The sequence below is a fragment of the Acinonyx jubatus genome, chromosome A1 (genome assembly GCF_027475565.1).
Source record: "Acinonyx jubatus isolate Ajub_Pintada_27869175 chromosome A1, VMU_Ajub_asm_v1.0, whole genome shotgun sequence".
NCBI lineage: Eukaryota > Metazoa > Chordata > Mammalia > Carnivora > Felidae > Acinonyx > Acinonyx jubatus.
In genome coordinates this window covers 203,667,629-203,739,717 of record NC_069380.1, presented here as the reverse complement: position 1 = coordinate 203,739,717, position 72,089 = coordinate 203,667,629, and the positions used below count along the sequence as shown (strand labels likewise).

Genomic DNA, 72,089 nt, shown 5'->3' with positions numbered 1-72,089 from the left:
AGCACTGGTGTAATATGATCAGAGATGCAGACAACTCATTAACACAGCAAGACAATTTTGAAAAGTGTATTCTGCTTTTTCATCTACTAAAATTTCACAATTTTTTTTTTTACTTCTTAACAGTTGACACCTTATACTAATTTAAGATTCAGAGAAGAAAAAAATCCATATTTGATACTCAGCCCTCATATTAGACATCCTCAAAATGTACTTGCTTTTCCTTGACTAGATTAGATGAATGAATGTTTCTACCAAAATGCTTTAGGTATATTTTATAGCTCTTTTTAACACATAATCTATTATCTCCTAGGAAAATACTCTAAATAACTTGGTATCAGAAAATCATACTTAAAATTGCTGTTTACATGAAAAATCAAATCTCATTTCTTGTTAGATCCAGCACTGTAGCTATTTAAAAAATAAAAATAAAAAGATTAAGTTTTCCTATAAAATTAGCTGTCCATCTGGTTCATTTACTCTGAAGGAACTGACCTACCTCAAACTTCCATATCTTTAGACCTTCATAAACTCCAGCAGAGGTTCAACTTGTAACTTTAGTGTGCTTTGGGATCAATACCCATTACACTGGAGGTTAAGGAGCATGTCAGGGAAGAGATGAATTTTTGGATTGGATTTCAACAAATGGCAATCTACTTCATCTCTCCCTCTGCTCCCCAACGAAGAGCTTCGAACTTCTGTTGCAGGGGTTCACTAAGCATCACACGTAGCCGAATGACCGATTCTCTCAAGTCGTAAGTTCCTCCTTCCAGTTGGCCTAGACTTTGTCTAATGCCAGAGAGATAGGTGGGTGTGAGAAGAACCTGACATATAATCCGAATGTCTGTCTTCCTAGAAAAGAGACTCCTGAACTAGTAAGGCCTCCCTCTCTACCACACCTTCAAAGTGGACAACAATAAGTAAATAATCCTCTTTCTTTGCCCTTTTTTCTATCCACAATGGAAGAGTGGTGGAAATATCGGGGGTGGGGGGAGAGGGGAAAAATTAAAAGGGCAGAAAGCTATCGCTTTGAGGGGTAAAACTGCTGGACAAGGAAGTGACCTGAAGTTTCAGTTGGTGGCAACCAGCCTCCACAGCAGTCAATTTATCATCATATGAAGATGTTGGGGACTTAATCACAGTAGTGACATGTGTACAAACTCTAGGCACTAGACTCAACATAAAATTCACCCTCAGAAAATGATAATAATTGGGAGACCACATTTGAAATGCACCACTAAAAAGGGAGGGCAATCATTTGACGGCCAAAGCCACAATTGTGGACCTCGCCTCATGCCCACGGTCAGGTTAACACCACATTTTATGATCCACTGAACCACTGGGTGAATGTGTGGAAAGCAAATGCATCCAAGAGCACTGGGTTATTTACACCAGCTAGATGCCTTTTTCACTGTTTTTAGCATCCGCATGGCCTGTCATGAAAGACGGAGAGCAAACACAACTTACTCAGGCTTGCTACATGAATGTTAGTGCTTTAGGAATGCTCTAAGGTCTGGCCAGGTTAGGCTCTGCAAAGGGTCCACACCAGATCTGTTTCATCTTGCTGTCTTCGTCCCAAGAATTATCCTCTTTCTTACCCATCCCTTCGATCCAAGGAAGATTCAACTTAGTCAAGGGGAATGTGGTTGATAACCTCCAAGCAGCCTTTGCTTTTGAACAGGTTCCCACCTTCAGGTGTTTACTCAAAAAAAGTTGTCAAATAACTAGCTAAAGCAGAGCAATCAAACTGATCAGTCAGGCAGTTCTTGGACTAGGTCAAACCTTCAAAGAGGATTTAACAACAGTTCTAAAGAACTGAACCCAGGTCTTCCAGTGCAGAGAAGTAGGGATTGAGGTGAAAACTGCAAGGGAGGATACAAAACAACGTTTAGAATAAAAATCTTTTCATTGAAATATACAAATAATGACAAGAACTGTCCATATGCTCATGGCAATTCTTCATTTCCTTTTGCAATGTAGATTCCTAGCAGAGTGTGAGGGAAATTGAACTACACCATCCCGGTTTTTCAAACTGAGAAAGTAAAATAATTGTTTCCCTAACCTTCAGATTCTACTTCTAAAAGCTAAACTTAAGTTTTTTTGTTTTAATGTTTATTTTTATTTTTGAGAGAGAAAGAAAGCGTGAGTGGGGAGGGGCAGATAGAGAGGTAAACAGAGTGTCTGAAGCGGGCTCTGTGCTGACAGCAGACAGCCTGATGTGGGACTTGAACCCATGAACCATGAGATCATGACCTGAGCTGACTGAGCCACCCAGGCACCCCTAAACTTAAGCTTTTAGAAACATACACCAAAAGAGGGTACAGGTAAACCTTATTAAAAATTTTTAATCGTATGTCCTGGTTTCTCACTTATGTCAATCTTCCTAAAGCTACTGTAATGACAAATATTTAAAGGACCAGTAAGAAAAGATAGCTCTAGGGTGCCTGGGTGGCTCAGTTGGTTAAGCATCCAACTTCGACTTGGGTCATGATCCCATGGTTCATGGGTTCGAGGCCTGCGTCGGGCTTTGTGCTGACAGCTCAGAGCCTGGAACCTGCTTCAGATTCTGTCTCCCTCTCTCTCTCTCTCTGTCCCCCCCGAATCTCAAAAATAAGTAAACATTAAAAAAAAACTGGGGAGGCAGCTGGGTGGCTCAGTCAGTTAAGCATCTGACTTCGACTCAGGTCATGACCTCATGGTCTGTGAGTTGGAGCCCTGTGAGCCCCGTGTCAGGCTCTGTGCTGCCAGCTCACAGCCTGGAGCCTGCTTCAGATTCGGTGTCTCCCTCTCTCTGCCCCTCCCCAGCTCACGTTCTGTCTCTCTCTCTCTCTCTCTCAAAAATAAAAATAAACATTAAAAAAATTTTTTTTAAAAAGCTCCATTGATAACAAGCCCAGTTCATCAATAACGTGCGAAATCCTGTAACACTCACTAATTACTTCCGCAGTGTGCCTCAACTGTTACATTTAATATACTCTTCATCCTTAAAAATTTAACAGGTACCCAGCCTAACTGTTTTCCATGTGAGGAACTTCAAATGGAAAGAAAACTGGAAAAACTATTTTTACTAACGTAAAATGAGTCTAAGTGGAACTTCCCACCTCCCCTTGGTGTGTTTACTGATAACCACCTGACAGGGTGACAGTGATGCAATTCAGTCAGGGAAGGATGGGGGTAGAATGTGCTGTTTCCTTTTTCTAGTGCCAACTTGTTTTCGATGCTAACACAACCCTAGAGGTTACTACTCAAAGAAAGCATAGACAACAGACGTGGTTATTATGGTGATAAAGGGAAAACTGAGAACCTGACCAATGGCCATCAGTTATTTTTACAGATTCCTTCTGAATCCTTGATATTCATGAGGAAATAGCATAAACAAGAGAATGTTATACTAATATATCCATATGGAATCTTTAATTATCTTTAATTTATCAGTAATTAGTTAGGTCTGGGATGCTTTGGTTCTCCTATTACTCATTTGTTGCTGTGCCATTTCACAATAACAGGAGAACCGGATCAATTCTTAGGAGGTTTATTCATGAAATCGCATTTTAAGGAATGAATGAATACCTGCTCCTCATATAAAAGAATCGAGTTATTTGCTTAATCTACGATGAGATGCAGTATGTTAAAATGCATGTATCCCGCACTTGGAAACAGATTTTTCTACGAATTTAAAAGGCCCATACAATCCTACTTAATGGTTAAAAAAAAAAAAAAAAATGGTGAAGCAGTTAAAACACCATGGAGTTTTGCAATCGTTTCTTTTTAGTTTTCAGTCCCGATTTTAGGAACCAGAGCACAAAGAAGTTAAATAATGCGTTTACAAAAAAACTACTTCCACCACAAAGTAAGTCCAACTGTAATTTAAAGAAAAAAGGTAGAGCAACTAGGCCGATCCAAGAGTAAATCACGGAGGTAATGACTGGAGAACTCCTTGACTCCAATAACTTTCAAATCCCCGTCGCACCCTCCATCAGCCCGCCGACCAAAGGATTCGTGATCAAAGTGTCCAAAGTGAGTATAACAGGGCCGAGCCACGAAGCTCAGACTACCGTTCTTCCTGGGAGGAGTAGTTCCCCGGAGGAGGAGAAAGATCTCCGCGGTTACACACCCCTCCCACCCTAACACTCCCACGAGGTACCTGCGGGTCACCTCCTTCCACAGCCGCAAGGCTCCGCCACCAGCGCCGGGAGAGGCTGCGGTCTCTCTCTCTCTCTCTCTCTCTTTTTTTTTTTTTTTTTTAGCCTGGGGATGCCCAACGGGGCGCAGCCCACAGCCTGGGCACTGCCAACCAACTACCTTCATGGATGGATTGTAATTCCTTTCAAAGGGCAGATTCTTCGTCGTTCCCCCGCCCGCACCCGCCGGCCCAACCACCCGCCCCGTCCGATGCGCGCTCCTGACTTCGAGCCCGGGGCCGCGCGCGCGCACAACGCGAGCCTCGCCACCCTACGTCCCGCGGGGCCACGCGCGCGCGCACACACACACCTCGGCCGCTCCAAGGTGAAGTTCTAGAGCAGTTGACCTGCCTGCCTAACGCCCAGGTGTTGCGATCCACGTGTGGAAGGTGCGAGAAACAGCCCACTCGGAGCAGGAGGCAACTAGGGAGAGGGGATGCTGGTTTCAGAGTTAGCCCCCTCTGAGTGGCTAAGAGGGTTCCCGGGAGAACACCAGGGCTTCCGAGGCTCCGCGCCGACGGCGGCACTCGGCACACAAGCCTGAGGCGCGCGGCCACGTCCTTGCGACCCCAGCCCGGCCGGGGCCGGGAACGCAGGGAGGAGAGGGTCCAGGCCGGGCGCGAGGGCCCGCGCAGCTCGGAACCCCGCCCCCCCCAGGCCGGTGCACCGCCTCCCGGCGCAGAGCACTGAGGGCACGCCCCGCCCCCTTCCCGTCCGGCCAATGGGCGCCCGGGCCGCGCACTGTGTGTCCCCGCCTCCGCCGGGGAAACTTGGAGCTGGAGAAAAGTTTGTACAGAGGCTGGAAGGGCGAGAGCGGAGCTCGGAACCCTGTAGCCAAGAGGAAGAAGATGAAAGGTCCCAGGTCAGAGCCTCAGGCCGAGTGGACCTCAAGCCGCCCCCAGGGCGCCGGAAGCAGCCTCAGTGGCAGCCGCCAGCCCCGATAGCCGCCGGTGCTGCCCTGGGCTTCCGAGGGGGGGCGACCTGATTCCGGGAGTGAGGATCCGCGCCACCTGCGCGCGCGGCCCCCACATCTGACTGCTGTCCGCCCGGGGACGGGACCTGCGGGCTCCGAAAAGTTTGGTCCCGTCTTTGAAGGAACGAGGGAAAAAAGAAGCAGAAGAGGAAAGAAAGAAAGAAATCCAAGATCAGACTTCATTGACCCATCCCGCTACCCTTCTGGTTCTCCCAAGTTCTTTGAAAGCTGGCCATTCCGACCCCAGTTCCGGAAAATTGGCAGCCGCGGAGACCCGGCTCTGAGAAGGCAAAGACTTGGCAAGCTCCACACTGAGCTGGGCGAGACTTAGGTCAGGTTGGAGGCTTATCCTGGACATCTGAGTGTTGACCCTGGGGGCTTACGCGGCTGCCACCGCCGCGGCAACCACAGGTGAGATGAGGCTTTGAGGGCACCGGGCGGAGAGCGATGGGCGGGCGCTCCTCGAGCGGAGCCCGGGAGGAGCGAGCGCGCTTTCCAAATTGCCTTCCGTAACTTGTTTTCGGTGAGGATTTTATTGACTCAGAATCGGTCGGGAATAAGAGCGAACCACTCGCTTTTCCCTTGAGATAGGCCTTGTTCATCTTGGCAGTGGAGTGAGTTGGGCTGGAGGGGGCAGGGAGGAGGAGAGAATGGAAGTATCAACTAGCAAATATTAATGACAGCAGAGTGGGGGGCTGCTGGCCGGAGGTATCCTGAGCCAGGCGATTTCGGTAGCCGAAGTTGGTAAATGGCTACTCTCCACGACGAAGGCGGGATCCAGTTGTTGGTCTTGTCTCATCAGCATATTGTTTCTTGGGAGCGGGTCTGACAAGTGGTAATTTCATCTCACCGCGCCTTTGTCTCTCCTACCATCCCCAGGCCCAGCTTCGAAGGCCAAGGCTGTGTACCGCGGACCACCACCATGTCCACCCCTGGGGTCAATGCGTCCGCCTCCTCTACCCCCGACCGTCCCAACAGCCCGGTGACCATCCCGGCGGTGATGTTCATCTTCGGGGTGGTGGGCAACCTGGTGGCCATTGTGGTGCTGTGCAAGTCGCGCAAGGAGCAGAAGGAGACGACCTTTTATACGTTGGTTTGCGGACTGGCCGTCACCGACCTGCTGGGCACGTTGCTGGTAAGCCCGGTGACCATCGCCACATACATGAAGGGCCAGTGGCCCGGAGGCGAAGCGCTCTGCGAGTACAGCACCTTCATCCTGCTCTTCTTCGGCCTGTCGGGCCTCAGCATCATCTGTGCCATGAGTATCGAGCGCTACCTGGCCATCAACCACGCCTACTTCTACAGCCACTACGTGGACAAGCGGCTGGCGGGCCTCACGCTCGTCGCGGTCTATGCGTCCAACGTGCTCTTCTGCGCGCTGCCCAACATGGGCCTGGGCAGCTCGCGGCTGCAGTACCCGGACACCTGGTGTTTCATCGACTGGACCACCAACGTGACGGCGCACGCCGCCTTCTCCTACATGTACGCGGGCTTCAGCTCCTTCCTCATTCTCGCCACGGTGCTCTGCAACGTGCTCGTGTGCGGCGCGCTGCTCCGCATGCACCGCCAGTTCATGCGCCGCACCTCGCTGGGCACCGAGCAGCACCACGCGGCGGGTCCCTTGGCCGTGCCCTGGGCCCCCTGCCGGGGCAACCCGGCCGCCGCCTCCCCCGCCCTGCCGCGCCTCAGCGACTTTCGCCGCCGCCGGAGTTTCCGCCGCATCGCGGGTGCCGAGATCCAGATGGTCATCTTACTCATCGCCACCTCCCTGGTGGTGCTCATCTGCTCCATCCCTCTCGTGGTGAGTGGCCGGGAACGGGGCCCTTCTGGGCCCTTTCCTCGCATGCACCTCCCTCCTCCGTCTAACGCTTCCTCCTTGCCCTCTCCTGCCTCGGCAGTGAACTTGTCCTCCAGCCCCAGCCTGGCATCTTGACCCTCGGCTACTCAGACCAGGCCCAACCTCCTCTTCGGCCGCATCCCTCATGAGATGTAGAAGGTGATTTTCTCCTACATCCCCGAGTTGCTTTCTCCGAAAGCCTGGTTTCCTTTCTCTCCCGGGACAGCCCCTACCCCTTGCTGCCTGACATTGGCCTTGAGCCTTCCGGGAACACCTGCCACTCCTTCAGATGTGGAGGGGAAACCGCTGTAGGGTGACTTAGCCCCGTCCTCCACAGTGAACCGCAGAAGCCCGAAACTTTGGGGGTGGTGATTTCTTTGTTCTCCCCGATTCCTTAGGGGCAGCGCGGGTTTGGTGCTTTGATTTTTGTACGGATTTGATTTTTGCTTTTGGTTTTGGTTTTGGTTTTGGTTTTTTTGCTTGCTTGTTTTGGTAGATTATGTAGAAGTTTAGAGCTAGAGAGACTGGATGTCTTTTGGTCTAATCTAATCACCCTCACTTTACATAGGGCTTGACCTGCTTAAAATAATTGAGCAGAACCACACTGTCAGGCGCGATTCCCTGCTCCTTCCCAGGCTGTGCCCTGGGAGAACATCTCGTTGCGCATGTGGGTCACCATTCCTACCCGGGCATGGCCTAGCGTCAGGTTCCTTCATTCTTTCTTGGAACCAGGAAAGCCAGGTTTCTCAGGGGGGGCCTATTAAGTTCAGACTGATGTACATGGATCACTGAATTTGAACTCTCAACAACCCTGAGAGGTACAGTGTCATTCTAAAGAAAGGAAGCTTTAGAGATGGTCATCTAATTATTGCCAAGCCCAAACCCTGCAGCTTGTGATGAACCTCAGACCCACCTGACTCCAAACCCTGTTCATATAATATTACATCACGTCTCACTCCTAGAACATTTCTAATTTTGGCCTTCGTACAGTGTGTGCATTTGAGTTTTGGCACACTTCACTTTCAGGACACCGCCTTCTTAAAATTGCCTTTGGATTAACTTTGTTATAAGCAGAAAGGTGGAAAACGTACCTAGTTCTCTACTTTGCCCGTCATTAAAACGGAGTGCACCAGAAACTGCTGGGTTCACACGCAAATTACTTTAGAGTTTCTACTGAAAGCAACAGGTTCTGAATTCTTTTGTCTCTCAAAACACTGCATTTCTGGAAATTCTAAACTACCAACTCAAAAAGAAATGACTTCTCTGTCTTATGCTGATTGGGAGCAAGAGAAAATAAATGTAATGAGCTATTATTCCTTTCTCTTATTAATACTGTCCAGGGATATTTAATATAAAAATATTATATCTGATAAAAGTGAGTGTAAATGGAAGGAACTTAGATGTGGCTGAGAGCCAGCTTACAGTAGCTTCTTGACAATTTGTATAAACAGAAATAAATATAATTGGCCAGAAGGGCCTTTAAACCATTCCAGGACCCAATATAACTTACCAAGTTAAGTCACACTTGAGCCACATAAATATATTTTACTGTCTGTAATGGCAACTCAATACAGTGAGATTTGGAAGAAACAAATCTGCTCCAGCTGGGACTCCCTTCTTTAGCTTCTGCCTCATGTTTGACAGAACAGTAAATGACAAAGTGAGTGGTTGTTTTGTACAGAACATCCACTTTAAGGAGGTGAGGAATTAGAGCTAGAAGTTTAGCAACGTGCACATACTTTTAAAATATGAAGGTAAGGATATGAGCTGTTGATGACTGCATAGTCACAGATGAATTGTTTTCTTGGAGCATCTAGAGATGCATTAAAAACTTCATTCATTTCATGGGCAGAAGTGGTGGACCCGACCCCTATGGCACAGGGCCATTTAGCACAAAATGTTTGAAGTTATTTGAGAAGCTAGAGGCAAGAAATTATAGGAGCTATATTTGTAGTTTGCAAAAGAGCTACATTTTAACTAACAACTACTATCCACTCTATTATATAAAGTCAGGAACGTGCAGTAGATACTAAGTAATTTTACTCTGAAAATTGGAACTGGCTCAACTAAGAAGTAATTACATAGTGATGTACTCACATGCCTTTGAGTAATAAAGAATAACAGTAATAAAGAGTAACAGTAGCTTCAGTTTTTAGCCTTTAGTTCTGGCTACTAACCTCTTAACTTCAGATTCAGTTTAATTGTAAATTAATGATAAGCAATGAGGTCATTATACTACTCACCCACCCACAGTTTGGCTGTTACTGAAAGAGTTAAAAGGGGAATTTACCCATAACTGTCATGTTCCTTGGCTTCCTTTCGCAACTTTCATGTATTTTCATGTTTCTCATATTGAGATTGTAATTTAAGTTTAAAGCTTCTGAACTGTGACATTTGAAGCAAGTCGGACCTATCTTCAGTTCCAAGGAAACTATTGAAGCACCTTTTTTTACTTACATCAAATCAAGTTGGTGGCTAATCCTACTTGAGGAAAATCAAATCCTTCAAAACACTTAAAATGCTTTGGAAAGGCTAATAGAGCAAATATAGTTTACTTGGAATTTCAAAAAGCCTGACATAGTATATGAGGTTAACAGTCCCTTTAAAGGCAAATTTTGTCTCTTGGACACTAGGGAAGAAAAAAAAAAAACTACAGTGTCTCTTAGAGGGCAGTTGATATTGAGTTTCATAGAAAAAGTAAATTTTAATTTGTTTGCCAAAACATATGTCTCACAAATAGAGCTTGGAATGGAAATTGAGAAAGCTTAGGGAATTAATCGTGGATATAAGAAACTGGGCTAGACTTGAGAAACTTTCTCAAATGAGTCATAATCAACAAATAGAGAAGGTGTAAGTACATTTGACAAGGAACATTACATGACAAGATTTGGTGGTTCCTGTCATTTTGTCTATTCTATTTAAAACCAGTCTCTGTTTTTTTTTAAACCCAGAAAAAGCTGAAGAAATGAAAGAGTCTATGCTTAAAATAAATAAAAGGGACTGAATTCTTCAGAAACATGCAAGCAAGACAGGTTTCTAAGGTCCCATGTTACATGCTATAGCTGTATCAACATCTGGTGCCCAATTTTTGCAGTTACTAACGTTAAGATAACAATTAAAATCAAATCTTTTGCCGCAGGACTAAACAGCTAGACTGTAAGATTTTTGGAAAGGCATTTTCCCCCATGCATAGGCAAGCCGAGGCATATTAATAGCTTACTTGTTTCTTTCATTTTCTTTCTTCTTACTCTGAAGTAACAATTATTCAACTCTGTTAGGGGTAGAATGGCCAATTTGATTTGTCTTCTGCCTTGGACAGGTAAAACAGATGGTTAGGAAAATAGCTTCCTGTGAGTGTTTGTTTATTTGACTGTTTACTAATAAACCAGTTGTCTTGATAAAGCCTTCACCAGCATTTGATCAAGGAAGATTTATTATAGCAGAGGAAGCTGTAAATAGTTACACTTTTGTTTACTGTAGGCAAACTGAAGTAGAGTCACAGAACAACTGTTGGGATTTCAGATGAGTACAAATCACATTTAAAGGTGTAAGAGTAATGCCATAAATTTGAGTGCCATTACAGCAGAACCTGAAGGATTTGATTAGTTTTTCAAATAAATTTGGCTAAGTTAAAAATGGCAGTTCCTGGGGTGCCTGGGTGACTCAGTCTGTTAAGCCTTGGACTCTTGATTTCTGCCCAGATCATGAACCCAGGGACGTGGGATCAATCCCTGCGTGGGGGCTCCATACTGAGCATGGACTCTCTCTCTGCCCCTCCTCTGCGTGAGTGTTCTCTCCTCTCTCTCTCTCTCTCTTTCTCTCTCTAAAAAAATTAGCAGTTCCTGAAAGCAGTGTTTTAGTCGTAACCATGGAATTGGTAGAACCTTGAAGACTGCAGAGTAGCACATAAAAGGGATTCCCACGTACAGCATCTCATCTGAGTCTTGAAAGCTCTAGGAAGAACCCAGGGCTGGCCAGTATTTTCATTCTGCTCCTCAGTTTTCTCAACTGCAGTTGAGGAATTTATATCCTTCTGCAACTTGCTGGGGGGAGTCCCAGTCTAACAGACTGTCACCATGCTTGGCTGACCTGTCAAGCCTTGGTTTTATGGAACATCTACTAACAAGATTTTTTTCTCCCCAGAGATGAAGTGATTCCTGTAATCTCCTATTAGAATATTGAAAGTTAGAGTTAAAAAAAACAAAAACAAAAACCTTCAGAAATAAATGTTCAATGTAGAGACTGACCTGTAGTGATTAAATAATTTGCCTGTAGTAAATGGTGACCCAGAAGGAGGGAGAACTCTCTTACATCACCACACTCAAGAACTCTTTCCACTATCCTTTACTTAAAGATTTTTTTTTTTTTTGGTCACTAAAAAGAAGTGGTAAAAATTTCTAGTAACAGCTGTGTCAATTTTGGATTCTTCACAGGGCAGTTAGATAACCGAGCACACACAGATAATTCCTTTTATGTTCTTGGAACAGAACACATAGCACACACAAATTCAGCTGTAGGACCATGTCGTTTATTGGAAAACATTTGTACTTTGACAGTCAATTACTAAATCGGTCTTATCAAAATTTCAACATTCTTTTTCAATTAGACATTCCCTGCCAACAGGTTTTTCTCACATAGGAAGTAAATGTCTTTTGACACCAAAGCTACCCCTGAGCTGTGGTTTTGGAATTATTCACACATTCCACAGTAGCCGAAATACCATGTATGGGTTACCAAAAAAGCAAGGGCAGCAGATATTTATGTTACGTGCTAGGCATTGAATGAAGCACTATCATAATTTGTACATTAATTAGAAGGAGCAGAGCCAGGATTTGAAGAGAGGTTTGTTTCATTCCAAAGCTTGTGCATGGACCTCTACAACATACAGCCTCCCTTACATCTCCCCTGTCATCACACCTTCTTTTGAATTTATCATCTCCAAGTTCTGTTCCAATGCTCCCGAATCCTAATTTGTAGTCATCCTCTCAAGAAGCTTAGAATATTGTAACATATGCCAATATTCTAAGCTCCTTGATTCACTTTTAAAATTGCAAGAGAGTATAGATGTTGTTTGCATTGAATGAACTTTTTAAGCTTTTTCCCCTGACACAAAGATTCTGTTTTATCAGCAGCACACTCTTCCAACACTGAAAACTGCCTGAACATGTGTATTTCTGAAGCATATAAGAACAGGAATTCCAGAAAAGTGCTTTCACCACCCACCCCACATGACATTGGAGTACTGCTGTGGATATTCCCGTATTCATTTGGACTTTCCCCTGCTATGGGGAGAGCAAACCAAGTAGCCTTTAAAGTGAGGCAGAGACAGGAGCGCCTGGGTGGCTCAGTCGGTTAAGCGTCCCACTTTGGCTCAGGTCATGATTTCATGGTTTGCGAGCTCGAGCCCCATGTGGGGTTTTGTGCAGACAGCTCAGAGATTGGAGCCTGCTTCAGATTCTGTGTCTCCCCCTCTCTCTGTCCCTCCCATGCTCATGCTCTGTCTCTTAACAATAAATAAATGTTTAAAAAAATTTTTTTAAGTGAGGCAGAGATCGCTAAACTTTTTCAAACATTACAGAGTACATGGAGATTTTGTTCATTTTGTCTTTTTCTCTGCCCCAGGGCAGTCTCCAATGCGAACATGCTATGAAAGAAAACTAATGTGTCTTCATTTTTTTTTAATAATTTGAGAATGTTTTTAGCTGAAGTTTTAAATGTTGCTTTTCATTCTCCTCTTTGTTGCTGTCTTGTGAGCTCCCCTTTGCTGAAATGACATTAAATAACCAGGCTCAGTGGCTTATATTAATTGTAAGCCTGTCCCCCCTCCATGGAACTCTAAAATAGGGCTTCCTTCATTCCCTTGGATGCTAGTCAAAATCACTTAAAACTGTGGAGGAAGTGAGACACAGAGTGATGTGATCTTTCCTTGCTTCTCATCACCTTTGATTATGAAATCTCATTAATTTTTTTTACAGCAGTCTAGCTTTTCTGAAAGGTCACAAAAATTTTAAAATAAAATGCTAAGTCCTAATACATTCCAGTAAATAGATACAAATTTCATTCCTTTTATATCCATTTCAACTGTTCAAAAATGTTCCTCCTTTCAGTACTAACCGTGTTTCCTTTGAGGTGGGAGAGGCAACCAGCAACAAGAGATTTCAATGTTAAAAATCTCAAAAATGCAAAGTCCAGACTTTACCAAGATTCTGTTCTGAAAGAGGGTCTTAGAGATGGCTAAGCAAACCGCTTCTTAGGGAGAACCTGTGGACCAAAAACTTCCAGGTGGAGCAACACCGCCACCTAGAGGCTATAAGTCTCCAGTCCTCACAGACCCTGTCTCAGTTTTTGTTTTTGTTTTTTTTTTCTAAAGACTATGCACAGGGAAGGCCTGATACTAACACATTTTAGTCCAATGTTTCTTTTACTCTTAGGAACATAGTATGTGATGTGAGTAAAATACAGACCTCATACGTTTTACCAATGATTCTATTGTCAGGAAATAATTCTTAAGCAGAAAGCCAGCCAACCTGGTAGAACAGAAATAGGGACATGGAAGTCACCAGAAGACCAGAATGAGCCACCAACAAGGTGGCTTGATAAGTTCCTCAAAACCTTCAGGTCTCAGTAACATTTCATCTGAGAAAAGGCCCGTAGACCTGAGGGCATCTCTCAGTGCCCAAATACAGCTATGGCAAGAAGAAACCAAAGTACTTTGTGTCACTAGTTTTTAGAAAATGGAAAATCAATCATGCTTTGTCTTGATAATATCATTTATCCAAGCACAGTTTCTAAAGGTATTTTAAGTCATCATATACTTCTGTTTATTCTAGTTCAGTTTTTATTTAGCTGTCTGCCAGAGATCAAGGTATTAATTTCATGCTAGTTAGAGCCATTTGACCATTTTATTTTATTCTGTGAGATTTACAGGACAATAACCTGATTCAAAACATTTAGGGCCAGATGTGTTTTAGAATTCAGAATTTCTTGGCTTTTAGAATTTTGGTAATAGGTAATATTACATATTAATCATATGTAATATTCCCATCAAAATTGGGACAATACCTCCAAAGCAAAACCCAGGAATACTTATACTAAGTAGAATAAACAAACTATAAATAGCCTCACAGTCTAGTTCGGTTCCAGTTTTACTGCCGAAATAAGTTTAGGTCAGGTTTTGTAATCAAAAACAAAACAAAACAAATGAATAACAACAAAGGAACAGCAACTGAAAACCAATAATTTCTTAACAAGGGACTATAGACCTGTATAGATCACAGTCTGAATTCCAGCTAAGGAAGAAATAGAAATACAGCTACATCTCACTAATCTAGGCTCATCTAGAGATAAGTTTCTCATGAATTGAGTTTTACAGATTAATGCACTTATTTCCTTAAACATTTTAAACTTATTTTATCCAAATTGTTATAAATCTTTCTAAACTATCCCTTCTTTCATGGTGATTCATAGACCATGAATATTAATTATTATACTGCATAATAAAGTAGCAGTATCCTCGAGTCTTGTTAAAGTTAGAGATATTTGCCCCTAAATGGCTCCAGCTCTGCTTTTGTGGGTTCTTTCTCCTTTTTATGGTTTTTGTGCATCCTTCTTGGCTGAGACTTGCCTCTTACTTCTCCCTTATGAAAATAATTACTAAAGGCAAGTAATAATTATTAAGTAATTACTAAAGATAGAGATCATGTACCTTTTTTTAAGTTTATTTATTTATTTTGAGAGAGCAGGAGCACAATCAGGGGAGGGGCAGAGAGAGAGAATCCCAAGCAGGCTCCGTGCTGTCATTGCAGAGCCTGATGCAGAGTTCCAACTCATGAACCATAAGATCTTGACCTGAGCTGAAACCAAGAGTTGACGATTAACCGACTGAACCACCCAGGCACCCCAAGACAGAGATCACTTTTAAAGCCCCTTTATATATGAGGTGAGTTTTTTACATACAAGATCCTATTGGAGGGGTGTCTGAGTGGCTCAGTCCGTTGAGCGTCCAACTCTTGATTTCGGCTCAGGTCATGGTCTCACTGTCCTGAGACTCAGCCCCAAGTTGGGCTCTGCGGGTATGGAGCCTGCTTAAGATTCTCTCTCTTCATCTCCCTCTGCCCCTGCCCTATTCTGTCTCTCAAAAAGAAAAAACAAAAACACACCTCCTAGTGGAATTAGAAGATTTAGACAATAATAACAGTAATACTCCAAGAATAAATATAAGAGTGTACATTTAGCAAGTGCTTTCTCCTCTAAGGAATAAAATATAGTCTTCCTTAAGTTTGCATAAATGCATACTCTCTTCATTGAATCATTTGAAATTCCCAGAAATCACTTACAATGACTTTACACAGGGAATGACCTCTATTTGAAATGTTATGTCCTTCCTTCTAAATTTAGCAAATTCCCACTCACCCATCAAAAACTCCCTGCAAGATTCCTCCTCTGCAGGAGGCATCCACTGACGCCCTCCCCTCCAGATCTGGATTAGTTGTGCCCCCATATATACCTCTCCCATTTCATTTAATCACCCTGCAGTCAGAGTTGATCTTCCTTCCTATGTTCTGTGCTGTAGATTACTCTCTGCCTTCAAGAAGTTTGTGGTATTCAGTGGTGCCTGCGTGGCTCAGTCAGTTAAGCCTCCGACTTCAGCTCAGGTCATGATCTTGTGGTTTGTGGGTTCGAGCCCCACATCGTGATCTGTGCTGACAGCTCAGAGCTTGGAGCCTGCTTCCGATTCTGTCTCTGTCTCTGTCTCTCTCTCAAAAATAAAATAAAAACATTAAAAAAATTCGTGGTATTCTAAATGCAGCTTTTTGTGGCCAGACTTATCACAATGCCTAATACACAGTAAGTACTTACTATTAAATGATTAAATGCATGAAACAATGAAAGTAATTATAGGAAGAGCAAAATTTTTGAACCGCCAAAAATAAGACCCCAAAATAGCAAACAGGTTGTTAGGGTCTCCTCCTGTTTACTTCATTTATGCCTGCCCATCCCATGGTGGGCTGGCAGATGTGCCCTTTGCCTCAAAGAGCTCAAAGAGCTCAAAGAGCAGTAGAATGAATTGTCTTCCCCACTGGTCTGTGCAGAGTGCGCTTTCAGCACTTGGCTCTTTACTGGCTCTAATGCTCTATAGACACAAAGGAGGGATTGATTCTGACTGGAGTTTCAGGATGGATTCACCAAGTGGCAGTCATTGAGCCAAACTACAGTTTGCAAGCAGTAGGGGGCCACTGAATGTTTAGGGATTGAGCAGCACAATCAGATCTACTTTCTAGAAGCATTCCTCTCGTGGCAGTTTGGAGGCTGGATTGGAGAGGACAGAAACTACAGGTGGGAAAGCTACTTTGGCGGCTGATGCAATAATCCAGGTGAGGAATGCAGTGAAAAGGCAAAGATTGGAAGAGGTTTTTGAAGGAAGAGTCGTTAACACTAGATGATTCTTATAACTGGGGAACAGACTCTATAGGAAAAATAGAAACTATTCACACTGGTCATTCTGGATGACAGGAGATTCAGACATTGGTTTAAAAGTTCCCAGTATATTCTTACTGGACTCTATAATTAAAGGGATCTCTGGGCATTTCTGTGATGATTGGTTAGTTGACTTAAAAAATGAATTTCATTTAAATATATAAAAAAAAGCAACTGGAATAAGGGAAATCAGTGGCTATCTGGAGGGAAAAAGATACCTCATTAGAATCACAAAAACTTAAAAGCACTCACAAAAATGAAGTTAATAAAATGTTTCCCAAAGAAACTTTATGCTTCTGTCGCCTGTACATACATTGCATTTTTGTATACCATCTTTTATCTAAGGAAGATATTCATAGGATAGTTACAAAAATTTTAAAGTTACACTAACTCAAAACAAACGTAATTGCACAATCGCTCGTTTTCCTGAGGCTTATCATGTAAGTTGCTCTTTCTTGGCAGTTATTAACAGAAAATAAGGCAGCTAGCTAATGTTACTAGGTTAGACATTGCGGGTAAATATTTCCCTAGTTGATTAATGGTGAAATCTAAACGTGGGCGTCTCATTTATGCAGGTACGGGTGTTCATCAACCAGTTGTATCAGCCACGTTTGGTGCCAGAAATCAGCAAAAACCCAGATTTGCAGGCCATCCGAATTGCTGCTGTGAACCCCATCCTGGACCCCTGGATATATATCCTTCTGCGGAAGACCGTGCTCAGCAAAGCAATCGAGAAGATTAAATGCCTCTTCTGCCGCATCGGCGGGTCCCGCAGAGACCGTTCCGGGCAGCACTGCTCAGACAGCAGAAGGACATCTTCCGCCATGTCTGCTCACTCTCGCTCCTTCCTCTCGCGAGAGCTGAAGGAGATCAGCAGCACATCTCAGACCCTCCTTTACATGCCCGACCTCAGTGAAAACGGTCTCGGAGGCAGGAATCTGCTTCCGGGTGTACCCGGCATGGGCCTGGCCCAAACAGACACCACCTCACTGAGGACTTTGCGAATATCGGAGACTTCGGACTCCTCCCAGGGGCAGGATTCAGAGAGTGTTTTACTGGTGGACGAGGTCAGTGGGAGTAGCAGGTCTGGCCCTGCCCCAAAGGGGAACTCTCTGCAAGTCACATTTCCCAATGAAACGCTGAACTTATCAGAAAAATGTATATAGTAGCTACAGAAAGAAACACAGCACTAGTTCTGGAAGAACATAAAAATCCTGTGCAATAGACACATAAATGAAGTGTTTAGCTGTGCTCAGAAGGGCTGTTCGGGCCCTTCAACTCACATTAAAGAACATTTGGGCTTTTTAGCACTTTTCAAGCAATCAAGGTGATTCCTACAGGACCCGATGTCTGAAGCACATTGGTTGTCACTTCACTAGGACACAGGATTTCTATCACCACTTGATGGCTGGCAAGATCTACCCTCAGTTTTTCTACTTGATAGGAGGATGGCATAAGTTTTGCTATTTTCATAACACCCAGAGCTTTATACCCGGCGTACAGCAGAAGGCCAGGTACAGAAGGGCTCTATTCCAATAAACTATGAGGACTATCTTATGACTTAAGTGTTTCACTAAAGCATGAAATGTGAATTTTATTGTTGTAAATATGATTTAAGGTATTTAAAGTATTTTCTTCTCTGTGAGAAGGTTTATTGTTAATACAAGGTATAATGAAATTATGGTAATTCCTCTCTCCCCAGTATAACCAGCTCAAGTTGCAGAAGTTATGTATTTTTTTTCATAAACAAGTTCAGGCCAAGGTGTTGAAAATCACAGTGAGACTCAGAGCTATTTAAAAAAGATACAAATTTTTAAAATAAAGAGTTTAGGATTATAAAAGGAATCAAGCAAATTGCTATTTTAAGGCATGAATATTAGCCCAAAATGTTAGTTCTTTCCAAGCTATGTATAATAATACATGGTGAAAATTTTTAGTGATGCTACATGTATTTATCCAGAAAATGGTGATTTCAGGAGAGGCTAACCTGCTGGTAAATATTTTCTATTTTTGTCCCCTCTGATACTTTTTAAAATATAAAATTTTTAAAGTCTCACTAAATAACCCATAATTGAAGTGTATAATATAAAAGAAGTCCAAGCAACTTGTTTCCCTCTTAAAGTGTTCATAGTTTTACTTTCCTAAGGAATGATCTAGAATATCCTTTAAAATTTAAGAGGAAGGCAGATTGTACCATGAAGGCCTTTATTTTGAGATGTGGAAGGATCACAAATTTTGTGAGTTCAACAACATAAGGGGTACAGAAGTTGGACACATGAGGGTGGCCTTCTAGTGGTTTTGTGAATTACCCAGTGATGCTGTACACATTTGAAGGACCTTTCTCAAGGAAATGCTAAGCATGTTTTGTTGCTTAAAAGTGTTTTTGTGAATCGCTTGGTTATAACTAAATTCTGAGCCTGATAGTGATGTGGTTTTGAGAAGCGGTTGTACCAACTGAAATTATTTTGGAGATTATAATAAATAAATACACTCAGTCTGAGTTCCATATCATCAGTTTTGGAAATTGTTTGTTTTGGGTCATCGTCTATATCCTTTTAAATTGGAATAAATTGTTTTATTTGAAGTAATGTCAAATTTAGAAAAAAAGTTGCAACAGTGCAAAGCCTTGGATCCACTTACTGGAGAATGATCCTTAGAAACTAAGATCTGGGTGTAAGGTGTACTCAAAGTCACATTTGTCTATGGAGAGTTTGTGGTGGAGAGTGTGGCAGAGACGGTCTTATGCCTAACTTGCTGCGTGTGAAGAACCCACATATTTATTACAAAAAAATTAAGCTTATGGCCCTTCCTACTTGTAAATTCTCTGAATCAGGGCTTCTCAAACTTTATCATGCATCAGAACATCTGGAGAGCTCATGAGAATGGTTTCTGATTTAGTAGGTCTGGGGTGTGTGTACATTTCTGAAAGAAAACTCCCCGGTGATTCTCGTGGTGCCCTTGGAGTGGAAGTAATACCCAGGAGTGTGGTTGTGATTTGCTATTTGCAAGTTAAAAAAATATTTTTGGATGATGTCAGAAAAATAGGACTGTCATCTTCACAGACCTGAAGGCACAGTGATTCTCAGCTGAGGTCAGAATAGCTTAGAAAAGGAGGATCTGGCTCAAGCCTGAGATGTTCTATTTCACCATGCTAACCACAACTAAGAAAACAATGATTTCAGAAATATTTTACCTGTGAAAGAGGCTTTCATTTTTCTCCCATGTATGTGGACAATGAGACAACCCCCAGATTTGTATACAAATGAAATATATTTATTACTATATATATATATGTTTATAGATCACCTGTGTTTAGGGAGGAAAAACAAAAGCCTCATTCACAAGTTAGCATTACTAATAATATTTAGAGCATAATCTCACTCATTCTTCACTTCAGGTTCACAACCCAGAATACTGATTCTAGCTTATTCTTTTTTAATTCAAATACGATTCACAGATTATGAAGCTTGCCCCATATTTTATTATGTTCACAGAATGCAACCATCACTGCTGATTCCAGAACATATATATCATCCCAAAAAGAAACCCATCTACAGTTACTCCCCATTCACCTCTTTCCTTAGCACCTGGCTGTATTTCCACGGATTCTCCGATTCTGGACATAAATGGAATCATACAATATATGGCCTTTACTATCAGGCTTTTTTCACTTAGCGTAATATTTTCAAGGTCCATCCATGTTGTAGCATGAATCAGTACTTCATTTCCTTTTTCTGGCTGAATAATATTTCTGTATTACTGATAGCAGCATCTGTATACAAGGTTTTATGTGAACATATGTTTTCAATTCTCTATATACCTGGGAATAACATTGCTGGGTCATATGTTAACTGTATGTTTAATTTTTTGGGGAACTGCCAAACTGTTTCCCAAGTAGCTGTACCATTTTACATTCTCGCCACCAATGTACAAGGGTTTGGATTTCTCCATATCCTCTTTCATACTCATTATTGTCTTTTTCAGTTATAGCCATCCTAATGAATATGAAGCGGTACCTCACAGTTTTGATTTGCATATTCCTAATGATTAATGATGTTGAGAATCTTTGCATATACTTATGGGCCATTTGTAGATCTTCTCCAGAGAAATGTCTATTCAAATCCTTTGTGCATTTTTAAATTGGGTTATATGTCCGCACTAGTTTGTTAGGGTTGCCATAACAAAATACCACACAGACTGCATGGCTTTAAACAGACATTTTTCTCACAGTTCTGGGGGCTAGGGGTCCAAGATCAAGGTGCTGGCAGGCTTGGCTTATCCTTGCCTTGCAGAGGGCCATCTTATTGCTATGCTGTCACATGGCCTCTCTGTACACATGCTTCCCTGATATCTCTTCTTATAAGGACACTACTCATATTGGATTAGGGTCCACCCTTATGACCTTGTTTAACCTGAATTATCTCTTTAAAGGCCCTACCTCCAAATACAGTTACATAGTCAGGTTGGGGGGAGGGTGGCAAGGAGGGTAGGACTTCATCAATGAATTCAAGGAGATACAATTCAGTCCATGACAGTGTCTTTTGTTTGTTGAGCCTGGCTTATTAAAAGAACAACCAAAGGGGTGCCAGGTGGCTCAGTTGGATAAGCATCCGACTTTGGCTCAGGTCATGATCTTGCAGTTTGTGTGTTCAAGCCCCGCGTCAGACTCTTGTGCTGACAGCTCACAGTCTGCATCCTGCTTGGGATTCTCTCTCTCTCTCTCTCTCTCTGCCCCTCTCCTGCTTGTACTCTCTCTCTCTCAAAAATAAATAAACATTAAAAAAAAAATTAAAGAAAAAAAAAGAGAACCAAGGAAGAAAAACCAGCATTATTCATCATTTGTTCTACATCTATTTATAAAACTTAACCAGCTATGTTATATGAAGACGGTTTCTTGTGGGAAACCTGTTCCTGATCATTAAGAGCTTCAAACTTTCTATGCAAGAAAGTTCTGATAGTCTAACTGGCTGGTATTATTAAATTCTACCTGGCCCCAATGGGTCATAGCTGACAAATAATTTTAACTCCACCTCATAATCTTTAAGACAATCTAGCCAACCAGGTCATGTGTATTAGGAAAGACTGTGAGATTCATACAGCTATTAAAATGGCACTTTGATGAGAAGACATGGAATACATAAGGACAAAAGTCCTTTCCCAAAGTACGCTCACCCTCTCCATGAGTTTCTTATTGGGGTCATACACACAAAGGTCCATGGGAAAACCAAGACATAGTACTATTTACTGTTAGCTATGCCTTTGGCCTTAATCCTTAAGACAGAAATAGCTGCATTATTTCTGTAATAATACAGAATTTCTGTAATAATGTAATAGTAAACTCCAACCATCCCCTACTTTCCCAAAGTTTGCATTACATCACTCCCCTTTTACAAAAGGTCTACGTTTCACCAACCAAAAAACTCTGAAGAAGATTTTTGCTTTTACCAAAAAAGGTGAAAAGCAAAAATAGCATTCAATGTTGGCTTTGGATCGAGCCATTCCAGAAGCAGCACAGCCCTGAGCAGCAACAGAGGCCCCGCCACGCTCCTGCCCCAGAACTACACTCAGCATCTCAGCATCAAGCTGCCAGAGCTTGAACTGTGTCTGTGAGTATCTGTGCTTTATCTGGATTTATTTTGTGCATTTTTTTTTTGGCAAAATGTGTCCTAAGGTATCAAAAAAGTCTAAGAGAGGTTTTTGGGGTTTGAGAAAGCTCAAATTTGTTTCCTTATAAATTAATGGTAATTGCTACTTCACTTTACACCGTTTCAACCAATGAAAGGTCCAACAGGAAAGCTCTACTTTTGGCTAGCAGTGAACCTGTACCGGTAATAGTTTCAGAAGAAAACAAACCATGAAATGTGCTTTCTTCCACTGCTCTCCCCACCACATGCCTTTCCTACCACCACCAAATCCGAGTCTGAGATGCTGCAAGTATGATCCCAAGATTGCTCTCCAGATACACAAGAACTGGAACCAGAGAAAAAGAGACTCCTAGCAAAGAATATGTCACCCTATTGTTTAGCATGGAGCTGTCCTGGGCCACACCTGGGGCTTTAGCTGCGGGCTGGAAGCACTTTGGGAAAAAAGAAAAGAGAAAGATAGTTGGGCCTCTTATCCTCACATCAATATCAATGTCTCTACCGTTCATTCATTACCCTATCTTCACCTGTCCAGATCATCCACCGCGTTCCATACCATAGAACAGAAGAGTACACCAAACATTCAAGTCCTAAAAACTTTTAACCATGGCAAGCCCACCCACTAAAATCTGAACAATTAGGTCAATAATTCTTTTTGGAAAGGGATGAAACAAGATTCAGTGCAAAGGAGAAGCAAAGAGAACTCCAAGAACAATAAATAATGGAAGAGCTCAAGACAACAGCTCTGTAGCAGGCTAACAGGATGTGCAACCAGATTGAGGCAGGAAAGGGGCTGTAGAATGTCTCTAAGGTTTAAAAAAAATTTTTGACAGATTATTTCACATTTGGCAATATTGGCAATATTGAGAGTAGTATTGGCACATTGGCAATATTGAGAGTAGTATTATATTTCTATTAGATGGTCAAGGGAAAAATTAGTAATACATACATGGAAAACTAAAGAATAGCAATAAAAAAGCAATTATTGACTTCATGAGAAACAAAGAGAAGTACAAAAAAGGTAAAATAATAATATACTAGGTGAGATTAACTATGTGTAATAATTACACAGTCCTATTAAATAATAAATATAGACTGAAGCCAAAATTATAGTCAATTTTATTGGGAATGGAGTCAGAAGTAGTAAATAAATATACTGGGGAAATGCAGGAGAGCTAAACCATATTCATCTATAGTAAGAAATCTAGTTCATGTCACAGATGTCTAAAAATGAACAAGTGGTGATATCACAACTGAAGAGACTGCTTTTAGGCAACATGCTTGAGCAATGGAAATCTGAGCAAGGCAAAAGGGCCCACAGGGACCACCGACCTGACAGAGGCTCATTAAGCCCCTAACTGATAAAAGAGCTACTTACAACCAGGCATAGTTCTTAAGATTACCAAAAAAGGGAAAATTCCATATGTCCCCCATACTTCCTCATTCCACCATGTAACTATGGCCCCTCATCACCACCACGTGGCAGTCTCTCTTTGCTGTGCCGCCCACTACTCCCTTGTAGCATATTCAACAAACTTCTCTTTTGTTCTGCCACAGGTGAATTATTTCCCACCCCCCCACCCCCCCATGCCAAAAACCTCCACCCAATCAGGATGCTCCACATCAATGATATACAGCAATCATATTTGTAAAAACTTTATAGTCTGAAAATACCAAGTATGCTTTTGAAATTCTCATACTGTTGGTGGGATATAAAATTGATATAACCATCTTGAAAAAATAAATTTGGCATTATCTTCTGAAGTTCAGATATACGCACTACCAACATAAATAATACTGTAGGAATTGAAATATATCAAATATGTCTCAATGCATGACTTCATAATGATACCAAAACAAGATGAAATACCTTACTAGTCACCTTTGAAGGATGCTAAGGGAACCAACCTCTTATTTGAGAAGTGTTAAATAAATGGAAAGAACAAAACCTCCACTAAAAAAACTGCCTTTATTACATAAATTGTTTTCCTGGCCACAAAATAAGGGTAAGTGTTTTTTTTTTTAAGAGGTTTTTTTTTGTTGTTGTGGTTGTTTTTGTTGTTTTTAGCACAAAAAGACTAACGATATTTTGTAGATGCTAATAAAATAATAGATCTAGGCAATGATAGTCAATGGCTACTGATACTACAAAAAGAGACAGCCAGAAATATTTTATTTCTGGTCTAAGCACTGAAAGCCACCTAAGCTGTTTTCTTGCTAAAGAGTTCAATGAACCTGATCAATTTATAAGAAAAGTAAATATAAAAGAACATTAATGACATTAGGTGGGATGCAGTAAATAAAACATAAAATCTGAGAAATTCTAAAGGACATTCAGTTCCTTGAAAAGTAAATTGCAAGGAAAAATAGGAAGGGAACCTATATTATAAAAGATTAAGAGGAGCATCTGGGTGGCTCAGTCGGTTAAGTGTCCAAGTCTTGATTTTGGCTCAGGTCATGATCTCACAGTTCATGGGATTGAGCCCCTCATTGAGCTCTGCACTACTTGGGACAGGCTACTTGGGATTCTCTCTCTCCTCACTCGTTGTCTCTGCCCCTCCCCTGCAAGTACTTTCTCTGTCTCAAAATAAATAAACATTAAAAAGAAAAAAAGATTAAGAGATATATCAACAGATGCAATGAATGGACTTTTCTTGGATCCTAATTTAATCAGACCATGCTATCACTCAATGTGACATAACTGACAAGACTACAGTGTGCTATTTTAAAACCGTACTTATAATTTAAAACCCTCCCTCACAGAAAACACTAAGCCTAGGTGACTTCACTTGTTAGTTCTATTAAACACTATTGAAAGAAATTCCAAATCTACAGAAACATTTTAAGACAAGAGTAGGTGGAAATACTAAACTTTTTAAAAATTGAGGTCAGCATTATCCTGATTAAAGAACTACAAAAAACTACAGACCAATATTCTTCATGAAGATAGATATAAAAATCCTTATTATTACCAAATTGAATGAAGAAAGATCTAAAATGGATAATCCAGCATGAATAAGTAAGGTTTATCCCAGAAATGCTGTTGATTTGCCATTTGAAAAATAAATACAATTCATCATATTAACAGGCTAAAAGAAAAATTATAAGATCTTCTGATACATACAGAAAACACATTTAACAAAATTTATTTACCCAGGAACTTCATCAATTGAATAAAGTGCATGCACACGCACACACACACACACACACACACACACACACATAAAACAAAACTACAGGTGCCATTATACTTGATGGTGAAAGACCAAAAGATTATAACAAGGCAAGAATGTCCTTTCTCACAGCTTCTATTTAATACTATACTGGAGGTTCTAGCCATTGCAATAAGACAGATGGAAATAAAAGGCATATAGTTTGAAAAGGAAGAAGAAAAACTGTCCTTATTCACAAAAACATGATAATATAGGTACAATATTGTAAAAAATGTACAAAAAAGCTAATTCAACTAACAAATGATCAAGGTGGTAGGCCACAAGGTCAACATACAAAAAATCGATTATATGTCTATATAATAGCATCAAATTAGAATATAAAAATTTAAAAACACTCCTTGTAATAGCATCAAAAATATGACATACTTAGGGATAAACGAGGTCAAGACCTATTCACAGAAAACCATAAAACACCATTAAGAGAAATTAAAGATCTAAAAGACAGTAATGCCACAATCATGAATTCAAAGATAGGATATTGTTAAGATGGTAATTCTTCCCAAATTGACTTGTAGATCCAATGCGATTCCAAACAAAATCCTAGCAGACTTATAGATAGACAAGTTGATTTTAAAATGTATTATGAAGACAAAAAGAAAATAAAACTTTAAAAAATTGAAAAAAATATATATGCAAATGGAAAGAAACTAGAACAGCTAAACAATTATGGGGGGTGAGGAAGGACAAAATTGGAAAAATCACAATGGTTTTTAAGACTACAATTTTTAAGCCATAGTAATCAAGACAGTGTGGAATTGGTATAAGAATAAACATATGAATCAGTGTAACAGAATACGGAACTCAGACCCACAAAGACATGATGAATGGATTTTCAAGATGCCAAGGTATTTCAAAGGGAAAGAACAGTTTTTCAACAGTGTTTGAGTAAGGGGACATAAAAAAATGAACCTCAACCTTAATTATAAAAGCTAAAACTATAAAACTTCTAGGAGAAACACAGAACATCTTCCTGATCTTGAAGTACAGATTTCTCAGCACACTAAAAGCAAAACCATAAATATAAATATAAATATAAATATAAATATAAATATATAGTGTGCATATATATAAATTGGACTTCATCAAAAATTTAAAATTCTGCTCTTTGAAAAATATCATTAAGAAAACAAAAGGGCAGAGCACCTCGTGCCTCAGACGGGTTAAGTGTCCAACTGTTGATCTCAGCTCAGGTCATGATCTCACAGTTCATGAGATTGAGCCTTGCATGGAGCCCAGCTAACAGCTGAACCATCAGTGCAGAGCCTGCTTGGGATTCTCTCTCTCCCTCTCTCTCTGCCCCTCTCCCACTCACGTTCTCTCTCAAAATAAACAAACTTAAAAAAAAAACGAAAAAAGAAAACCAAAGGCAAACCACAGATAGGGACAAATTATTCACAATACAAATATCTCATAAAGAGTTTTTATCCAGAATATAGAAGAAATCCTTACAAGTCAATAATTAGATAACCCAAATGAAAACTGGCAAAATACTTGAACAGGTCCTTCCCAGAAGAAGATACACAAATGTCAAATAAGCATATGAAGAAACATTTAACATTACCAAAGACATGCATATTAAAACTACAATGGGGGGAGCCTGGGTGGCTCAGTTGGTTGAGCATCCGACTGTTCATTTCAGCTCAGGTCATGACGCCAGGGTTGTGGGATTGAACCCTGTGTTGGGCTCTGCGCTGAGTGTGGAGCTTGCTTAAGATTCTGTTTCCTTGCCCATCTCTGCCACTCATGCTCTCTTTCTAAAACGAAAAAATGTTTAAAAATGAGAAATACTATATATACATCCACTAGTTAAAAAACAGTGACAATATCAAGCTTTGACAAGGATATAGAGCAACTGAAACCTTTAAATACACTGCTTGTCAGAATGCAAAATGGCACAGATACCATGGGAAAGTTTTAGTTTTCTGTAAAGTTACACATAACTTACCATAAGATGCAACAATCCTACCTCCAGGTATTTAACCAAGAGAAATGAAAACACATATCTACACGCAGACCTGCAACATATGTACACAGCAGCTTTATTCATAAGAGACCACAACTTAGATGTTTATCAACAACCTAGATGTCCATCAACATATATGAATAGCTACAAATTGTGGTGTATCCATACAACAGAATAATACCCAGCAATAAAAATAAAACATATTGCCAATATACAAAATAGCATAGATGAATCCCAACATGGGTGGATTTCAAAAGTATGCTGAACAAAAAGTGTCAGACACAGAGTAAATATTGTATGGTTTATTCGAAATTCTACAAAAATCAAATCTAATTTACAGTCACAGGAAGTACAGTAGTTGAACAGTACTGGTTGTTGCAGTGGAGAAGAACTGACTGCAAATGAGCATTAGAGAACTTTTTGGGTGATGTAAATATTCTATCTCTTGATGGTATTGGGGATTCTGTGGTTGTTCACATTTGTTAAAACTCTACAAACTGTAGGGGCACCTGAGTGGCTCAGGTGGTTCAGTGACTAACTCTTGATTTCAGTTCAGGTCATGAACTCATGGTTTGTGGGATCGAGCCCCACATCAGGTTCCACACCAGCAATGTGGAGCCTGCTTGGGATTTTCTCTCTCAAAAAATAAATATTAAAAAAAAAACCCAAAAAACTCTAACTGTAGACTTATAACATAGGGTGCATTTTATTATATGTATATTACACTTTTAAGAAAGTTGACAGGGTAGGCAGAGAATTTGATTTATTTTACATTCTTTCATTCTAATTAAAGTGAGTCAACGGGGCACCTGGATGGCTCAGTCAGTTAAGTGTCCGACTTCAGCTCAGGTCACGATCTCACGGTTCGCGAGTTCAAGCCCCGTGCCAGGCTCTGTGCTGACAGCTCAGAATGCTTCAAATTCTGTGTGTGTGTGTGTGTCTCTCTCTCTCTGCCCTTCCCTGCTCGCACTCTCTCTCAAAAATAAACATTAAAAATTTTTTTAATTTTTAAAAAATATTTTATTTTTGAGAGAGAGAGAGAGTGTGAGCGGGGGAGGGGCAGAGAGAGAGGGAGACTCAGAATCTGAAGCAGGCTCCAGGCTCCGAGCTGTTGGCACAGAGCCTGACATGGGGCTCGAACTCATGAACTGTAAGATCATGACCTGAGCTAAAGTCAGACACTTAGACCCACTGAGTCACCCAGGTGCCACCCCCCCCAACTTTTTTTTTTAAATCAAGTCAATATTGTGGTCTATGACAATTCCAAGTGAGTAGATCTTTTAAATATTCTGAAAATGTTTACATATTACCTTGCAATTAACATTACCTTAAAATGAACATTCCAATAACATAGAATTACCATGATCAAAAAAAAAAATTAGAAAAAAATTCCCAATTTGGTTTTTAATTTATCTCATACTTTGAAATGTAATTTTCATAGGGTGCCTGAGTGGCTCAGTTGGTTAAGTGTCCAACTCTTGGTTTTGGCTCAGATCATGATCTCACAGTTCCATGAGATTAAGCCCCGTGTCAGGCTCCTCGAAGATAGCACAGAACCTGCTTTGGATTCTCTCTCCCTCTCTCTGCCCCTCCTCTGATTGCTCTCCCTCTCTAAAAATAAATAAATAAACTTAAAAAATAGACTAAACAAATTTATATTAAAAAAAATGAAATATAATTTTCACTAATTTTTGTTGGAGTTTGAGGAAATCATAAAATAATACCCTTTGTCCCCTCCTGTCTTCTGAGCCACTTGAGAGACCAAGTCAGGCAAATGGAGATTCAGTATGTCAGATTAATTGCTGAAAGATCTAGGTTAAAGGATGTAATTTAGGTTTGTGCCGAAAATGGCCACCTAATAGCTAACCCAGAATTAGACAGACCTGCTCACCAAGGCATGGGCAATCCTACACAACCACAGAGCAGAGAGCCTTCACTGCAAAGTTTACATGTCTGGCAAGAGAACACAACATAGGCTCCACAAACATGATAAATCCCAAAAAAGGGGTTTGCGTGTCCAGTTTTTTATCCCAAACGCTCTTTTCCAGGGAGGCGGGAGGGATAAGGGAAGGGAGCAATTGCTTGCTTAATGGATGTCCAAAGAAGCACCGTGAAAGGAGGCTACCTCTGCCCTCTGACTTCCCCACAAAGGGTAGATCAACATTTCTCCACCTTGGCACACACAGCAAGTTCACATACAACACTCACAAAGGCATAATTCATGGTACACCAGCCACAAGGCTATCCAGGGCTACCCCTTCCCTTCCATTCAAGGGGGCATATTTAATTGCAAGTGACTAAAGTGACATATTTCAGGGGTGCCTGGGTGGCTCAGTTGGTTAGGCGTCCGACTTCGACTCAGGTCATGATCTCGTGGTTCATGAGTTCGAGCCCCATGTCGCGCTCTGTGCCGACAGCTCAGAGCCTGGAGCCTGCTTCAAATTCTATGTCTCCCTCTCTCTCTGCCCCTTCCCTGCTCACACTGTCTCTCTTTTTCAAAAATAAATAAACATTAAAAAAAATTTTTTAAGTGACATATTTCATTTTAATATACTTTGATAATGAGTAAATCACAAATTTCTGTATTTTATTACTGGTATTAAAAAAAACACAAAAAAACCCTTACTTTCTCCATCCTAAAATGTCATCAGTTACAAAGTACACACCACAGGCTTGATAAAAATCTCTCAGAAAAAAACACATCTAATATACCCATTGATTTAAAGATAATTATGGAACTATGGTTCTTGTGTCAACTCATAACTCACTTAGATACACATATGTCATGAAATCAGAGCTCAGAATGGCTGGTCCAGAGTCAAATTAGAAAGGTGTGTGTGTATATATGTATATATGTATATATGTATATATGTATATATATATGTGTGTGTGTGTGTGTGTGTGTGTGTGTGTTTTCAGGCTTTGTGAAAAAGCCTCTATACACACACATACAAACTTTTCTTACTGCTGGGAACGGTAGTGACAAGCTTTTGATGTCATTACATAAAACATAATTTTCAAACTGAAGAGGCTATCCTGGTCAGTTATAAGCATGAAAACTCTTAGCTTTCTCAGACAAAGCTTCTTTAGTTAAGTCTTCATTATAGTTTTACCAAATAACATCAATTTAAAAGTCTTTATGCTAAGACTGTACCATAAAATTTTGCACCTAGGTCCCAATTACAGATCTGGGTTCTGTGATTTATACCTTGCATGATTTTTCAACGTGTATGTAGTATTTATTAGCACATTTAGGATAAATACTCTATAATCTAAAATCTTGTCATCTACAGAATAATATATGGATTCTCAAATTATCAGGCATGACCTGGATGTGTGGTGTTCTGACTAATGAGTATCTACGCCATACAATTTTCAAACAAGAATAATATAAACTATGTTCAATACAGTGTTTAGTGTTATTTCAGAAGGTATATTAAACATCTTAAATTACATCACTGTAGCATCAACTATTTTTCTTTCAGACTCAAAAGTATTTGTTAGTGAAGTTAACAGGTTTAGCAAATGTCTGTAGATCACTATTCACATCTTTACAAAATGATATATGCATTTTTCTCCTCATGCATAGAAGATACTAGCTGAGAATCTTCTGGAGCATGGATAAATGAGCTGCCTTCCCTCTCCATAATACAGAAAAAACACTAGGTTCTGTTAACAGAATTTAGTGGCTACATGCCTTCCATCCTGGGTCTTGCCTCTTTTGGGGCTGAGGCATAGATTTTATGCCAAGAACAATCCCACCTGTTATGCCAAGAACTGATAACCATCTGTCCTATAATACCAAAAGTAGTGACTTCTCACTTTCTGATAAAGATTACAAAGTTCTCCTACCTTCCTAAAATCAGAAGAAACTGAGGTTAAATATCTCCATACTAATTCAAGTTCTTCATAGAAGTAGCTAACATTTACTGAGTACTTCCTATGCAAGATACAAGGTGCCTTACATATTTTATTTTCACATAAGAAAGAAATTAAATAAATCAAATTTTTCAAAAGCTAACAAGACAGAGGCAAATCTTTAAAGTGCAGAAAAAACTATTTATTCACAAATTACACGATAAACAAAAACCCACTACTCAAAACCACATACCAAATGGTGAATGCTCACTTCTGTATATACTCAAGTATCTACCCTGTGAGAATATCCTTTATTAAACAAAATAAAATGTAACTAATATTTGTGTTTTTCAATTACTCTAAAACTAACCTAACCACAGCTAACCTTCTGATGTAACTTTGAGGGAAAATATAACACTCTGAAAAAAAAAAAAAGAGGTAAGCATTCCACTAAAGGAAACATTTTTTAAATCATCTCAGAAAAATGTAGACCATTACTTACATGCTCCAACAGGTTAAGGTAAGATTCTTTAAAACAGCTTACTTTCATCTCTGACAAGGAAAAAATTAATTTTACAGCAAAAATAGCTTCCTGAGTGTCAGAAGTAACAGGACCCAGTAGTTCTATATAATTGTACTATAATATATGTAGTATAAAAATAACTCATATTAGCAATGACAGTATTGATTTGTGAATGCGATCGTGGCCTTTCAACGAAATATTTCTTTAAATATATTCTTCTCTACTCATGGGATTGTACTGTTAAGTCATGTTTCAGTTCCTATGTATGTCATGCCCAAGATATATACATTCACTGACACTCATAAACATCCCTACTTTTTTAGAAAGACATAATTTAGCTATTTAAAATTGTAATTTAACTGAGTAGTTCCAAAAAAGTTATCTAGAAAAAGAATTCCAAACCGTCAGCTGGAACGTTAAAAGCAAAAGGTAAGTTTTTTTCAGAGTTTTTAAGCTTTTAAAAATAAGGAGAAGAAAATACTACTTTTGACTGGGCCAGTGCAGCAGTACAATTTGATATGACACATCGATAAAAGCATTTTTCAAAAATGCACATCTTAAACATGACTCACTTGTGGTAAGGAATACTCTATCTACTTTTACAACTAAAACAATAAAACCATCATTGTGACATTGATCAGTATTTCACATATCTAATACTGAAGAAGGCAACTACCATTGTTGTAATAATTTTGAAGTCAAAATATAAGCACAAATCAGAATGAAGAGAAAGTCCAGAAAATGTTTAGAATGTACACAGTTGCATGCATTTTCAGCCAAACTTTCAAAGATTCCAAAAATAACCAAATGACAACTTTGAATCAAAATAAATGTCAAAAAATATTTGAGCTTTGGGAGACTTCCTCTAATGCAACCAGAAAAACAGAAGAGTGAATACTAACAGGAGTATTAGGAGGGAAAGAAATCACCAACTTCCTTTATCGTGAAACAAAAGCCAACGAGTCAACATTTTAATAACACTGGCCATCAAGTTATTCACTATTAGAGAATTCACTTTTCAAGTTGTGTCTTTAAAATGCATTCACTTACATTTTTGGATTATTTTTTTTAAGTTTATTAATCAAACCCCACTGTACTCACAATTCTAATCTTAAGAAGTTTAAATCGTAACTTATCAAAGCACAGCCCAAACACTACACGATAATTCTACCATTTAGTTTTTATATGCCTCATCTGCAAAACTCATTTTACAAACAGGAGTTTTATTCTGTCTCTCCACAGTAGATGTCCCTAGGCCTCAAACTTTAAGAGCAATCAAAAAGCCAGATTCAAAGGGTTCTTGCTACTTTATCGGGCTTTGATAAAAACAGAGCCATCTGGTGGTGTAGCACCATCTTCCTTCTCAGTGACCGTCTCTACAGTCCCAGAGGCCGAAACAATAACCATTGTCTTATTTGCTGAAACTGTCTTCTGTTTCTCCGCAATTGCTGCACAAACAGCAACAATCTCATCACTTTCAAAGTCATAGTCGGGGATTGACTTTGGTGAGAAATGTGTCATTTCCGCTGACGCGTCACACTTCTTAATCTTCTGTGCTACCTTCTGCTGCTCCTGGAGTGTTCTTGCCCAAGAAAGGTCTTCTTTCCATATTTCAGGGTTCATTGGATAGATGTGAAGGGCTACCTGAAAACTTCGAATTGCCTAAGGGAGATAAAAAAAAAAATCAGAGTTTTTCCTTTGCTTTATTTTAAAAAATGAGTGGATTTAATAGAATCCACAATATCTCCATCTATATCTTTCTTTTACTATATATGTATATATATGATATAATATATAATATATATTAATATGTATATGTATGTATGTATGTATATAAGATATATACATATATATATCTGTTTAAAAAACATATCAGAATGCAAGGATAGACATTTAGGCTGTACCCTTAACACTGCATGATGATTATGATGAAAAAAAAAAGTTAAAGAAGTGTGAAAGAAAGTGACTGACACATCACTGCTGAGGAGTAAAAGTCCACTGAAGTACAATTAAGGATATGGTTTAAGACAGAGCAAATGCATTGTTCAGCTTCTGCAGACCAGCAAATATAAGAATCTAGGGATTTCTTGACTAAACCACGATCAGGAAGGTACCAAGAATGCCTACCTCTGAAGCCAAGAGCTTAGCTCTGCATAATGCTAACATGTATTGACTGTCACAAGAGAAAAAGGATATTAAAGAATGATAAAAGGGTCAACTGGCCCAGAATATATAACAATTATAAACATGTATGCATCCCAATATCAGAACACCTAAATATATAAAGTAAACACTGACAGAAGTGAAGGGAGAAATAGCAAATAAAGTAATAGCAGGAGACTGCAATACCCAAATCCCAGTAATGAATACAGACAGCATCCAGAAGGAAGATCAATACGGGAACAGAGAGCCTGAACAACACTATAGATCAAAGGGACTGAACAGACATATACAAAACATTCCACCCAACAGCACCAGAATACGCACTGTTCTCAAGGACAAACAACATTTTCTAGGAAAGATCACATGATAAGTGGATAGCATCACATGTTAGGCCACAAAACAAGTCTTCTTAACAAATTTAAGGTGACTAAGATCATACCAAGTATGTCATCTTTTCTTCTTTTTGAGAGAGTGAGTGAGTACAGGAGAGTGAGTGGGGGAGGGGCAGAGAGACAGAGGGAGAGAATCTTAAGCAGGCCTCACGCTCAGCTTGGAGCCTGAGCCGGGGCTTGATCTTACGACCCTGAGATCATGACCTGAGCTGAAATCAAGAGTCAGACGCTTAACCAACTGAGCCATCCAGGAGCCCCGTTTTCTGACGACAACAGAGTAAAACTAGAAATCAACAGAAGAAAAACTGGGAAATTCACAAACAAGTAGAAACTACACAACACAATCTTGAACGACCAATGGGTCAAAGAAATCAAAAGGGAATAACATCTTGAGACCAATGAGAATGAAAATATAACACATTAACATTTATGGGATAGAGCAAAAGTAGAACTAAAAGGGAATTTTATAGAGATAATTGCCTGCATTAAAAAAGAAGAAAGATGAGACGCTTTGGTGGTTCAATTGGTTAAGCGTCTGACTTCGGCTCAGGTCATGGTCTTAAGGTTCGTGGGTTTAGGCCCTATATCAGGCTCTGTGCTGAGAGTTCAGAGCCTGGAGCTTGCTTCAGATTCTGTGTCTCCCTCCCTCTCTGCCCCTCCCCTGCTTTCTCTTTCTCTCTCTCTCTCAAAAATAAATAAAAACATTAAAAAATTTTAAAAAAAAGATCTTGATTGGTAAGTTAAATTTACACTTCAATTAGAAAATGAAGAACTAAGTCATAATCATTTTCCAACAGCCAACTTTTGTTTTGTTTTGTTTTTAATTTTTTTTAACATTTATTTATTATTGAGGGACAGAGAGAGACAGAGCATGAGCAGGGGAGGGGCAGAGAGAGAGGGAGACACAGAATCTGAAGCAGGTTCCAGGCTCTGAGCTGTCAGCACAGAGACCGATGTGGGGCTCGAACTCACAGACCGGGAGACCTGAGCCAAAGTTGGACGCTTAACCGACTGAGCCACCCAGGCGTGTTTTGTTTTTTAGTTTCAAGTTATTTAAATTCCAGTTAGTTAACATATAGTGTAATATTAGTTTCAGGTGAAGAACTTAGTGACTGATAACTTCCAATACTCAACTCTATGTAAAAACCTAAATAATTACTATTGGGGCTATCCCCAACTGTTGACTTTTAACTTACTACCTGATCTATTTATGTAAGTATTTTCTTGTGTTTTTGTCCAAATATATACATATATAGGAAGAATGGTTAGATGTTACAGTTTTTAGCATGTTTTCAATATATTTCTCATAGTGACCCTTCCTCTATAACATTTTAAGTATAGTCATTTTTTTCTTACCATTCCAGTCTTTCAAAAGAATCTCTTAAGTTGACATAAAAATTACACTCCGATTTTTCCAAGTAGAGCTCTAAAAAATTACATTAACTAAGGGAAAAAAAAATAACACTTTTAATCCCTCTAAGAATTTCACAGTTTTAATTGGCAGAACCATATCAACAGGAAAAAAAATAAGAGTTGAACAACTGGTTCCCTTATTCAAAACAACTTAAAATATTAAGCAATTTTACTTTTACCGACTGGTTCAAAGTATCTCTACTGTGTCACCTGCAAGAGTTTCTTTCTCTATTGGGCAGTCTTTGCTAAACATTACATCCTAGAGACTTTTTTCCACATTACCATAGACACTTAACAAGCAAAAGTGATAATGCTTTGTAAGTTTTTAAATCAAGGAGAAATGGGGGGACAGTATTGTGTAATAAGCTCCATTTGTTTTCCTGTTAACCTATAGAAAACAAAATAGCATGAATTTCTTTTCTCCAACTCTGGTATAAGTCTTCAGGTAAAAAAAAAAAAAGGAAAATGGACTTCGGTTAAACTGGTTTCCATCAGTGCGAACCTCATTTTGGATTATCATATTTAAGTTACTTGAAACCAATTATTCTCTCATCAAAATTCCATATTTATGATTTCTGAGAGTTTGACACTTTTTGGTAAATAGAAATAATATTTACAAGAGTACCAGAAAAATCTAAGTTATCTATAACTTACTAAAGCCATTGTTAGTAAAGTTAAATTCAGGTTTTACCAGTAATTTCCTTAGCCTTTAAAGAAACCATTTTTAATTTTTTATTTGTTGTTTTACTTCTACCTGTAAAAGGCAAATAAAGCCTTGAAACAATCTTAGTTAATGAGAAACAAAATCTGCCAGTACTAGATTAGATTTGCAAACACTCTTTAGGAAGTCAGCTGCCAGGTATATGTAGCCCTGCCAAAACAAAAACAAAAACAGGATAATTGTCTTAACCACCTCTCATCTATTTAGCCTGTGCTTCCTACCAGTTATGGTCCAGACAAGTTGAGAAATGCATTACGTACCAATTAATAACAAAACAACACAATAAGTATTCCACTTTCATAAGCTTCTATCCTGCCCCGTTTTCCCCTCACTAAGCCTGACAACTTTTCCGTCTAAATATTTATCATCATTACTCTCCCATACTCTACTTTCTTCCTTCCTTTACATAATCTATTAGGGGTTTTGTCTCCATGTGCTACATAATTGATGTTTAAAATGGAAAAGATGGGGGCGCCTGGGTGGCTCAGTTGGTTAGGCGTCCGACTTCAGCTCAGGTCACGATCTCGCGGTCCGTGAGTTCGAGCCCCGCGTCGGGCTCTGGGCTGATGGCTCAGAGCCTGGAGCCTGCTTTGGATTCTGTGTCTCCCTCTCTCTCTGCCCCTCCCGCGTTCATGCTCTGTCTCTCTCTGTCTCAAAAATAAATAAACGTTAAAAAATAAAAAATAAATAAAAAAATAAAATAAAATGGAAAAGATGTTCAGTAGTAACTTTTATCTGTGTTTATGGATTAATACCTTTAAGAGGTAATTTGCTATTTACTCTCTGCATAGACATGATAAATAGCTATTTACTTTTTGGTTCAGCTAATCAAAAACACAACAAAACAAAATTTCATCATTATAATAATCTGACTTCATTACCAGGACTATCTCTCCTAATCCAAGCTGAGCACGTCCCAAAGTTTGCCAAGACTCCCATGAATGTGGGTTTCTCTGCACGGCCATTTCAGCTGCATGTACTGCAGGGAACATTTCATGAAGAGACATTAGGACCTATAACCAAAAAGAAGAATTAAAACCTGTCAGCAATTTTCATAAACTAGCAAACTACTAATGAATAACCATATGCAAACAAATCTTTTCATTAAAAAAAAAATATTTTTAGTCTGGTAAATATAGTACTTCAGTGGCTTTGACCCACTCCTCTGCCCATCAGGGTCAGGAACAAATATTCTTCTTCCTATTCCTAAAATAACTATGAAAATGTAAAGCATCTCCTTTTCAGTCACTGAACCCTATTGTCCATCTGGTCAAAATAAGGTGGTCATAGCTCAGAGCTATTTGAACTCTTAATTCCACTTCTGATTGTTCTATTTACGATGTGGTTTTTCAGGAGATCCCAGGTCTCACTGTTAAATGAGACAAATTTAAATTTGTTCAACCACCACCCTATGAACATCTTCCTGCTACAAAAATCATTTAAACATTCCACAGGCCTCCCCACAACTGGGTTCTCCAAACCATACAAAGCAGAAAAATAGGGAGTTCTAGAACCTTCCACTTCAATCTATGGGAAAAGGCTAGATTTTATCTATCATTTTGGGGACCATTCACATTTCATAAGATTTGTAACACAACTATCATTATCAGGTTCCAAGTTAAACAATCTATTTCATACAGTTCACCACAAATACTGCCTTTAATATATATCTAGTCAAGACTGAAAATTAAAGACTTAACCAAATGAAGGTCCTCGCAGCACTTCATCCAGTGGACATAATTTATTTGGGGTTTTCTTGGCTGATCTAAAATCAAAGTTGATAAAGAATGTGCCCTATGTTTGAAATCATTACCTGAAAGATACCTGTAAGGTGTGTAGATCAAGGCTGAAGCGCGACTACTCCCTGCCAAAAATATGTTTGATGCTCTATTAGAGACTTTTTACGTCTTTTGGATAACTTAATCCAGTTGCTCAGAGATTTTCTTTACAGACTTTCCCACAAAATATTAGAAATGTATTTTTAAAATTCAAATGTTATTTTTAAAAATAAATTGAGTCTATTCTGACCTTTTGCTAAGGACTAGGCCATTTTTAGAGACATATCATCCGGAGTCCAATCCACCCTCATTCTGAAGAAATGAAGTTATTGGTCAATCCACTATAATTAATTTCCAAGGAAAGCAAACACATTTCATTTATTTAAGAAATCACCAGTGACTTCCTAAAAGATAGCCATCTGTTCATATCTTACCATAGGCTGAAATAAGTTAACTTCATTGTGAAAAGAAATGAATTTCTAATGTTGTGCAAGAGGCAGAGCAATAAATATGGTGACATGTTTTCTATAAAGGAAATATTGAAAAAAATTTAAAAAGACATATTTGAGAAAGAAAATGGAAAGAAATGCTATTTTGGTTCATTTCTATTCACCAAACAAATATAAACATAGTACAATTTCATAATGGAAGTGAAATTCTTCATAACCATTACCTGTGATTTCATCTCGTACAGGGTAGCATCATCTGGGGTTAACTGCAGTGCTTCGTCCCATTTTTGAATCGCCTCTCGATACCTATAGTTGTGAAGTTACATTAGTATCTTATCTTCACTAAATCCTTGAGAGTACATGACCAGATGTTAAAATCAGGTACTAAGGAATAACTGTATATCAAGAAATAGCTCTATTCAAGAACTGATGACAATAATAACAATGGTACAAAAGCAAGAAAATTAAGAGATAAAGGAAAGGGTGGCAAAAGAAAAAAAGACAAACATAAATTAAATAAAAGGTATCTTAGAAATCTTTTTCCAATTTTATTTTCTGGGCTGAGAAATCACCACCAAAATTTCCCTCTTTTTCATCAACCTCAACGTGCAAATGTTGTCATGCATGTTAGATGTATTGCAAAGGACTTTAATGAGGAATTTATAATCCAGTTGTAATCCTGGGCTCGGCTGAGCAATCTAGGCACAGAACAATTTAAGAAGTTGTCTGGTAATTGTGTAAGGATTCTTCAGATTTAAGCTTCCTTGTCCGTAAATTCCAGGAACTCGGGGACTAGTAACGCACGGTAAGCTTATAACAAAAGGGGTCAAATGAATGATAAACAGTACAGAGATGGTGGTTTCCACCACCACCTTTTCACCAACGTTCTCCTAGTCAGGTTTCTCTTGTGAGCTCCAGAGCTGTGTGGTCAACTCACATCTCCACAAAGACGTGCCACAGACACCTCAGGCTCCCTCTGCCCAAAGCTGGTCTTTAGCACGCCACCTGCCAAATCTGTGAAAGCACCGCAGCACTTCCTTTTGTAAATAAAATGAAGGCACTACTGAGTCCTTTGTGTTATCCAAAGCAGTCATTCTCACGGCATCCTTCACAAGTGATTAACTCTTGTATCCTTGAATACTGTAGGAGGAGAAAGTTCTATTTACCAGAATATTTTCCATTATGAGCTGAAACTTTCTATCTTGTACCTTTCCCCCAGTGCTACTAATTCTGCTTTCTAGCACTAAACAGAAAATATATAATCCACTAGTTTTAATTCTTGGCTACATACAGAATGATCTAGGGAGATTCTGGAGGGGAAGAAATACACAACACGACACACACACACACACACACACACACACCACACAGCTGGCCCCTGCCTCAATCAACTAAAACAGATATTCTCAGAATAGGACCCAGGCATCTATATTTTTTAAACCAGGTAATGCTAATAAACACCAAGGTTGTGAACCATGGAAAATATCTTTCATAGTGTAGTAAGCCCTATCCATGTGCTGCCTTCTCTTGAATCACTCATTATTACCTGTTTTCCAGACCCTTATTTCCTCTGTATGTGTTCTTCTCCACAATTTCCTACTGGATGTGTGAAGGTCCAAACCAAACATAACGACCAAAATATGGGCTAATATGCACTGATTATTATTTAAACAGAGGGTGGTGAAATAAGAAATAAAGGCAAAATTTGGTAGAAAATACAAAGGTGAAGAACATAAAAAAGTACGTTCTGTTTTCACCTTGCTATAGAGTTCCTTTACTAGTAGTACAAATGGACAACGTCACATCCATGGGTCTTACGCCAGCCTGACAAATGACAAATGGGCTACCAACACCTTAAAATAAGTTTGCCACAGAGCCAACCAACTCCATGGCCAGCAGCAGGGGTGAGGGCGGACATGATGGGAGTGTGCTTTACAAAGCCTGCCTTAGCTGCCATGAGAGGTTGTAGCAGTGGCTGCTGCTATTTTGTAGTAGCCGGCAATATATAACTATAAGCTGAAGATTCATCCCACAGGGCACCTGGGTCGCTCAGTCAGTTAAGCGTTCAACTCCTGATACTGGCTCAGGTCACAACCTTGTGGTGGTAAGACTGAGCCCCACGTTGGGCTCTGTGCTGAACATGGAGCCTGCTTGGGATTCTCTCTCTTCCTCTCTGCCCCTCCCCCACTCAGCTTTCTTTCTCTCACTCAAAATAAATAAATAAACTTTAAAAAATTAAAACAGAAAAAGATTCACCCCGCAAAAGCTGGTAGTCTTTGTTTCCAAGCAAACAAAATGTGAACATGCAGAGAGGCTATCACAACTACTGCCTGGACCATGGTTAGTATCTTCTTCAGGGGCTCTTGCTAAGCACTGAAGAAATACCTGTTTGAAAACTGTTGAACTCTGGGTGAAAGACTACTGGAAGTTTAGGAACAGTGTGGCCATTATTCACCTCATTTTTATGACCCTGCTGCCCCAATGGTCTATGTTTCTCTCTGCCTCTGCCTGCATCGCAATATTGTGTCACAAATCAAACCTCTGAGAGCTCCGTTAATTGAGAATTATTTCTTTATTAAGGATTTTCCCAAATTCAAGCATGTATCTAGACCCAGGGTCCCCAAAGTTGAAACAGGCAGTGTCACTGGCTGCTGTTTGTCAATGCTCTTCCTTCATCTCACTCTGAGATCTCTCTGGAGTGCCCATACGTCTCTGCTTTCCACATATTCGGACACTTCTGCACGGTGTCAGGCTATGCCCGTAAGCGTGGCCGGCACAGGTGTTAAATGGCTGCCACATGACTTTCCTATAAACTCTGTGCTCAGGAGGTGATGGACACGGGTTGGTTAAACAGCAGTGTCCCACTGCTGCCTCCTAGTTACCCTGAATGGGAATCTGAGACTCACAGATATTTTTAGATAATTCATACGTTAATGTTAGCTTAGAAACTGCCCACTGAACTTCAAAGTAAGGCATTTAATGTATCTTTTCAGGTACCATTAAAATTTCTTATTTATGAATTCTCCTCTTACTAAAACACCACCAACTATCAGAATTAATTAACTAGCTGCTTCTGTAGGGTCACCACCTATCAGATTACACTGCTTGGATTCATGTTCTAACCTCTCAAGGATGCCGTTCTTATAGTCCTTCCTTTCCCAGCCCCCCAGATAAAGTAGCCTCCTTTAAGCAAAACATACTTTTAAAAAAGAATGATGGCAGAGAAGAGATGCATGGGCCTCACCTGGTACTCATGCTAGGAAAGGAGAAGATGAAAAGGGATCTATAAGAAGAAATGAGAAAGTCTGAACTTCACTGGTGGATTCTTAAGGGGATAAAAACAACAGCTTGTGGATAAGAGAGAAAGGGAAGGAGGAGGAAGGCATGATCCCAGCGGACCTCTTCCTTCTTTGATCCACACACGCACATCTAGTATGGTGGCCCGGGACTCCAAACCTATGCTGACAACTAAAACATGTGGTTGGTTCACACAAAGCATTTGATTTTTTTTTTTTTTTAACACAAAATGTTCTTAAATCTGGCCTTCCTTATATTCTATACCTGAGTAAATGACGACAGTTTTGACATAATTGTTTTGATAGAAAAAATTGCTTCCCAAACACACGAATAGAGAAGAACCAGAAAGGAAACTGCACACGCGCGTGCGCACACACACACGCGCACACACACACAGAAATTAAAGACACTCGTAATTTCACCAAAAGATGACAACCATAGTTAACATTTTTATTGTATATTCTTCCAAGTGTTTTAATGTATATCATACATATGAAACATTATTTTGTCTTTAAATTATCAAATGCTTCTCTCTATAGCATAATGCTTAGTAACTGACTACTACTATTTCAATGCAAAATTCATTCAAATAAATCCTCTACTGTTAGACATTACACTTAAAAAGCTGCTAAGAGTAAATCTGAAGTGTTCTTACCACAAAAAAAAAAAAAAGGAATTATATGAGATAACAGATGTGTCAACTAATCTTTTACTGTGGTAATTATTTTGCAATATATATGTTCATGAAATAATCACATTCTCCACTTGAAACTTACACAATGTTATACATCAATTATATCTCAATAAAACTGGAAAAAATTACCCTTTGGCCATTACAATGATCTTTTGGAAGGAAGTGGGCCAGGAATAATTATTGAAGAAAATTGTATTTTGGAGATCAAATATAATACACACGTTATGTTTGATGTAAAACTGACTGGAAATGAGATCACCTTAGAGGAAGGTTAGTCTAACTTAAGATAGCATTCTCATTGATTTCCTTTAATTAACAAAAAGGCCAATGAGGGAAGAAATAAACACTATATTTCCTTGTCTGTACTACTCCCCTTCCAATTTTCTATTGATATGACCCGCCAGCTTTACAGGAAACATAACTTCAGTTCCCAGTTGGTTTGGTTCTTAAAACTAGTCATCTTTATGCTAATCAAAAATTCAAATGGCACTAATACTCTTTGATAAGATTATGTACACCTAAAATACAAATCATATTTAAGCTGTTCAATCCTCAAAAACTAGCTTACCTGTTTAACAACTAGAATGATACTTTTAAAATATTTACTTTAGGTCTTACAGAAAAGGGGGAAAATCCTTACAATGAAACACAAATAAGCAGCCCTCTCGTGTCCTCTTCTCAATCTAGCCTTCAAAACGCATGCACATAAACGAATACACTTAAAAGCTCCACTTCAAATGAACAATGACTTTCAATTTGCACTGTGTAAACAATAAAAGAACATGTACATGAACACTATTCTCAAAACCTCTGTGAGGGACAAAGACAACTTTTTTCTCTCAAAAACTTACAAATAAAAATAACAAACCTCTAAACAAAGGCCAGTAAGGAAATGTTCTTTACAGTGGGAAAAATCAGCTCATGTGCACATGCCCCCTAAAACCCATCTGTTACTTACTTGGTTAACAATATACTCCAAGAAAAAAGGGGAGGGCTTGGGAGAGGGGAAAAATGCCTTTTTAAATGCACATCCTGTTTGACCCAGCAATTCCATTTCTATAAATCTTTCTTTCGAGCTGACCTGGATGTATGCACACTTCTATCTCTGAAAGGCCAGTCACTATATCATTCATAAAAATTAAAGATGAAAACATCCTTTCTCAAAAAAGAGATGGCAAGATACATTTTAATACATCATGCAATGAAATACAAATACCCCATCATATCCAAATCTTTCTGGTTTGGTTTCTGGTTTTAGATAGAGTCTAGTTTTAAAGTCTGGTTTTAGAGTCTGGATGGTTAAGGGATAGTATATGGCCTTTTTTTTTTTAAAAGGCAGTTCTATACAAAATAATCTCTAAGATATATTAAGTAAAAAAGGCAAGGGAGAGAATGGTGTATATATTTAGAATATCAACATTTATGATGTTTTAAAAGATATATACATACACATGCTTATAAATCTAAAGATTATCTTTGGCAAGATATCAAAGAACTGGTAACTGGTTTCCTGTGGGAAAGTGAACTAAGAGACCAGAGGACAGGAGTAAGGGCAAGATTTAGTCTTCATTGTATAGCCTTTGTTGGTATTGCATTTGCTTTTTTTTTAAATCATGTACATGTTACTGTCTTTTTCTTTTCATTAAAAATTATACAAATATATTAAACAAACCATGGATTGGTTAAGTTCATACAGAGAGAGAGTAAATGAGAAAGAGAAAAGATACCAGGGCTCAAGTTTTCAAAGTTCAGAGGTCAAGCAGAGAAGGAAGGGCTAGCAAATATGACTGAGAAGTTGAGAAAGAAAGGAAGAAATTCAGGAGTGTGTGTGATTTCAAAGAAACCAAAGAGAAGCCTGTCACAGAGAGAGTGCCGGGTTGTACCTAAGAGAGATGCAGCAACATGTCAATCATTGGTGACACTGACCAAACAGCATTCCTGGAAGGGCAGGAGTGGACACCAGACCGCTGAGCAAAGTGGGAGTAAGAAGTAGGAACAACGAATGCTGGCAACTCATTGGGAAGTCTGTGAATACCAAAAAGGGAAATGAAAAGATAACTAACTAGGAGTATAAAATCCAGAGAAGGTTGACATAGATCTCTAACACATGTCCAGACTGGACTTATCATCATCTCCCACTCCAGACTTACTCTATGCTTGCAACTATGGCTTAGAGAATAGCACCACCGAGTCACTGAGAGAGAATCCCGGAGTCAGCCTTGACTACACTTGCCCTGCCCTAGGTTACATGAGTCGTCAATTCTCTAATTCATCCTTTAACTCACTGTCACTGCTCCTATTTAGTGTAAGTCCTCAGCCTTCCTTGCTGGGATTATCAAAAATTCAAGTAATGATTTTTAAAAATTTTTTCAATGTTTATTTATTTGTGAGACAGAGCAAGAGCAAGGGAAGGACAGAGAGAGGGAGACACAGAATCCAAAGCAGGCCCAAACTCACAAGCTGTGAGATCATGACCTGAGCCCAAGTCAGTCGGACGCTTAACTGACTGAGCCACCCAGGCGCCCCAAGTAATGACTTTCGTTGGCCTCCTTTCGGCTGGAACACTGTTCAGCCTGTTTTTCAGCTAATTCCAATGTGTCTTTCCTGACTCTGCCCTGATGCCCTCTCCTCCCAAAAATCATCTCAAATACTCTTTAATGCTTCTATTTCCCCATTTAGTTAAATGCCCTTCTTTTAGATCATCCAAAGAACTCTCTAAATAGTCCTCTTTACTACATATCGAAACAGTTTCTGTGTATCACCCACAAAAGGTGTTTATTTAATATTTTCTTTGTGGCATCCATGCTTAACAAAAATCACCAAATACATTTTCAGTGAGTAAAAATAAAAATATATATGTATATAAGAAGTTAATATGCTAGACTAATTTGGGTGAGGAGAGTAGAATATAAAACAACAAATGTCAAATGATGTTGAATATAATTTTATCTTTGCCAAATCAGAAAGACTTTTTAAAAAAATTTTTAGAAAGACTTCCAGACTTTACACAGCTTTAAATTTTAATTTAAAATTTAATTCGATTAGATTTTTGATAAAAAGAAAAGCTGCATACATTAAAATGTAATGTAACTCATTAGCTGTCTTCCAGATATAGTTGATTCTCATTCTTGTAGTTATGTTCTATAAAGCTGCTGTAAAGACTGAATTAGTGAATACTGAATCACGGCTCATAGGGGAATACAGGGTTAAGTTTCTGCAAGCCTCTGGTCATATTTGTATCAACTGATTAATATATAGCCTTGTTTTATGTGCTCCTGTTTAAAGACATCTTATTTAATAAATATTGTTGATTCATTAACATTGATCTCACAGCCCACAGCACTGTAACTCATGCCTGGACGAAGCTTACTGGACAAAGCTTACTGAATGAACACATGTAGTTTCTCTGTAAGGCACATCACAGCCTTCTTGTCTTTAGGAACACTAGACAGAACTTCTGAACTATACTTCGGAGGCATTTTAAACAGCAAAATCACCAACAAAGGGCACAAAAATGTGGAAAATATAACACTAGACAGACCCTAAAAAGGGACACTTGTTTACACAGTGCGAGAGCTAAAACAAGAAGGCAGAGCACCTGCTGTGTTGGACTCAGCTGGGAATACACACAGGAGGCACTCAGATTCTTCTCAGCTCTGCCGATGTCCACTAACAACTGTGAAAGCACCGTGAGCACTGATTTGGGGGTTACCAATATATTTGTGAGTGGGTAAACTCATAAATGAGGAAGCCATGAATGAGGTTTCACTGTATTTAAGAAGAAATGTTATAGCATTTTTTCTATGTCAAATAAAATATAGCTACAAAGGAGTACCACTTTCACTAATATCATGACAGATTTCTAATTGATTTCTATCAATTTTACATCCTTATGTGGAAACATCAAAATAAATTTAAAAGCTATTTCCATACAGCTACATTTTTATCAAATCCCTAGTGAATATTAAGATTCCTCATTATTATATATTATCATTAAATAATTTTATTTCCTCCTTAAAACCTATGTCATCAAGAACTTTAAAGTTTTCACCTTATTTTATATTGTGTTTCTAATAATATTTACAGTAATTGTGCCCCATGGGCACTTGGGTGAGTCAGTCCAGTTAAGCATGACTTTGGCTCAGGTCATGATCTCATGGTTTGTGAGTTCAAGGCTCCCATGGAGGTGGGGGCGGGGGGGTGGCAGAACAGACCCACTTTGGATACTCTGTCTCCCATTCTCTCTGGCCCTCCCCCACTCATCTCCCCCTCAAAAATAAATAAACATTTAAAATAATAATAATAATTGTACCCCAAAATGATAGAAATGACTTCTCTGGCTGAATTTATATTTTCATATTGGAAGTGGTTTTCTTTTGTTCAGGATATATTTGAAATTAAAAGTTTAGTTTGCTTCCTTGATTTTATAAACACTTTCATATAGACGTTATAATGATATAGAAAGTAGTTTTAGACAGGTTTAATTTGAGTGAAAGTTGTGTGATTTCCAATGTAGGTAAATCAGGTTCCAACTTTTAGACAATGATAAATTTTCTGAATTAAAAAAAATTCCTCAAGTTATTTTGAGGTTTTTCTGTCTAGAATTTGGAGTAGAATTCTGAAGAAAGCAAGGACAAAATAATGTGTAGCTAATACAACGAACATTCTAATAAGGAACCTAATTTCCATAGCTCAGAAAGAAAGAAAAAAGAATCTGCAAGAGGCAATAAAAGAGAAAAAACATAATTATGTTTTTCTTCTTCTTGAGAAGACATACATATTTAGTGAAAGGAGGGCTGGATTGGAAAGAAGTGCTGAGATAATGCTCAGAGTAGAGTTCCTGGGTGGTTTTACTAGGCAAGGGAAAGATATAAATATACTTTAAATTCCAAACTGCTCCGAGTTTTAGTCACTATCACTTATTAAAATTACGTGGACTCAGGATTAGGCTGAATCATAAAGCCCACTTTCAGTAATAATTTAAACTATTTACTTACATAAAAGAACAAACACATCTCAAAAGTTTTTAATTTTTTATTATAGACAAGAACAAACAATTCAGAGCAGATCAACTGCCTCTGGAAACGGTAGGAAGGAGCTCTGAAATTACATAAAGATGTATGCACACTGAATAAAGGTCATTTTCCAAAGCAAATTAAAACAATGATGCCAACTTCTACGTGGTACAGGATGTTCCCTAGTTGTTCCTGTATTGAAAGCAATTGCCCTGGTCTACTCGTTGCCATACTAGACAATGAGTTTTCTGAAACAAGTAAAAAGTCGCAATTTTAACCTCCCAATTTCTACTTCAGATATAGAGATCATTTAAAATTATTTTATCACCTAGGGGTGCCTGGGTGGCTCAGTCCATTAAACATCTGGCTCTCAAATTTGGCTCAAGTCAGGATCTTGCAGTTCGTGAGATGGGAGCCCCAGGTCAGGCTCTGCACTGTTGGCGTGGAGCCTGCTTGCGATTCTCTCTCTCTTCCTCTCACTCTGTCCCTCCCTCTCCCTCTCTCTCTCTCTCTCAAAACAATTAAATAAATTTTAAAAATAAAATAAAATTATTTACCCCCAGATTATTCACTCATTGAGCATACACACAAATGTCATAAAGTAATATTCACTAGAGGGGCACTTGGGTGGCTCAGTCAGTTAACATCTGACTTCAGCTCAGGTCATGATCTCACAGTTTGAGAGTTCGAGCCCCACATCAGGCTCTGCACTGACAGCTCAGAACCTGGAGCCTGCTTCGGATTCTGTGTGTTTGTGTGTGTGTGTGTGTGTGTGTGTGTGTGTGTGTGTGTGTGTGTCTGTCCCTCCCCCTCTTGTGCTCTCTCTCTAAAAAAAGTAAATAAATAAACAAATAAATTTCACTAGAAATTAATTCCAGTATCATGGAATAATTTGGATCAAATTAAAACATGTAAGTAAATGGGCAGGACTATAATAAGTGCCTTATTTTAATGATAAATATATGATAAAATCACGAAGTTTGCAAAAGGCAAAACAATAAATAGGACTCCCTTCCCCTAGCTAAACCAAATCACCCTGCCTTCCTGCTTCCTCAGACAGGCTCATTGTGACCCCCTGTTTACATTTACTTCTGTGTTTGTTTAAAAGCTCTATGCAGGGGCACTTGGGTGGCTCAGTCGGTTAAGCATCCGACTTCGGCTCAGATCACAATCTCACGGTTCGTGGGTTCGAGCCCCGCATCAGGCTCCATGCTGACAGCTCAGAGCCTGGAGGCTGTTTCAGATTCTGTGTCTCCTTCTCTCTCTGCCCCTCCCCCACTCATGCTCTGTCTTCCTCTGTCTCAAAAATAAATAAACATTAAAAAAAAATTAAAAAAAAAAATAAAAGCTCTATGCAGACCAAGGTAAATGCAGCTAACACAATAGGACCTAACATATATCAATAATTTCTAAAGGAATAAGGCAGACACAAGTGGTCTACAGTCTTTGTGGGGTAAAGGAGGACAATATGGCCTGAACCAGAAAATAGTTGCCACTGCCTAAGCCAAAGTTTTAAATACCACAGCTAAAGACATAGTCTTAAGACTCCTAATGTATTTCAGTATATTTGGATAACCTAGCAATAAAAATAAAGAATGCTTTTGTCCTCAAAAAGATACACTATCTGAAAAAAGAGAATCCTAATCATCACTCCAGACTTTCTAGTCTATAAGATAAAAATCCTAAATAAAGAATTAATAAATTAAATCCAGCAACCTATTAAAAAGTATGAAGTCCACATGACCATGTAGAAAACACCTCAGAGAAGCATTAGAGAAACTTCATATGTAACTGATAATGGAGGGAAAAAGGTACATGACACTCAACAATACTTAATACCCATTTTGAGTGTTTATAACTATGTCACCTAAAGAGAAAGTGTACTTTTTTATGGGTAATTTCAAGCCTAATCTCTAAATATTTCCAAATGTTATTACAGACACAACATGAAAAATTTTGGAAATATGCTATGTTCTTCTGTCTCTGAAAAATTGACTTACTCCTTCATAATAATCCTCCTACTCATAATATTCTAAGAAATGCAGTAGTAGCAAATTCTGCAGGACTTGATACTAGTGAGTATATTTTTTCCAGTATTAGCTTATCAGTCCAATCTGTTTTCTATGACGCCCCATCCCCACCTTTGCTCCCTGCTGGCTGCACATTCGCCCATTCCCTACCCACGTATCATGTTCCTGTTCATGTGGGCTGAGCAGTACACAAACATAAGCACATCTAGGATTTCATTCCTCCTCCTCTTCACTTATTCAAAGGCTCTCTCTCTCCAAGACCAAATTAAAATTCTGTTTATCATGAAGACCATGAGTACCACTTACATGATCACGGAGTAACACTTTTATTCCCATAGTATTTGTTTTACAAAGTACTTTCTGTACAATCACTTAACAAACAACTATTCTCACGAAAAGTTCATTCACTTCGTGCTCATACGACTGGCATTGCTTGTTCTCATTTTACTGATGAGGAAACAAAGGTAGAGAGCGGCTACAGGACAAATGGTATTAACCCTGTAAAAGCCACGATCTGAAGCTAGTTCAATTACAAGACTAATACTTTTCCAACTACCCCATTGTTGTCTTCCATTGAATTTTTCTCTAATTCTTCCATGCATTTTTATCTTCTCTTCACTAATGAGTTCAGGGACGAAAAGGTAGATTCACTTGTATCTACAACACCCAGAACATGGCCAGGCACACAGAAGGTGCTAATATTCCAGATTCTATCTACCTCATTTGTCTTACCTTCTCCAAAAGAAGTCTTGAAAGACAGCAAAGAAAAGCATGAAAGACATGAAAAGAGGAGACAAGAGCTAGTATGATGAAAATACCTCAGAAAAAAAATGGAAAGAAATACAAACAAATTTTACCTTACAACAAAAGCAGGAAATAGTTTAATTCTTACTTTGTTCCATCTTACCACTCCAGATACAGAAATCACAAGAAATCCCAAGACAAGGGAAATAGGAATATGGGTGGAAAGAACCAAGAGATTAAAATTCTGGGTAGAGGGGCACCTGGGTGGCTCAGTTGATTAAGTGTCCAACTTTGGCTCAAGTCATGATCTTGCAGTTCATGAGCTCAAGCCCCACATCAGGCTCTGTGTTGACAGATCAGAGCCCAGAGCCTGCTTCATATTCTGTTACCCTCTCTCTCTGCCCCTCCTCTGCTCACACTGTCTCTCTCTCTCTCTCTCTCTCTCTCTCAAAAATAAATATTAAGTTTTTGTTTTTAATTCTAGGTAGAGGACTTTAAAGCCCCGGGATGTGTGAGGTTTCAGGAGTCCTTGTGGCTTTTGACGAAGCAGCTGGTCCAGAGACCAAGGTCAGCACAGCAAAGGTCCATGAGTATTTTAGGTTTTGTGGACCATACAGTCTCCTTCACAGCTGCTCAATTCTGCTGTAGCACAAAAATCAGCCACAGAACGTCATCACACACATCATCATCTTACACAAATGTGCATGTCTGCATCCAATAAAACTTTAGAAAAACAGGCTGTGGTTTGCCAACCCCTGCACTACTTGGTCCAACCACTGTTTCTGTCACATTTATCAAATATCCTTTTTACTTTCAGTCCTATTTTCTGCCTAACTCAACCAGGAACATTTATCACCCCAAGGTAGGCATTTATATCAATTTATGGAGGCATTTTTGGTTGTCACTGGAGGCCTAGTGACAAGGGTTCAGGGATGTTAACATCTGGCAAGGCAGAGGGCCACCCTGACCGACAAACACCAAACGCCTGTCGTGCCCAAAATACCAACAGCACTACTGCTGAGAAACAGGGTGGCTTACCCCACCCCCGCCCTCCAACCCCAAAGCTGCTTACATTATCACAAAGTACAAAGTAAACTAAGAAGTTCGAAGTGACATTGACCATCACTAGTTCTGTTTCCTCTTTTCATTAGGCAGCATGTTGACACAGACACACATATAAACATATACATGTGCAAAAACAGGCACACAGATTTGAGGGGGGAAAATGTCCACTGCACCCCCCCAAACCGTGCTGCTTTTATTTTGAAGCCATTGGCATTGGCGGCAGCAGAGGCACAGCTAAGTGAAAAGTGCTTTCTGCCCACAAAACATGCAAAAGTTTAAAGGAACACATGAGCTGTTTTCCACTGGCTAGAGAGAAGCAGCAACCGGTGGGCACTTACTTCACTATCATAAGCTTACTGAATTCCCTCTCCGCCCTCATTTTTCATTTCTCTCTTTGACAGACTTCCCCTGGCCTACAAACAAAGGGTGGCACCGCCCAGGTCCTCCATTTGGGGATCGCAGGAAGCCTGGCACGTAATAACATCGATGGTCTCTCATGGCTCCTACATCATATCTCTTAATTCAACTTCAGTTTGGAACGCACCGAACAGACACAGCCCAGCTGCGGCTGTCGGATAGGAAGCATTAAAAGATAAAAACTTGGTTTAAAGTCACTATGGTTAATAAATGACCAGAGTTTGACTTGGCCAGTTTAAAGACAACCTTGACAGTGGGCTGGGGAACCAGCCAAGGCAGGAAGCAACTAGAATGGCTGCAGGGCCTGCGTAGGGGCAGGGTGAGACAATACCCTATGCTGAGGTAAGGAACAGCTGGTGAGCAAGCCAAATAAGTTAGCACAGTCATTTATCAGACAGAAATGTCAAAGTGTTTAACTACTTTGCTCCCAATTAGATTTCCAATTTATGACAGCTTCAGGTTTAATGAGCTCTATAGTCATCAGCTTATTCATTTAATAAACATTTATTAAACATCTACTCTGGCCCAGGTAGTATTCTGGGTACTGGGTACTCAACAAGATATAAAATGACCCTACCATTTTTCTAGATCTTACATTCTAGAATGTTCACAGGCAGGAAGAAGGCAGGGAAAAACAACAAGCCTAACTTAAAATATGGTAAGTGTGATTAAAAAAAAAAACAAACAAACAAGCGGGGGGGATGTGAAAGGGAGGTCACTGGATAGCTACTCTGAACATGTGGTCAGAAAAAGTCTCTCTAGGAAGGCATCTGAGCTGCGATCTGACTAACCAAAAGTGGTCAGCTAATTGAAGATCTGGAAAAAGGTCACTCCAGACAAAGGAAGAGCCCAAGCCAAGAGAGGGCCAAACACCCCAAGTTTTGAGGAAATGAAAGGAAACCGGCATGGCTATGGAGGAGGAGGAAGGGGAATGGGAGGTGTAGACCCAAAGCCCCGGCTCTAACTGTACGTGTGATGAGGAATCTGCAGAGTTTTTGTGCAACAAACATACAGACTTGCTTTACATCTTGAAAAAATCAGTGAGGCCCAGAGAGAGTGGTCTGTAGGGGTGCAAGAAGGAGCACAGGGAGAGCAGTTAGGAGACTACTTGAATGATGCAGGTAAGAGATGACAGGGGATTAGATTAGGAGGACAGCCACGAAAACAGAGGAGAGGATAAAAAAGACTGAAAATATGTTTAAAAAATAAAGTCACTCTAACTTGGACTGGATATGAAGAGTAAAAAAAAAGAAAGGAAATCCAGGATGATGTCTTAGCTTGAGTTCCCAGGGAAATAGAGCCCGGGGGCCTAAGCTTCTACTTTGTGGGGGTAGGATCCCAGGGAAGCAAGAGTGAGGGGAAAAAGAAGTGAGGCCGGAAGGAGGGAGAATAAATACAAGGCATCTGCTAGGCTGGCAACAGCTTAAAAAACAAACAGATGACTGCTAATCTTGTAGAACTTCTTCAGAAGCCTGTATAAAACCTGTGTGCCTTGGAAACTGTCCAGTGAGGGGAAGAAGGGAAAAGAATTTATCTGCAGGCTCCCTCCCATACCCTGTTTCCCATCCGTCAAATTCTACCCCACAGAGTCGTAACCCGGTCCCGTCTGAGCACCTACAGGTCCAAGCTGGCCAGTGTCAAGGTGTGATGGATGGTCTTTGATTGTCAGTTAGCACCATGAACGGGGGCTGTTGGTCTGTAACAACAGCAGCCGCCGCCCAGGCTTTATGGCCGTAAGAACAGCATGAAGGGCAGGGAGCTGGAGGTGACTGGGGTTGATTAGCTCTGTAATGGCACATGCACAGCAGAGTTGACCCCTGGCTTTTGGGCATAAGTAACTGGGTAAACAGTGATGCCTTTTACTGACATGGGGAAGACTAAAAAAGACCAGATATTTGTGTGTGTGTGTGTGTAGCGGGGTGGGGGTGGGGGGGGTGGTTAGGGAATCAAGACCTCTGCTTAGGACATGTTAAGTTTCAGATACTAATTAGATATCCAAGTGGGTATAAAGTAAGCACTGGAGATTTAAGAGTCTGGAATTCAGGTGGGAAGATAGCACTGCAGACATATTTGGAGGTCAGCAGTATAGAGACGGCACACTGAAAGCAGGAGACTATATAAGTTTAAGAAGGGAAAAAATGGACATAGAAAAGAGAAGTACTTTCTAAATACTGTGGCCCACCAATATTTAGAAAATGAAGACAAGAAAACAGGAAGCAAAGAAGATTAAGAAGTGGGCGGTGAAACAAAAGAAAAACCATCAGTGTGGTGTTCTGTAGATGAGGGAGCAGTGTATTTAGGAAGACAGTGGTCAACTATGCTGAACGACGAGAGGCACAGTAATAAATGAGAACAGAGACATGATGACTGGATTTGACAACATGAAGGTCATATAACAAGAGTGGCTTCAGGGGACCAGTGGGAACAGAAACCTGACTGGAATGGACCCAGAGGATGATTCATCAAGAAACGGAGTTTGTGGCTCAGTGGGTTGAGCGACCGACTTCAGCTCAGGTCATGATCTCACAGCTCGTGAGTTCAAGCCCCGCATCGGGCTCCGTGCTGACAGCTCGGAGACTGGAGCCTGCTTCCGATTCTCCCTCTCTCTCTGCCCCTAACCCACTCTCATTCTGTCTCTGTCTCTCTCAAAAATAAACATAAAAAAAAAGAATGGAGTTTATGGTGAAAGGGGAGCAAAGAAATGGTAGGAGTCAAAAAAAGCTTTTTAAATGGTTGTTATCAGGGTATGTTTGTATACCAGTGAGAAGAAACCAAAGAGAGGAAGAGATAACATTAAAATGAAGATCAGTCATTAGATTCATGCGGATGCCAGTAAAATGCTTATCATAAGGCCAGATCGCCCTCATGTTCGTTTTGGTAGGTACACTTTTCTAGACAAGAGACAAAATTCATGGTAAATTCTAATGATATATCTGCTTCACACACATACACACTAATTCCCACAGAGAAAAATCGAACTCAGCTACATAATCAAATATCACCATCTAGTGGCTGAAACCTTAAAAGCCAACATTTCAAAGTTGGGACTCAACCTGCGACTCTTGAAAAGGTGCATATCCCAGTTAGTAACAATTCTAGAAAATGACATCTGAACAAAATAACTCATAAAAAGTCTTAATATTACATGAAATGTGCCAATCACATATAAAATCCTAAAATATAATATCTGAAATACATTCATTGAATGTTTCCTAGATGCTAGGTGCCATGTTAATCTCCTTTACATTAACTTGCCTTTTAATCCCCCAAATAGTCTATGAGAGAAGGCTCACCATTTTACATATGAGGAAATTAATACTAAAAGTTAATAATCTGCCAAAGGTTATATAGATAGAAATGATAAAGCTAGGATCTGAAGGGAGGTAAAATGACTTCAAACTCCACACTCTTAAACCACTATACTCACAATACTGTCTCTGTTAAGCGTCGAAATTACTTACTGGTTAGATAGAAGAATACACCAGATTTTGGTTACAAAGAATCATAAACACTGTAAGGTAGAACTTCAGATCTTAAAACCCATTCTATTGCAAACTGAAGTCTTCCTAGAGTAGTTACAGTTAGTTACTAATGAAGTAAACTGACAGCAGGAGGTTCTGTAATGCTAAAGAACTGTGCTGCCTTTGAAGGAAGGGTGACATTAACATACTTGGATTGTGCTACATTTCACTGTTCAACAATCCTTTAAGTGCTAAATAAATGAGAAAATATCAAGCGTAAAAAAGACGAAGGAAGGACGGACCAGAGAAAGGGAATCACAAGGAAGCAAAAGTTTGTATCCTAGGAAGTAGAAATAGCTTCCTCTTGTCATTCAACCTCTAGGGGTTCCTCTAGAGGCACCCCTACTTCTCCACCACTCTAATGATTAGTAGTCATGCCAAGTTCAAGCTCTTCCACATTTTGATGTACTTAATCCATGTCATCATTTTACAAAAAATCCAACCTAAAAATGGCGACTTGGTTTTTTACAACCTTTAAGATGGTAACTTGAGGAGGAGAGATTCCAACCCAAGAAATGGGAATACACACAACTGTGAAATTCCCCTCCCCGCTTCCAGATTAAGACTGGGGACTTCTGCCACTGCTTCCAGAGCACAGGAGGTAACTAAGCAGGCCAACAGAGTGATAAAATGGTGATAAAATGATCGAGACCCCCAAATACACAATATCCAGAGTCAGAGTCTTCTTGAAATTGAAATCATTGTATCAATTAACTTGCAAAATAACAGCAAATACAGAACAAAAATATATCCTGAACATAGAGATAAATGAAACAAATAAAGAATTATTTTACATTTATCAAGCACTCAAGGCTGATTTTTTTAATCAAATTTACTGGAGTATAATTTAGATGACAAAACATGTACCCATTCTAAGCATACTCTTCGAGTTTTTACTAATGTGTATACTTATGTAAATACCCCAACCATCATAACAAAGAACGCAAAAGTTCCCTATGCCCTTTCACAGTCAACCCACCCCAATTTCTGGTTCCAGACAACCACTGATATTCTGTCACTATAGATTATATTTGTCTTTAGAAATGTACATAGATGGAATCAGAGAGTATGCCCTCTTCCTGACTTCTTTCTCTGAACATACTGATTTTTGGATGCATTAATCGTTCCTTTTCATCACTCAATAGGATTGTCACTATAGATTAGATGTGTCTTTAAAGAGATGTACACAGATGAAATTAGATAGTGTGCACTCTTTCCGATTTCGTTCTCTGAGCATAGTAATTCTGGACGCATCAATCATTCCTTTTCATTATTCCATAGGATACTACTGGATGGATACACAAAAAGTTGTTTATCCATTTACCTGTTGATGGACATTTTGACTGTTTCCATTTCATGGGCACTAGGAATAAAACTACTAGGAACATTGTTAGATAAGCCTTGGAGTGAATATATGTTTTCCTTTCTCCTGAATAAATATCTAGGAAGGAGCAGACTGCTGGATTGTATGGTAAGGTGTATGTTTAACTTCACAAAACAGCCAGACTGTTTTCCAAAGTAGTGAAACTATTTCACATTTTCATACGCAATATATGAAACTTTGAGTTTCTCCACATCCTTGCTTGATATTGCCAGTTTTTTCAATTTTACCATTCCAGTGGTTATGTACTAGTATGCTGTGATTTGAATGTGAAGTTTTCTGGTGACTAATCATGCTGAGCAGCTTTTCATGTGCTTACTGGCTATTCATCTATCTTCTTTTGTAGAGCTTCAGGTCAAATTTTGTATCCACTCTTTAATTGGATAGTGTCTTACCAGTGAGTTGTGAGAGTGCCTTACATAGCCTAGGAAAACGTCTTATGTCAGATATATGTATTATAAATATTTTCTTGCAGTTTGTGGCCTGACTTTCCATTTCCTTAATTATGCCTTTTGATAACCAGAAGCTTTAACTTTGATCAATTCACTGCATAAATGCGAGTCATTTCTGTATTTTATATTCTTTACGATCTGCAGATGTCCATTCTTACACTAAAACTATACAGGTACAGCATTCAAGAATGTGGTGATGACAGTTCATGAGAGTGAGACCTGTGCTATTAGCACAGAGCCGGCTTGGGATTCTCTCTCTCTGCCCCTCCCCCACTCTCTCTCTCTCAAAATAAATAAATAAGCTTTAAAAAAAGCGAATCTTCTAAAAACAAAAATAAAATTAAAAACATGGTGACAAAATAAAGTAGCGTAAGTTCTCTAAGTCTTTTTTATTATGTAAAATTGTTTTGGCCAGTCTAGATTCTTCACATTTCCACATAAATTTTAGCATAAGCTTGTCAATTACTACAAAATCAAGATTGCTAGGGTTTTGATGGGAACTGCATCGAGTTTACAGCTCAATTTGGGGAGAACTAACATCTTTTTTTTTTCTTTAATGCTTATTTCTTTTTGAGAGAGACAGAGACAGAATGAGAGTGGGTTAGGGGCAGAGAGAGAGGGAGACACAGAATCCAAAGCAGGCTCCAGGCTCTGAGCTGTCAGCACAGAGCCCAACACGGGGCTCGAACTCACAAGCCGTGAGATCATGACCTGAGCCGAAGTTGGATGCTCAACCGACAGAGCCACCCAGGCGCCCCGGGGAGAACTAACATCTTAACAGAACGTCATCTTCTGATTCATGAACTGGGTATATATATATATATATATATATGTGTGTGTGTGTGTATATGTGTATGTATAAATATATACATATATGTGTATATATGTGTATAAATATGTACATCTATATGTATGTGTGTGTAAATAGATGCATGTATGTGTGTATAAATATATACATGTGTGTATATGTGTATGGAATAAATATACATATACAATACAAATATGTATAGATATACATGTATATATTTATCTCAGTTCCTTGAATTTTTCTTACCAATGTTCCATAGTTTACCATGTACAGTTCTTATACATATTTTGTTGAATTTTTTTCTAATAATTTTGTTTGGGGATGGTACTGTAAATGGTACTTTTTAAAAATTTCACTTTCCAATGTTTCATTTTATCTCCACCCTTGGCTTATGACCTTCTTCCTATTATTTTTCGTGGTTGCTCTAGAGTTTAGGTTCAAATAACACTATACTACTTCACATATACTATAAGAGCCTAGTAGCAATATAATTCCTTTTACCTCTTCCTGCTCAATTACTACTGTTGTCATGTATTTACTTCTGCACATAATAAATCTCTAATATGTTGCCAGTTTATTTATTTTTTAAATTTTATTTATTTTTGTAAATTTACATCCACATTAGTTAGCATATAGGGCAACACTGATTTCAGGAGTAGATTCCTTAGTGCCCCTTACCCATTTAGCCCATCCCCCCTCCCACTACCCCTCCCGTGACCCTCAGTTTGTTCTCCATATTTATGAGTCTCTTCTGTTTTGTCCCCCTCCCTGTTTTTATATTCTTTTTGTTTCCCTTCCCTTATGTTCATCTGTTTTGTCTCTTAAAGTCCTCATATGGGTGGAGTCATATGATATTTGTCTTTCTCTGACTAATTTTGCTTAGCATAATACCCTCCGGTTCCATCCACATAGTTGCAAATGGCAAGATTTCATTCTTTTTTTGATTGCCGAGTAATACTCCATTGTATATATATACCACATCTTCTTTATCCATTCATCCAGCGATGAACATTTGGGATCTTTCCATACTTTGGCTATTGTTGATAGTGCTGCTATAAACATGGGGGTGCATGTGTCCCTTCGAAAGAGCACAGCTGTATCCCTTAGATAAACGCCTAGTAATGCAATCACTGGGTTGTAGGGTAGTTCTAGTTTTAGTTTTTGAGGAACATGTTGCTAGTTTTTTAAAATCAATTATCCTTTAAAAGAATTCTAAAACTTAAAAAGTCTTCATACTTACCCATGTTTATTTATCATTTCTAGCACCCATTATTCTTCTGTTTAAAAAAATTTTTTTAATGTTTATTTATTTTTGAGAGAGACAGAGACAGAATGTGAGCGGGAGAGGGGCAGAGAGAAAGGGAGACAGAATCTGGAGCAGGCTCCAGCTCTGAGCAAGCTGTCAACACAGAGTCTGACACAGGGCTTGAACTCACAAACCTCAAGATCATGACCTGAGCCGAAGTTGGACGCTTAACCAACTGAGCCACCCAGGTGCCCCCTTATTGTTCTGTTTAGATACAAATTTCATTTCATACCATTTTCTTCCCCCTGAAGAGTTTCTTTTAATATATTTTGAAGCGTAGGCTTACTGGCAATGAGTTACTTCAGCTTTTGTTTGATAAAGTTATTTTGCCTTATTTTAATTTTTTTAAGTTTATTTATTTTCAGAGAGAGGGAGAGAGTGCAAGGGAGGGGCCAAAAGAGAGGGAGAGAGAATCCCTGTTGTCAGGCTCCATGCTGTCAGTGCACAGCCCTGCGCGGAGCTCAATCTCACAAACCGTGAGATCATGACCTGAGCTGAAATCACGAGCTGGATGCTTAACTGACTGAGCTGCCCAGGCACATTTGCCTTTATTTTTGGAAGATATTTTTTGTGGCATATATAATTCTAAGCTGATAATTTTATTTTCTTTCAGAACCTTAAAAATGTCATCCTATTACCTTAACTAGACCTTCACCTCCGCTGCTACACTTTGAAATCCACAGCCACATCTGCAGCAAGGATGTTTCCCATGGGCTGTTCCCCGCACTGACTGAGAATAGCAGGTGACAGTAAGATGGGCCCATTCGCTGGAGGCCATGGGACTTCCCTTATAGATGACCTGGACTTGGAAGAGTACCCAAGGTCTTGCCTAAGATGCTTCCACTCAAATATCCTTCTTTTTCTCTTTCACTCCGGGGTCAGACACCGTGGTCTGATGGCTCTCCCAAATAACCCAGCCCTTCCCATTTTCTTTCATTCAGATGTTTCCGCTAATAAAATCTTTGCATACTTAATCTGCTCTTGGCATCTGCTTGTCAAAGGACTCAACTAGCATAGCTGTTAATACCATTAAGTGTATTTTTATTTTGGATACTGTATCTTTCACCTCTAGATGTGCCATTTGTTTATCTTTCATTTCACTCCTGATGAGGTTCATGTTTCCTTTTAAGTATTTGAACAGTTATATTACCACTGTAAAGTCTTCATCTGCTATTTCCATCATCTATCTTATTTCTGAATCTGTTTCTGTCAGTTGGTTTTTCTCCTGTTTACAAGTCAATTTTCTCCTCCTCAGCACGTCTAGTAATTTTTCACCAAATGCTAGCTATTTGTAAATGTTATGCAGCTGACTGGAAATTTTTGACTACTCTGGCAGGCATTTAAATAACTTCTATATGAGTTGAAACCTTTCAAAACCTGTTTTTGAGCTCTGCTAGGGAAGGTCTATCATACCCCTCCCTCCAGGGATAGTATAGTTGTTCTAGTATGGCGTATCTCCTTTGGGGACTTTAGTGAATGTCACCGGTGACCACCAAAGACTCTCCACTCTGTGGATGAAGCTTGAATGTCTCTCTGCTCTGTATGAACTCTGGAATGATTCAGCTTACAACTCCCCAGTCAGTTTGCTGGACTTGTGGAATTTCCCCCATAGCTGAATGGCTTAACGTTCAATAAATACAGGGGACCTCGTACAGATTTCTAGAGCACTTCCTCTGAGGAGCCCCCTCTTCTCTGGTACTCTGCTCCACAACTTCTAGCTGCCTCAGCCTCTCTAAAACCCCGTCTCCAGCTCCTGAATTCAGCAAGACACTAGGATCCATCTGGTTTCCCAGAGGATGATATAATAGGGAGAAGTGTGGGTTATGAGGAAAGAAATGAGACTCAGAAAAGAGCAATGATCCCCAACTGCCATATTCTCATGCAAGAGGAGGGTAGGAAACTTCTAATCCCAAAGGCCCTTTGGGGCTGGGATATGAAATAAAAAATAAAATACTGTGTTCTAATTTGGAGTTTAAAAATGTACATTCCCATAGCTTGGGTGGCTTAGTCCTTAAGCATCTAACTTGATTTCAGTTCAGATCATGATCTCAAAGTTCGTGAAATTGAGCCCCACATCAGGCTCTACGCTGACAGGGATTGGATTCTCTCTCCCTCCTCTCTCTGCCCCTCTCCCTGCTCATGCACTTGCTCCCTCTCTCAAAATAAATAAATATTTTTTACAAATGTATATTCCTATAGATACAATTAAACAAATGGTAGTTAACCCACAAAACACCTATTTGGCCACAATATAGCAAATAAAATGTAGTTTTATAAATATTTAACATATATTGACTGGGGGTCTGGTAGGTGCCACAAATTGTTCTAAGTGCTGAAGATATTATAGAAAAGTCACACAAAGTCCCTACTGTCCTGGAACTCACATTCCTACAGAAGAGAAACAGATAACATATGAGCAAATAGCTAAATAAGTGTATAAGGTAACTTCAAAAAGGGAGAAATGCTAACAAAAAAGGTTCACGTGATTAAAGACCAAGGGGACCTGGGGGTACTACTTCCAACTGGTTGCCCAGAGAGGGGCTCACAGAGATGAAAACATGTGCGCAGAGATCAGAAGGACAAGAAGACAGACATCAGAAAACAGAAGACAAGAACTTTTCAGACAGAGGTGTCAGGAGACAAAGCTGTATCAGAACTGTGTTCAAAAACCCAAGGAAGGCTGGCGTGACTAAAATGTAGTAAAAATGAGAATGCTGAAAGATTAAGTTGATTCAAAGACAGGGACTGGGGGGGTTGTGGTTATTGTTGTTTAATTTAGCTTCACTGTCCCTCCTTATTTTTTTTATTCCTCATATTACTTAAATGAAGTTTAACATTATCTTATGTATGCTTTTTATCTCAGATATTTTTAAAGTATTATTTTTATTTAGTTTTGGCATAGAGTAGCCAAACCAATCAATTCCACTAGATTCTTTTTATTCTGTTTAGTTCTCTCCTAAGCTGTGTATGTATACTCCAAAACAAATGCTAACCAGCAAAAAACTTAATCATCTCACCGTGTTCTCCATTCAAAATAAAGCATCCAACCCAGCTGATTTTGGTGAAATGACTCAATGTTTTGACATGCAGGCAGAAAACAAGAGTTATTTTGTTTATCTACACAGTGGATAGCTCTCCTCTACCACAGGAAATTCACAGGGACTCCCATGGCAATAACTGAATAGCTTTTCCCTTCTGCACTAGTGTGGTCTAGAGAAAAAGGCAAAAACAAAGTTAATGAACTTTTAACAGGCATTTACAGGAATTTCTAAAGATGTTTTATGGATGTTCTGCAAATGATTTCATAAATGTGGAAAATTTATAGTTGGTTTCTTCTGACTAAGACAGAATGGTCAATCTTGCAAAGTTCTACAAAAGAAAAAGTTTTTATGGCTAAAATACCACAAATGAGAATTCACAAAGTAACACTAGACTCTTAAGCTGTTAATTGTCCTTGACTGTTATTTATTTTCTATCTCATTTCCAATTTGAGGTGCTAACATACTATAGTTTAGGCAGCTTTTGATATCTTATATTAAAATATAGTAATAAAAGACTACTGCAAGAATCTAAAATAAAAACAGACCTAGACACTAAAATGCTTCTTCCTCAACTCTGACTCATTCATGACAAAAATGATTAACAAGGGGGCGCCTGGGTGGCTCAGTCGGTTAAGCATCCGACTTCGGCTCAGGTCACGATCTCGCAGTACGTGAGTTCGAGCCCCACAGCGGACTCTGTGCTGGCAGCTAGGAACCTGGAGCCTGTTTCAAATTCTGTGTCTCCCTCTCTCTCTCTGCCCCTCCCCTGCTCATGCTCTGTCTTTCTCACTCTCAAAAATGAATAGATGTTAAAAAATATTTTTTAAAAAATGATTAACAAGGAATCTTATAACCACCCTGACAAAATTTAATTAAGAAAGAAGAAAAAAAGAGCAAAGAAAAGAAATTTGCTTTTTGCTCAGTACTACTTCTTTTAATTTCTCAAATTCTTCTTTATCACATGGAAGATACCAAAGGCACACAGACCTGACTTTAGATCTCTGGATGATCTGAAGAATTTTCTGTCCTAAACAAAGACGTATTCAGATACTACTGCTGACCATACATCTTCTCAAAATCATATTCATAGTGCAAATAAAACAACAGTCCTCATGCTGATTAATTCTCTTAATACGATGTATTTCCTTCACTAAGGATAAATGTTTCAAAATTTTATAAAAATATGACTTTCAGCAGATATTAAACACAGCAAACTGACTGACACAGGCATGATGTCTTTCAAACAGCCGCATTGCTAACAACCTGCTGTTATTTATCTCCCAATATGATGCAATAGAAAGCACAAACATAACTCTTAAGTATTCTTGCCAAAAAGGTTACTCAGAATCTAAATCAAACCTCCACACCTCAGTTTACAAGAAACATGTGAGAAAGAGAAACAAGTTAAGTGACATCCATAAGGGAACAATCAAATAGAAAATTGGTCTAGACTCTTCAAAAAGTCATTATCATGGGGGATACAGTAGAGGACCTACATAAACACTAAAGAGATATAATCGCCAAATGAAACGTATGAACTCTGATTGGATCCTGGTTTTTAAAAAATATTGTAAAAGACGTTTCAGTGAAAATTAGAAAAAACTAAATATGGGCTGCATATTAGTTTATAGGAATGTTAACATTCATAGAGTTAACAGTTATTGTGTTTAATAAAAGAATTTCCTTATTCTTTCTTGAAGTAGTCTCCATGCCCAATGTGGGGCTTGAACTCATGACCAAGATCAAGATAAAGAGCAACATGCTCCACCAAGGGAGCCAGCCAGGAGTCCCAAGCATATCCTTATTCTTGTAAGAAGCATGCTAAATTAGGAGAGAGGTGTCATTATGTTTACAACTTATTTTCAAATAGATCACCAAAAAAACTGGAAATATACAACTATGTATGTCAGTGTGTGCATATTTACGTACAGAAAGATAACTAAATAAAGCAATTATTGGAAATTTTGAGTCTAGATAAGAGGAAATACGGGGGGGGGGGTGGGTTGAGCTTCTTTCGACTCTAATATAGAACTGAAATTTTAAAAAATAAAAATGTTGTGGGGCACCTGGGTGGCACAGTTGGTTAAGCGTCCAACTCTTGATCTCAGTTCAAGTCATGATCTCACAGTTCGTGAGTTCAAGTCCTGCATCAGGTTCTGTGCTGATGGCGAGGAACCTGCTTGGGATTCTGTCTCTCCTCTCTGTCCCTCCCCTGCCTGTGCATGCACACATGCTCTCTCTCATTCTAACTAACTAACTAAATAAATAAATAAATAAACTTCAAAAAAAAAAAAAAAAAAGTCCTTTCCTTCCTCTAGGTTATAAAGCTACCCTTCTATATTTTCTTTCATTAACTGTGTAAGTTTTACATTTCACATTGAGATTTTCTATCCCTCTAGAGTCCATCTTTGTATGTGGTATTAGATACATTTTTTATTTTTTATTTTTTTTTAACATTTATTTATTTTTGAGACAGAGAGAGACACAGCATGAATGGGGGAGGGGCAGAGAGAGAGAGGGAGACACAGAATCGGAAGCAGGCTCCAGGCTCTGAGCCATCAGCCCAGAGCCCGACGCGGGGCTCGAACTCGCGGACCGCGAGATCGTGACCTGAGCTGAAGTCGGACGCTCAACCGACTGAGCCACCCAGGCGCCCCTAGATACATTTTTTATATATATTTTGTTTTCCTATGTATTTTACTTTCCTACATATAGAATTGTGTTTTCCCATATATAAACTTCTAGCTTTTTCTACACAATCTACTAAACAATGGGTCCTCTCCCCACTGATTTGTGAAAGAATGATTTTTGGTCCCACTGAAAGACCTAAGCAGAGGCAGGGGAAAAGGAATAAGAGAATAGGAAAAAGAGGAAAGGGAAAAAAGGAAAAAAGAAAAGGGTGAAGGGTAAACAGAAAAGCATAAGAGCTTAGCTGAGGATAGGGCTGAGGATAAATGAAACTACTGTCAAATTCCTGTGCACCAACCATATTTACTGAAGTATATAAAAGCCAATGGCAAAGGATAACTGAACATCTATTTAAAAAAACAAAAAAGTACATGTCCTCAAAACCCTTCAAGAAACATCTAATACATCTGGTATATAATAACACAAAGAGAAAGATTCCAGAAATTAAACTATCTCCTATCAAGCAATAATTTGCATTACATTTCATTTAGCATATACCCTTATTTAGACAGAACAAAAATGATGGCAAAAGCAGACATTACAAGTATCTTGAAGACTCTTCTACAAACTTTCAGATTCCATGGGAATGCTGAAATATGTCTTTAAAACTTATTTATTTGATGAATTTAGCACCTAGATCAGATTTTTAAAACATAAATTTATAGAATTCATAACTCTTCATCTCATTACTGGCAGTCAGAAATGTAAACTGTTCTCTGTAAGAAAACTCCAAAAACATACCTTTTATTTTCAACCAAACTGGCTCCTTCATCCTTCAGCTGCTTACTTTTCTCAACACAGCCCTCGAGGAGACTTTCTTTCCTGCGTTTAACCGCATGAAGCCAGCTCCCTTCTTCATTCTCAACTACATCCTTCTCATCAGCAGCTTCGGCTTCAAACTGCTGTGAAGTGACCTTTGAGACCTTCTCCCCGATTCTTCTCTTCCATCCAAAGGAAGCCATTCTGAAAATTACAAACAAACAACTTTAAAATTCAAATTTGGCCTTTAGAGAAGTATTACAAATGATAGGTAAAGACAGATAAGAGAATCAGACTGTCACCAGTTTTTTTGTTGTTGTTTTGGTTTGTTTTGTTTTGAGAGAGCACACATGCAGGGGATGGGGAAAGGGAGAAAGAGAATTCCAAGCAGGCAGGATTCGATCTCACACCATGATCTCACAACTGACTGTGAGATCCTGACCTGAGCTGAAATCAAGAGCCAAACACGTGGGGAGCCTGGGTGGCTCAGTCAGCTAAGCGTCCAACTTGGGCTCAGGTCAGGATTTCACCATTCATGAGTTCGAACCCGTCATTGGACTCTCTGCTATTAGTTCAGAGCCCACTCTGGATCCTCTATCGCCCTCTCTCTCTGCCCCTCTCCTGCTCACACTCGCTCTCTCTCAAAAAGAAAAGTAAAACATTAAAAGAAAAAAAAGAGTCAGATGCTTAACTGTCACCACTTTCTAAACTCTTAATTAAATAATGGATCAAGGCAATAATCAACAAAGGGTGCTAACATCACAAAGGAACACAACTGGTCAGTAAGTATCTCCTGTTGGAAGTGGCATACTACCCATGAAGTATACTTGCCAGAAATTAATCCTGAATCCGATCAAGTCTAACAAACTCTACCAGTTTATAGAAAATACGGAATGCAGATGAGCGTGCTAAATAACATGCCAGAGATGCAGATAGCAAATAACAAAAACTAAAAAATAAAACTGGTTTCTTCAGGAAATAAACTTCCAGGAAAGCAGAGAGAGAGAGAGACAGAGAGACAGAGAGAGACAGAGAAAGATGGAGGTAAAAAGAGACTTCAAAGATTTAATAACCAAATATAATGCATGGGTTTTGGTTAGCTCTGGATTTAAGCAAGCCAATTGGGAGGAAACATTTAGGAAATAATAGGGAAAATTGGAACACTGATTTAATACTTGATGGTATTAAAAAATTACTGCTATTTTTTAAGGTCTGATAATAGTACTGTAATTATGTTTATAACAAAAAGATAAGCATTCTTGCTATAAACATAATTACAGTACTATTATCTTTTAGGAATGTATACTAAAATATTTCACATGGAATCCTATGGTATCTAGAAATTGTTTCAAAGTGATCACCAGAGGGGGCAGGGTACAACACAGGAGAAATACAGATGAAAACATTGCTCTGAGTTGATAATAGATACAGTTAGGTGATATGCACATAGGATTCCTTGTACTTTCCTCTCTCATACACATTTGAAATTTTTCACAATAAAAAGTTTTAAGAGTCAAACTTGGTATATAACTTCATTCACAGAACTATTGGGTAAATCTAAAAAATAACAAATGTTAGGGGCACCTGGATGGCTCAGTCAGTTGAGCACCTGACTTTAGCTCAGGTCATGATCTCACAGTTCATGGGTTCGAGCCCCACTCTGGGCCCTGTACTGATAGCTCAGAACCTAGAGCCTGCTTCAGACTGTGTCTCCCTCTCTCTCTGCCTCTTCCCCTCTGGACCTCTGGCCCTCTCTCTCTCTCTCTCTCAAAAATAAATAAAACATTAAAAAAAAATTTTAAATAACAAATGTTAAACTGTTTTGTATATCAGCAATGATACACAAATGTAAAGGATAAGAAAGGACAATTGATGGAACAAAATTAAAGAAAACCATAAAAGCATTCATCAAGTATTTATTTAGAGAAGGAATTTATGATGAGATCTAAGAACTCTTACTAATTATATGGATGAGCTTAAAGATACTGAGAAACTCCTGGAAAGGCATATAAATTTCTGTTATGTCTGTGTGTTTTCCGGAGAAGAGTGTCTAAACTTTCCTTCCATTCTCAAGGGACTCCATAACTCCAAAGAGATTATGATCAACTGAGTAATCAACCAGGGGGGGATAAAGAAAAGCAATGAAGCAGATGTTTTTATAAAATTATCAAATAATGGGCATTCGAGGAGTAAAGGAAGAAGAGAAACGAAATAGTGAATAAGTTCTACCAGGTGTCAAGGTCTTCATCACTGAGGCACATGGCTGAAATGAAATATAAGTAATCAATAGAAGGGAGGGGACAAAAAAGTAAAGGTGACTATGAGGTTATTCACATGGAAAGGCCTAAGATAATGGCAGAACTTGTAGGGATGAGAAGATTATAGGTCATGTGCCTAAGTTTCTAATGAATACAAGGAAGTCTCAATAAATTCTTGTGATCAAGAAATGCACAAACAGATATGGGCGAACCACATATTCTCCCCTGGAGCAGGGATTATTTAAAAAAAAAAAAACAAAAAACAACCCAGAGTAGTAATGTATTATAAGCTATACTAGGAAATCAGGATAATGGCAGACTCTCTACCCAGACCCGTTATAATAGAGAAGAATGAGTTTCCTATGTTTGAAGATGACTATAAGTAACTTAGGGGAAGAACCAAGAAATGGCTGAAAATGAAGTGTGGTTACTATGGAAAAGAAGGCCAGAGGCACAAAATGAAAACAATGTCAGAAAATAAATCATTAGGAAGGTCTCATAAGACATCAGGATATCAAGAAGAACTCTTGTATTTATGACTGTCCCTAAAAGTGACAAGAATGAGGATGACTACATTACCTGCCTTCAAGTTTCCAAATGAACTCTGTTCCTAAAGCAGCAATGTGAGGAACCAGGTACTGTGGGAACGCTGTTAACAGAGGAAAGTCTGGTGTATTCACTAATGTCAAATTACATTAGAAATCATCAGTCAGGTCTATATATTATTGGAAGCAGGGTTTAAGGTGGCGAGGAAAGGAAAAAGGAACAGAGAGACCCAAATATATTTTTTAAAAATTAATGGGTAATCAGACTCCCATTACCGTCCCCTATCTCCAACCTGAACCATTGTTCTAAATGTCAAAGACAGGTATAGGCTAAGTCCCCAGATGGTGGTTCTCAAGCATGTGTGAAAAGCCATGCACAGCACCGCCTCAGGTGTTTCTGCCATTTTCCTCCACAAATGCTTAAAGCTCTTCTAGAGACCAGAGGCTGTGGAGATCAGGAGAGAATGAGGTTACAGGGTATAAAAGGCCTGATGACTGCTAGTAACTGACAAGTTTAGCCTTGAAGAGAGTGAAAAGAATACATTCCTCTCAGACAAGAGTTCATACTGAGTGAAAAGTACAGACAAGTTCAGGGGTAGAGGGAAAAGACAATGAAGGATTTCATACCCCAAGCTTCAAATTTCCCAGAGAAATAGGTGGCTAGTCATTGGCTCCAAGTAAAGGGAAAAGAAACAGATCTGAGTACTTGAGAAGAAAAGTTCTGAGTCACTAGAGAGAATGGGAAGATAGGAAAATCAACAATAAGGGATGAATAAAGATACCAAACAGTATCAAGGGCCACTGAGGTTAAAATCCACTGAATCTGTTACCAAGGGCCATTAGCACAGTTTTGTATTTTCTTCAACTGTCTGGAGACAAGGATACAGTCAATCCACTCCAGGATAAGTGCTATTGGAGAGTAAACAAAATAGGATACTATGACTTCAGTGGAGACTCTTGAGGCTTCCTGGAGGGGAGGCTGACAGGTTTTCAAAAATAAAAGTCGGGTTAGTCCTAGGACACATGCAAAACAGTTTCTATCCTGAAAAACTTAATACTCAGGTATTAAGGTATCTTAATTAGTACTAGTTTGCTGTTCCTCTAAGGATATCTGAACATGAAATTAAAGCTTCTTATAAATAAGGTTTTCCTGAATCTATAGTTAGATGCACAAGGCGCCAACATCTTAGCCTTCACGTTTTTTCACCCGGATAAGAAACCATATGGGTAAACCATAATCACAGAGATTTCACGTTAAACTCATGAAACATAAATTTATTTTACATAGGATCATAGTTAATGAATGCCATGAAACTCTAAACAACAATGTTGTGTTCTAAATTCTTTTGCTGGTTCAATGATCTCTACAGTAGGCATTCAGTTACTGTTGTCGGCTGGACAGTTTATCCAAACACAAACCGAGAATGCCTGTCTTCACTGCATAGGAGGAGGCAGCACCTAAGGCGAGAAACCACTAGATGAACACCATTAGGAAATCAAAACAGGATCCTTCGGGTATCGGGATGTATTCAGAGGTGAGAGATTCAAGAAGCAATTTACCCGAAAATGTCACCGCGCGAGAGAAACTTGTATTACTAAGTTCCTCTCGTTTCCAAAACAATAAAGATATGCGAAGCTCATAAAGGCTGCCCTGGACGTCCCCCGCGAGTCCACCAGGCCGCCAGCAGCTGCAGACACGCTCAACCAGAGGTGGGAAGCAAGCTCGGTTCCGCTCCTCCCACCGTTAAGGGAAGGTCAAAGCCGCACCCGCCGCCGTGGAAACGCGGAAGCCGCTCCTGCCTTGGTGTAAGGGAGGGCCCGACCCCTAGAAATGCTCGTCCCTAAAGACCAACCTTAGCGTCCCGGCTCTGCCGCACCTCCGTCGCGTCTCAACTCCGACTTCTGAAGGTCCTTTCTCCCCTAACCACAAGACCCACCAGCCTCGTTTTCCTCCTCTTCCCGGGCTTCCACCACGGTCAGCGTACCCTCAGTTACCTAACGACCACTCCCCTGGTCCCGTGTTTACATTGTGCTTGCCCTTTACCGACCGGAAGCGGAAACTAACATGCCCGACCTCCTACCTGCCTGCCTTTGATGCCAGGTCTCTCAAGAAACTGGCCTGGCCGACCCGAGGCGTCGGAGCCGCTCAGAGAAGCGGGTAGGGAAGAGGCGACTCTCAAAGCCCTTAAGGTCGGCCAGTCCCTTTCCCGGGACCACAAATCCCAGAAGTCGCTGCGGTAGCCTCCACCCCCATTACCCTCTGGGATCTGTAGTCCGGGCCACCCGGACCCGGAGCGCCCTCTAGCAGCAGTCGGGGGCGTCAGGCGCGCGGACGACGGCAGTGCCGGAGCGCGGGAAACTGCGGCTGCGCAGGTTGAGGTGCGCGCAGTCAAAATCAGGCCCCGTGAGACTGTGGGACTCGTTCAGTCGCGAGGTAAAACAAACGGGGGTCGGGGAGAAGGACTTGGGCGGGAATTCATAGCATTAAAATGGGATCCTGCCTTAAAGGAGTTTACAGTCCAGCTGAGAGGCCAGCCTAGACGCAAAGGACTAAGGGAAAACTCCATTGAAAAAGGGTTCAGGGGAACAGATAAAGCAGATCAAGGAGGCCCTTGGTTCAACTGTAGGCTTCACGTCGGAAAACATAAGTAAATTGGGCCCAGAAGAATTAAAACCTAAACGTAGGTGTAGTTTATGTCTTGAAAATAATTAAGTGGGGAAACGTAACCCAGGGGACTGTTTAGGAAATTGAAAAGATTGTTAATTTATCGACGTGGCTATCTTGTGCAAGGGAAGACCAATTTTGTAGACGATGCTTTTTCAACCTCAGCGTTGTCAAACTGCATAATCTTTGTTGGAGAAATGGAGTCTCCTGTGCCCCGAAGGGTGTTTAGCTGCATCTCTGGAATCTACCCACTAGATGCCGTTAGCATCCACTACCACCACCATTTTACCTCCAGTTGTGACAATCAAAAACGTCTCCAGTCATTGCCAAATGTTCCTGGAAGAAAAATTGTTCACCCACCCCTGCCGCATTGAGAACTGCTCTTGTACAACAATGATTCTCCAAGGTGATCCTCAGACCCCTGAGGGTTGCCAAGGCTTCTTCAAACTATTTTTATGCTCATAGGAAGACCTCGCTGGCCTTTTTCACCATGTTAACTTTGCACTGATAATGGAAAAGCAGTGATGGGTAAAACTGCTGACAGCTCAGCTGGTATTAAGGCAATGATACCAAACTGTGCTAGTTGTCATTGCAGTTTCACTACCACACTCATACTACCAAAAACACTCAAGAATGTCCTTTAGGAAGCGGTAAAAATTAAAATGACCCTGGAGTAGTTTTTAATCTGTATCACAAAATGGGAAGTACTCATTAAGTACTTTTGCCGTGTATTGAAGTATGTCACCAGTAAAAGCAATTGTGAGATCGCATTATAAACTGAGGTATACACTTTTGTTGTGTGG

General features: G+C 39.5%; 2 protein-coding genes across 6 annotated transcripts; one reads left to right on the top strand and one right to left on the bottom strand.

Annotated features, from left to right (window-relative positions):
* Positions 1-5,423: 5,423 nt before the first annotated feature.
* On the top strand, positions 5,424-18,976 carry PTGER4 (prostaglandin E receptor 4). The gene is made up of 3 exons (XM_015067593.3): positions 5,424-5,562; positions 6,031-6,952; positions 17,041-18,976. Exons 2-3 carry the CDS (start codon positions 6,074-6,076, stop codon positions 17,629-17,631), a joined length of 1,470 nt encoding a protein of 489 aa, XP_014923079.1. The 5' UTR covers positions 5,424-5,562; positions 6,031-6,073; the 3' UTR covers positions 17,632-18,976.
* An 8,380-nt stretch (positions 18,977-27,356) lies between these two features.
* TTC33 (tetratricopeptide repeat domain 33) lies at positions 27,357-70,848 on the bottom strand. 5 transcript variants are annotated; one of them, XM_053201222.1, is made up of 6 exons: positions 70,475-70,848; positions 68,660-68,725; positions 65,801-66,022; positions 38,825-38,906; positions 37,255-37,386; positions 27,357-33,346 (listed from the first exon to the last, which is right to left on the bottom strand). In XM_053201222.1, exons 3-6 carry the CDS (start codon positions 66,019-66,021, stop codon positions 32,993-32,995), a joined length of 789 nt encoding a protein of 262 aa, XP_053057197.1. In that variant the 5' UTR covers position 66,022; positions 68,660-68,725; positions 70,475-70,848; the 3' UTR covers positions 27,357-32,992. The 5 variants fall into 5 exon arrangements, with proteins under 5 accessions (XP_053057197.1, XP_014923077.1, XP_053057202.1 ...); XM_015067591.3 differs by having other exon boundaries at positions 68,656-68,725; positions 70,475-70,842; XM_053201227.1 differs by lacking the exon at positions 70,475-70,848 and adding an exon at positions 70,182-70,409.
* Between the last annotated feature and the right edge of the window lie 1,241 nt (positions 70,849-72,089).

Bases quoted from the DNA above. Each gene is read 5' to 3' on its own strand.
- TTC33 (XM_053201222.1), bottom strand. From the start codon at position 66,021: ATGGCTTCCTTTGGATGGAAGAGAAGAATCGGGGAGAAGGTCTCAAAG. The intron at 37,387-38,824 runs GTAATGGTTATG...TTTTGGTTATAG, and splicing joins TGTACGAGATGAAATCACAG to GTCCTAATGTCTCTTCATGA. The intron at 33,347-37,254 runs GTAATGAAGTCA...TATCTCCCTTAG, and splicing joins GATTAGGAGAGATAGTCCTG to GCAATTCGAAGTTTTCAGGT.
- PTGER4 (XM_015067593.3), top strand. From the start codon at position 6,074: ATGTCCACCCCTGGGGTCAATGCGTCCGCCTCCTCTACCCCCGACCGT. The intron at 6,953-17,040 runs GTGAGTGGCCGG...TCATTTATGCAG, and splicing joins TCTGCTCCATCCCTCTCGTG to GTACGGGTGTTCATCAACCA.